Here is a 72,089-nt window from a genome sequence, read left to right on the forward strand (position 1 = left end):
ATGTCGGAAATAAAAAAACATTACATTGCCGGAAGTGATGAATATCATGCCGGAATTGATGAAGACCATGCCGGAAAATGGTGCGGCATACTTGGTAACTGACATTCAATGCCGGAACTGAGTATCAGCATGCTCGATAGAAATCTATCAATGCCGGAACTGAGTATCGGAATGCTCGATAGAAATCTATCAATGCCGGTATAGAAATTTAAACAACATACTATGCCGGCATAGATACCGGCATGCTCGAGAATTAACTTACTACGCCCCTCCAGACCCCCCCGGATGGTGGCAAACATTTATGAAAATTTCCGACAAACACCGGCATGGTTTTTTTCGGTTGAATACAATGCCAACACCGAGCTATTTCAGCTGCAACAATGGTGGATTCAAAGAAAAAAAAAATTAAATTTTCAACCTCTTAGCAGCAATTCTCTCTTCACAATCGTCCTCCACTTTCACCAAAAAAAGTTCCCTCTCAATTTTTTTTCCATCTTTCTACTCTCATCTCATTCACCCAAATACAAATACAAATACACACTAATCATTTAACAAATACTTAAGATTTTTACTAATTATTATTAACCACGAAACCTGATTAGTGAGGGGTAGATTAGGATTTAAAAAAATACTTAGATAAGGGGTGACCCTGATTTGAAATTTGGATCCGGTTTTTGTCTTTTTCCTCTATCCCCAATTAATTTTTTTATCCCCCAATTTTGCGTACAATACGATACTAACACCCCTTATACCCCAATACGACGAAGTCGTTTTTATTTTTTAAAGGTTCAATCAAACTTAAAAAAAGACCATTCTCTACTAGTATTTCCACGAGCCTATGCAGCAGATCTCAGAAAATACATTGCATTTTAGCAAGATAAATAGTGATAACGTCCTCCTAACACACAAAAAAATGATCATGACCCTGAAAAATAAACGAATTGCTAATTCTGATTCCTTACTAGCCATCCCCATAAAATCACCCCCAAAACCTAAAGCATTTTTTTTTGAGTAGAAAGGTTAATATATTGATAAAAGAAAAGGAACAAGCACAACAGTGTGATAGACACATTTTTGTGTTTAATTTGATCTCAATACTATATATTGTTGGCACTCGAGTTTGTACTAATTTTGGTGTTTTATGTGTTTGTAGGCACCTTTGGAAAATAAACATTTTTTGGAAAATTCGGCTCGAAAAGTTGGTAAAAGCCCCGGAGGACACGTGTTATTCGGACTCTCACCGTTGGATAAGGGGCACATCAATTACTAAGGAGCACCACAGGTCACCCCAAAGGCAGCTGATATTCGCACCCCAGTTCTGGTTAGGGGGAGGACATCTTCTTCCCAAATTCAAAAACCAAAAATTGGCGGGAAAAAATACTATCAACTGGCAGATGTTTTGTTGGAATTTTTGAACGTGTTCTAGGGCGATTCAATGGCTGATTTTTGGTAGGAAGTTGTGATATGTCCTAGAAAACACGTTTTGGGCTTTTGGTTCGATCAAATTTGGCCAGAATTAGCTGGATAATTCACGGAATGCAAAACAGGGAAACACGGGTTGGACACGGGATTGGAGAAGATTTGAGCGTGTTCTGCTCATGCATGAGGGCTCTAGCAACATTGTGGGTCGTGTGTAAACATTTCTAGAGTGACCAGGATGGAAATCTACACGTGAGAAGCTAAATCAGGGAAGAAAATATTCCCAGAATATTTTTTCATCAAACCGAGTTAAGAGAGAATTATCTCGAGTTATAGCTAGACTTCTTGATCCTGTGGAGTATATATAGAGTGCTGGGGACTCATAGAAGAGGTGTCGAGAGTTTGGGGTCGAGAGAAGGTCCAGAGAAGCAGAAATCAAGAGTTGATGAAACTCTGTTTATGTTGCTGCTGCTGATGAAGAACACCAAGAACACGAAGCACAGACACGCAAGGACAGTGGTTTATCAACAGTGTCTAAGTCGCACAGCCGTGGGTCGCATTGCAGTCTAAACATCAGCATCACTTGTGTTTTATCGTTCATTCTGTGACGCTTTTTGTGCGTCGCAGATTACAGTTTTACACCATTTTCTCCTTTTCCCTCCATTGTAAACACCATTTGAGCTATAAAAATATATTTTGACCGTGTTTTTATCATGATGAGCTAAACCCAACACTGGGACGACGGAGGAGGATGAATTTCATACACGGATAAATTTATTTTATTCTTTTTTTATGACTTTTGCATTAATTTAAAATTGAAATATGATTTGAATTAATTGGTTGTTATTTAATTTGATGATGTATGCTTAGCTTAGGTGTTTTGATACATCATGCTTAGGACTTACAATCGATGTTTTGAGAATCTATCTTGGCAAAATCAGAGTCCATGTTAATTTTATTGAGTTTTAAATTGTCAAAGAATATATGAATGAACCTCGTGTAGTGAATTCGGCCAAATCCTTAGTCCCAGTACCTCTCGCACATTGTTAATATTTTTGTATATATATTTTTATTAAATCTAAAAATTCCATTTCCTTCACAAGTCTGAAACGAATCCTATTTACTACAACCCCATCAAAAACTTTAATCACAGTGCAAACAAGAGCTCAGGCTACAGCCAAACTCAGATCAAAATAGAAGACCACCCTAGCATCAAGCTAAGCCAAATAAACAAAATCAATTGGCTACCTATGTCCTATGCCTAGATTGTCATTGCCCAGATCATTCTTCAAACCTAGTTTTTCCAGCTCCCTTTCCAATTTAGTCTTTTGGTATTTATCATTTATCTCGCTGAAAATGCTCATCTTTTCTTCTTTTGAGCACCCACTGTCGGCTCCTATCATAACTGAAAAATTAAACAAATTTTCCACATGTTGAGTGCCAGTCCTTGGTATCCTGTTTGGGACAACATCCAGATTTGGTCTTCACTAATTCCATATCATCACTTGAACTTGAAGGATCCATATCTTCATTAATATTCCCAAAATCTAAAGCATGAACCAACACTTACTGGTCTTCTTGTGATAAGATATATACAGTCTAGAGACGTTTAACATCTCAGCCTGGAAGACAGCATATTAGACTCTGATCACCTTCATACAGCTGCGAATATAGTAAAAAAAATAAAATTGTGTATATAGAAACTTGAGACATGAATATTAACTGAAATTTATCATTTGTTTTTAGGAAAAATTGGAAAAATGCCTCAATATGAGATGCAATGTTGGAAATCTGCCCCAACGTTAAAAATAGTTGGAAAAATGCCCCATTTCGTTAACTTTGACATCCAACCCAGTTAAGTCACATGCGTAAAGCCACCATCACCACCAGAACTACCATTAACACCGCCGCTTCCACCACCAGAACCTTAAACATGAACCCTAAACCCTCAATCCTGGATTTTGAACCCTTAACCGTGAATTTTGAAGGACGTATTTGTCTTTTTATTCGCGTGTGTGGGCTCACACATGTGACTTAACTGAGTTTTTGACAGAATGGGGCATTTTTCCGAACTTTTAAATGTTGGGGCAGATTTCCAACATTGCACCCAATATTGGGACATTTTCCCAATTTTCCCATATTGGGAATTAAATCAAGTACACGATAATCTGTAAGGACCGATCTCAATTTTCTTCCTCTTGATTTCTGCCTAAATATATACCAGTGTTAAGTGAAACTAAGCTTTCAAAAAACTCAATCTGCTCCAGTACCTTGCATCACACAAGTTTAGTTCTTTAACACTTCCATTTTTTGGGTCATACAATTCTAGATTACCAGCATTCCTGCAAAACAGAATCTCACCTCTCTTCTTGAGAGACCCCATAGGCTTCAAATATTTGCAGTGGTTCATAATTCTCACATCCGATATGACATAACGTTTAGTCCAAGATTCGCGAACTCCATAATCTCGCATCACCCAAACTTCAAAACAAACTTCAACAATATTTTTAACGACTAAACAAAGGCACTGTCGTAAAACTCCCATACTCAAAGACCGTTGTTGCATTTTCTATAATACTTCTTCTGTTTGTGGAACTTCACTGAAGTTCTCATCACTAATATCAAAAGAGATGATTGACAAGAAGTCTTTGTCATGTGTTCTGAAAAACCAGTGTAAAGCTCCATTAACAAGCACCCCAGTACTTATTGTGCTAAAAGAACACGTATAATGCATAGTTTGACAGCTTTTCCATGAATTTGATCTTAATGTATAGATATGGACTAAAGAACTGCTTGTAGGTTCATTAGGATCACTCATGAAAATTATTACCTTGTAATCGTTAGCCTTATGATCATAACCAAAACCACATGCGCATTATAGTGCCTCACACATTTATTTGCTGGGTTAGGTATTTTCTTGTACTCTTTAGTGGATGGATTCAAAAGACAAGAAAATTTCTTCTTATCGACCATTACAAGAACCAACAAAACTAACCAAATTGTCAAAAAAATTGAACGTATCACTTATTTCAACGGTATCATCTTTGAACTCATTCAATAATAATGAATGATAACTTATAGAATACATCAAGTCTTTTTCACGTCCGTGAGTTCTAAACAACGAACTGGTGTTGTTTCTTTGATTGAGGTGTACCTCAACAAACCGAGGATGAGAAACTATTGAAATCCAAGATTTGCATACACACTTACATACGTACGTGGATTTAACTGGTAGCCTTGCGACGATCTCGAGATAGACGTCTTCCGGAAAGATTGACATGGATCCTATAGCTTCTCCTTCTTAGTTACAGAACGAACGCAAAACTTGCTAGGGTATTGATATTTGAGAATTCTTCTCCTCTTTATATTGCACTGTTATAACGAAGTGAAACAACTGTTGTACTTGCACGGGCTAAAAAAAACCCATATATCTAGTTGTATTCGTCTTTATATTTGTATGTCATCATGTGAACAATATAAATAGGTTGTTGAGCCATGAGAATTTGTACACCAAATTGATTATCAATTTAGTCGTTTATTGCTTCCGCCTGTGCTCTCCTCTCTCTTGATCGATCTTACATATGGTATCATAGCAAGGTAAGAGGAAGAGAGAGAAGAGGGAGAAAAGGTCAAAAAAATCTTATGTTCTTCGATGTTAGAGAATTCATGGTTCGTTGTTTATTGTTTTTTTGTTACTGTTAAGCGTGAGGTCGAAAGGAAAAAATTAAAAGCAAAAAAACAAGTTCACCAGGTTAGGGTTAATAGAACATAGCTGCTGGCTCTATGAGGGTATGTTGTGGGTTTAACAAAAGTTATGCAATATGTCTCTGGAAAAAAAGTAATTCAATTTCAGGTCTTAAAACTCGTGGAAGATTGAATTATTGTTGTTGACTTTGAAGATAAGGAAGTTCAAGTCGTGAAGAAGTTGGATCTAAAATTGAAGAGACGATGACTGTGAAGGTCGAAAAAATCAAGTCCAGCCATTTAATAAATGAAACTGTCGGGTAAGAAAGATCAGCTGTTTTATAAAAGAAACTGACGGGTGAGAAAGTTCAGTCGTTCTATAAAACAAACCACTGGGTAACTTATTATTGAAGCCGGGAAGCAGGCGAAGAAAGAAGAATCTTGTTGTCGTTTCATATCAAGGTGAAAATCAAGTTTAGGGCACATTATAAATGAACTGAGAAGAACGAGGGAGAAGCTAGCGTAAAAAAAAAGTGTTTGGTAGAAACTATCAAAAAGGTTTTGGCAGCAATGGTGAAGACCATTGATGAAGCTCGAGAACGATGGGCTTGCGATGATTGTAACAAGAACAGTAAAGAGTTGGTTTTGAGTAAACCAGGGAAGATGAACTAGGAGTTTGTGGTATCTTTGAAGTATGTGGTGATGATTATAATGACTGTGAAAGTTAGTACTGCAAAGAACAAGGGTTGTTGTGGCAGAGCATTGAGGTTTCGCAAAAGGAAGAAATGATGCTGAGGAGACGGCGGTGCTGATAGATGGGTTAGGGTATAGAGAATTATCAAGAAGGTATATCTGTCATACACTGTTGGAAAAATCTAGTGTTTGATGGTTGGTTACAGTGGTTTGTTCTAAGGGTTAATACCTATTAAAAGTGGCTATGTTTGCGTGTTTTTGGTAAAGAAGTGTGGTTGTTTCGAAGGGTTAGTTCATGGATTCGAAATAAAAAGAAAGAGATCAAAGTTGCTATTGTAGTTGAGAGAAGGTCTAGTACAGTTTGATGAAGTTGAAAACTAAGTCAAAGACTTAAAATGACAGGAAATGTTGGATGGTGATGTTTCAAAGACTTAGGATGGTGTCACGTTGGAGTTTAAGCTCAAACATGTTGGAAACCGTGAAGTATGGTTGAAGAGTTTGTGAGAGAAACTTAGAGTACCTACAAAGTGTGGCAGACTTTGTATAAAAGTGACGCTTGTGGCAGAAGTGTGGCAAGATTGTGAAACAAATGTGAAAGTTTCGTCTTTAAAAAAAACGTGATTGGAAAAAAAAAAAAAAAAAAAGCAGCAGAAACAACAGTAAGGTTGTGAATAAACAGAACTAAATCAATTACCAAGGGTGATGAGAGAATGAATTTCAATAAGAGGTACGCGAGTGAAGCCTATGAGTTTTGGAAGATACGTTACAAGAATGTGATCGTGAGAATTGAAGCAATTCCAGTGTGGAATTTGAAGAGTAGGTAGATTTATAATGCTCTATATGGAAATCATGCTTGTAAAGCAGGTTACAAGTTGCGAGTGAAGTAATTTGTATGGAAATTCTTCCTGTAAAGTAGGTTATAAATTGCAAGTGAAGTGATTTGTATGGAAATCCTGCGGTAAAGTAGGTTAGAAATTGCGAGTGAAGTAGTTTTTATGGAGATCCTGCGAGTGAAGTAGGTAAATAAGAGATGAGGTTGAGCTACAATGCTCAGTGATGAGTTACAAATTACGAGTGAAGTAAGTTCGTACGGAAAAAAAATTTGGTTTCGTATTTGGTTAGCAAGTTGGAGGAGGACAACAATTGTGTTTATATCTTGTTAAGGATTAGTTAAGAATACCTTGGTTTAAGGGAGAATGTTGGAAGTTAAACCAAGATATTGTGATTTGGTTTTGGATCAACAACTGTAGTTGACGTAGTCAGGGTGGATCAATAAGAACAATTGACACAGAGCTGTCATATTTGGAAAGTTGAGTAAACTTGAGAAACAATATGTTTTTGTTTATATAAGAGATCCATGTTTAGAGTATTATTATGTTTAGAAGTTCTTTGTGTTTCTAGAAGTGTCTTTTATTTAGAATGTGATTTTATTAGGAAAGTGATTTGAGTGATCGCCAAGTTTGTGAAAAATATAAATAGGTTGTTGAGTCATGAGAGTTTGTACACCGAATTGATTATCAATGTAGTCATTTATTCCTTCCGCATGTACTTCCTTTCTTTTTCTCGATCCTACAATGTAAAATTTAGTCTAGATCTGATTGTGGTATGTCAGTGAAATTCTCATCGTCAATATGAAAAGAGATTATTAGCATGGATTGTTGGCCGCGTGCTCCATTGACAAGCGCTCCACTTAGATCTAGGAAAGGAAACTTATAAGGCATGGTTTGACAGTTTTTCCACGCATATGATCTTAATGTATACATCACATATTTGATTCTTGTCAATAACAATGAATTATAACTTACATTTTCGTGTTCTATATGATTAAGGTGTATCTAAACAAAACCGGGATTAAACTAAATGAAACCATGAATTGCAGACAATTACATGTAAGTAATGATTTAACTGGTATAGCCTTGTGAAGATCTCAAGATAGACATCTTCCGGAACACTTGACATTGATGCATCTATTCTTTTACTCTCATTCTTATAGTTTTAAGAAAAACACAAAACTAGGGTAGATTTGGAGGTAAAAGAACTTGCAGATATTAATAAATGATAATAAACGTTTGGATGGGCGTAGAGGTGTAAATAGGGTTGTCCCAGCACCAACACAACCCATCACAACACGCTAAAATTTGAGCACAACCCATCCCAACACGTGACTTAGCCAGCACGGAGCAACACGTTAATTAAATGGGACGTGTTGGGTTTGACTAATTGGCACAGTAGCGCAGCAAAGCATGCGACACGGATTAGCACGCGACACGACACAACACGTTAACTAAGCACGTCATAATAGGTATAAAATGCTACAAAACATGGGATAATACATCACATTTTGTGTATATTTCACAAAAACACCTTTATTCCAGCAAATAATTGACATTTTACTATCGTTATGTTGACTTATTTTCATGATAACACATATCAAACCTAAATATATATTTGGAAAACATTTGTATTGGAAAATATAAAATAAATGTGTCTGACACAGCACAACACGTCACATCACATTTATTTTTCTGGTACAACCCAACACATCACGTCATCTAGCACGGCACAACACGACACGTCATAATCTCCGACACATCACAGCTCCACACATAGCACGTGATTAGGCGCGCCGGAACTAGTCTTTCGGGGTTGGTGGAAGTTTTCACTTGATGAATTCGGTTTCATGACGGATCCGAAGATGCGTCATCTGACAACTCTTTAAATGTTTGTTTGTAACAACTCCTTTAACGTAGTTTGTTTATTCCCGCACTGATCGTGTGAAAAAAAACGTAGCATTGATTCATTCGACATAGTCATAACAAAGGGTGTTTCAAAAATATCCAGTCTAAGCAAAAATAAGGCCCGTGATGTTAGTTTCCATAGTTAAGTTCTTAGAGCATCTCCAAAAGATGGTGAAAGTTTTATTTTCTTTTGACACATAGGATTTTAAATCCTCATTTAGATTAAATCCATCTCCGACAGTAGGTCCTATAAAGTGGGAAGGGTGTCAAAATAAATATGAAGGTTTTAGAGAAAATCTCATTTAGACCTTGGGAATGGCCTCCATGTCATCTTTTTGACTTCTTTTTTAAATAAAATTTTCTAAACCAATACGAAAAAAGAATCACTTTTATCTTTATCCAACAAAACAAATCCTAAAACTAACACCCCACACTACTGGAGATGGTTCATGTGAAAACATTATTCTTTCTGCTACATATATATAACTCCATAAATAAGGATCTAAATAAAAACTCCACGTAGGATTTTTATCATCCACACTACTGGAAGAAGGTCGTTTTAAGATAGTTTGGAAAGTGTTGTACTAACGAGTTATAGGACACTTTCGGAATGCCTCTGAAAGTGCCCTAGATTCAGTGTCTTTCTTTGAAACGACACTTTCAAGTTGACTCAGATTTACGATACTTTCAGGTTATCGCTAGGTACGACAAGTGGATTACGTCGTAGATTTGATTATATTAAAATATATAAAAAAGAAAAAGACGAGTCAGTTCTGGCTGGTGGTTGCAGCAATTCTGACTGGGCTGAAATAATTCTGATTCAAAACTCAAATTACCCTAAATTGGAACTCAAACCACACTGAAATTCTGCTGGAATCAATTTACAATTCCATTCAACCAAACTTTCAAATTCTACACAAAATCAATCTACAAGTTCACATTTGAATTCAGTTTACAAATGCTCAAAAATACCAAAAAAAAAAAAAATCTAGGAAAATACCGAATTCACACCACAAGTTCTAAAAGGATAATGCTCTCATACAATCAGAGCAGAGCAACCTAATAAACACAAAAACCAGCAAAAACCAGCAAAAAGATGAATTGACCGGCCCAATTAAGAACTTGCAAGTACCTGTAGAAAAGAAAAGTTTGAGCATTAGAAGTTTAATTGCAAAGAGGTCATAACTTAGCAATTAACATCAATACGGAAAAACTTAATAAAGCCGAATGTAAAATGGTTAAACAAGGTATATACTTTTTTGAGATTATGTGTCTGCATTCTGGCTGATGAGCAATGTGCATGATTTATTAATCTTTAATGAAACCAGTAGCGGCATATGAGACATGCAAACAATGATCTAGAAACTAGTAATATTAGGTATTATTATTTCCTTGGGCAATGCTGATTAATAACATGTGATTAAGTCCAAGTATAAATAAGGCTCTAGGTAAATATGAAGTGGGTCTTTTAGGCACAGAACTTACTGTTTATCATTGAGCTTTCTCCTACTTCTGTATACTGTTGTCACTTGTCGCTCCACTACGTCCAAGTGTCTTCTCCTACTATGATTTTCCTGCAATAAAAAGTTAGAAACTATCAGGTTTTAGTAAACATTACAAGAGTGTACCAAGACACGGTTTTAAACTCTATTGGTCAAGAACAAGGTATTCACCTCTACCAGTAATTGCTATCGCATGCACAAGCAGTAGCCATGGTACTTGTATAAAGGAAGCAACTTCCAACCATCTGGTACACAGTAACACCAATGCGGCAGCAGCAACCATAAGTAATAATTCACAAGCATCAGATTAAAGGCTATAAAATATTAGGTCCCTGGAATTTTCTACAAGGTAAGCTATTGCACCAAAACACCACGCAGAATGAGCGTGTCCAAAAGTGTCAAGGTAACTTGGATCAGAACACAAAAAAAATTCTTCACACTGTCATCATTGTTGTTACAGGTCTTGGTAGGTTTGGAAGCTCCTTCTACAAAGACACAAACCCAATGACCAGGAATAGCCTTTGCAATATGGAACAAATTACAAACATAGAAGATACAAAATAATGAACATGGAACATCAGTTGGACGGCAGCAAAGTCATCCCATACAAACATAAATCGATAACATAAATTGATAAATGCCATTTTACAAAGAGAGTATAGTTGGTACTTGGAGAAACATGTGTGTGGGAATCCATTCCATTCTTAAAAGGCCTTCCCAGATTTAGCTCGCCGAACTCCAAGAAGTATTCAACTTTATTGAAGGATTCATGGACCTACAAAGAATATACGCACTAATTAACGTTGTGCACCAACTAAACAGAAGCAAACTTATGTAAAGATAAATGGAGAAATACCATTTTACAAAGAGAGTAGAGTACGTTACTTGAAGAAGCATGTGTATTGGCATCAATTCCATCCTTAGGAGGCTTTCCTGGCTTACGTTTCACCAACCTCCATATAGTATCCAATTTTAGTGGAGTGCTTAATGTGCCTAATATTGGTATCAAGTAAAAACTGAATTACTATCCGGCCAAGAGCAAATTTTGCAAGGTTCACTTGTTAGCTCAATTTACAGAATGTAAATGTAAATTAAGGCGCAAATTTGTTTCTTATAGAGTCTTAGTTAATAGTTTCAAGTAAACTTCGAATGAGGTATGCATATCAGAGCCTCTTAAAAGTTTCAATTAAGATTCAGGGAGTTGGAAATTGCATTCGTTTTTTCTTATACCATGGCATGTACAAACAAATCCACTTTAACAAAAATAAAGCAAAACAAGTGATTTACCCTGAGGAGTCCGAGTTACAGACACTTCCTTGGATCTTCCTCATTTCCGCTTGGTTGACTCACAACAGTTGTTTTCACAAGCCACACATCTCTTTGTTGTAGATAATCACGAGAACCACAATCAAGCATTACAAAAAATAAATAAATCTTACAATGGAGAGATTAGTAGAGTAAGTTACCAAACACATTTCTTCTTGGTGTTCTATCCATATCCATTTATCACAAACCCTAACTTAGACATTATCACTCCAAAAGATCAAGTTTGCAAAATCCAAATCTCGTCTTCTCAAATTCGTGTCCCCTACAAAGTCCCAGAAAAAAAAAATCAGTTATAAATTAAACCCATAAAAGACTAAACTAACATAAAAAAATCAGTTAAAAAGACTATCTCGAAAACCCCTTGAGCAAAATCCCAAAACTTTGTTCTAACTGCCTAAATTTAGTAAATGCCAGAGACCCAAATTTAGTAAATGAAACACTACGTCATATAGTGTAGCATAAGAAAAAGATTTAAGTGATCAACAGACCTCTACAACTAGACCAGGACAAATATGAATTTGAATAATGAGAAACTCATCCTCTACAATACCATGCCAATGACCAGGACAGTACATAAATCCTACCAAACAATCTGCTAAAACCAGTTTTGTAACAGTTCGCAAGAAAGCAATCATGGAGAAACTCTACATGTAAAGCTGTGAAGTGTTCAGCAGATGGCAGGAGCTTCCGAACCACTATTCCCAAGGGAGTTACCCCCATTATCGGCACCAAGAACTACATCTGTGAAAATGTTGCAAATGTATGTATCTGCAAGTAAAACGAACACGATATTCATATCATTCTAACTTGTAACATCATAAACAAACACAATATTAATATCATTCTAACTATAATTTCTACATACAATAAATTATGCATTTACAACCTTCATAAGCTGCAGCATACTCTAAAATTGTGTCCCAACCAAACCCTTGCGAGGAGTAATATCTTGAGCTTCTGCACCTAAAAAGTTCAGGGAAACAAAAACTCCATATATATTACAGTTTTCACTTAAGCCTTACATCAAACACTTGATAAGCTGAAATAATAGCATTCTCAACTCACAATCCCATACAAAGACAGAGAGATATATACCAAACCATCGTTCTTGTAGTACTTGTTTTATCCTTTACCAGGGTCGGCCTTGAGGTTAATGATGATCAAAGCAAATCCCTAAAGTGTTGCGGTTGCCCATACAACTTTCTTTCTGATCATTTGACTAAGCCAACGTGCATTGACTGAAGATCCAAGACATGGAAAAACGGTGTTTTTTAGTAACTTTTTTCCCTTTCCTTTTTTTTTTCTTTAAAAGGAAAAAGTAAGAAAACTTGGCCCGTTGCCTACTTATAACGCCCAAAATCTATACACGCAAGATTTTTTTGGTTAGCACGGCGAACGGCTGTCACTGATGGCTTTCTTTTCCTTACTAGTTTAAGACTAGAAAGAAACAAAAACCAAACACTAGAAAAGGAAATGTGTCTTTGTTTAGGTTAATTATAAATTTCTTTTATCTTTGCTGCCCTTAATGAAGTTTAATATTACTAAAAAAAAAACCTAACAAACTAAATAAAGTAAGTGAGTTCGACTTTTGTGTTCCAAAGCTAATCCAACCTTTAATACGAAACAAACTAAAAATAAAATTTTGATGCCCCCAAAATTTTGAACTTTGGGCACTTCGTGTCAGGGCGGCCCTTTCTTTTGCAAGGCATAATCCAAAACGAAAATGATAAATCGATTATTAGTTGTGCTTAAATTATCATTAAGAATATTTTTGTTACAAGAATGTGGGTTGGACAATCCAACAACCTATACGGAGTTCAAGTGGAATGTTAATTCTGGATAAAGACCTGGTAGACGTGAGTGACTCACTTGTTGCCGAGTATACTCTCTCTCTACTTTGTACTAAAAAACAAGATAATTTTCAGTGGGTACTTACAAGTGTTTATGGGCCAAACAACTCAGTTGATAGGAATGAGTTTTGGATTGAGCTTAAAACGGTTTGCAGATAGTGGTCTAACCTTCCATGGTGTATTGGTGGTGATTTTAATACAATTAATAAGTGTTCTGAAAAGAAGAATTGCAAGAAAATCACAAGAAGTATGAAGAAGTTTTATAAGTTCATAGTTGAACATGATCTTATTGCTCTCAAATGAGTAAGATATAAACCATTTATGTGCAGACTGGATAAATTTTTCATTTTCCCATCTTTTGAACAACACTACCCTTTTGTTACCTAATTATACAAAGCTAGACCTACCTCAGACCATATCCCACTCGCTTTAGATATCTGATACCCCTTTTGGGGACCTACTCTTTTTAGGTTTGGAATCATGTGGTTCATGGAGAATGAATTCTTACAATTACTAGAAGATTGTGGCTTTCCTTTTTTTTCTGCAGGTAGTCCTAGCACTGTGCTCTGGTTGAAGTTACAAGCACTAACACTAAAAATCTAGAACAAAGAGGTGTTTGGCCATACTGACTCAAAACTGAAGAATATTCTCTCTGAAATTCAAATTCTTGATGGACTGGCTGAAGATAATATCCTAACTGAAGAAGAGAGGAAATTGCATCTTCAACACAAAGTAGATTTTGAAAGGATTTCTAAAATTGAAGAGACTGCTTCGAAAATTAATTCAAATACGAAGTGGTTGCAGGAAGGTGACATAAACACTTCTTTCTTCATCAGTAATGCTACTGCTAGACGTAGATACAATAAAATTAATCAACTTTACATCGGAGATGATTTGATTTCTGGCAGAACCAGGTTGCAAGAACACATTGTAGTCTATTACAAAACTCCGTTTGCTGAGGAAGAGGTCATTCATCCATATTTAGAGGGGATTGACTTTGAGTCCATTTCTTCTACAGAAACCAATAACCTAGATGCTGATTTTACTGAGGATGAGGTTTTGTATGGTATTAGGGAATGGCAAAGCTCTAGGTCCAGATGGTTCCCTATTCTTTTCTTTCAGAAGTGTTGGCACTTCATCAAGGATGATATTATGGGTACGGTGAATAAATTCTGCACTACATGTAATATTAACTCTAAATAAAATTTTATTTTCATTACTCTTGTGCCAAAAAAGGATCAAACTGAGGCTATCAAGGATTGTAGACCTATTTGTCTCCTTACTAATGTTTATAAGATTATTGCCAAAGTTTTAGCTTTTAGGCTAAAGTTTGTTATGGGTAAGTTGATTTCACCGGGGCAATGTGCTTATATTGGAGGTAGACAAATCATTAATGGTACTCTTATTGCCAATGAATTGGTAGATTCAAGACTTAGATATTGTACAAATACAAATGAGTTCGTAAACTAAAGAACTGTGTCCATAAATGTCAAATATGATACTTATTACCTTATAATCGTTAGACTTTTGATCATAACAAAAACCACATATAAATTCAACGTGGCTCGTGTAATTATATGTTAAGTTTAGTATTTTCTTGCACTCTTCTGTAGTTGGATTCCAAAGACAAACGAAATTCTCAAAGTTGTTCCGAAGACAAACGAAATTCAGAGTGTCTCAAGCGGGAAAAAAGACTAAACAAATAGGACCAACAACTAGTAACTGTAAGATTTCTGTTGTTGATGTTACATTACTCTGCTCATCATAGTACTGATGCAAAGAAGGTTAAAAAAGGTTGAATAGAAATTTGTTGATACAAGAATGTTAACTGAAATTTTAGTGTAGGAGCCTAGGAGGATTTCTTGACAATTCCCTTACATGCATGCTTAGGAAAGTACATTCGAAAAGAAAGTATAAAACATTTCGAAAGTACAAAAAGTTATCTTATTATGGAAGGATGGACTATGTTTCATTCTCGATTAAGATAGGGCTGCACTAGGGATCTTCCTTGAGCCCTTATATTTTCGATTTAGTGCTCGACCAAGTTACGTGAGATATTCAAGGTGAGATCCCCTGGTGCATGCTCTTTGCAGATGATGTGGCACTTATCGGGAACTCAAAAGCAGAGGTGGAGGAAAAATTGGAATTGTGGCACCAGACTCTAGAATCGAAGGGTTTCAATGTTAGCAGGACAAAGACCGAATATCTAAAGTGCGATCTCAGCAGCTCTGGGAGAGTTGAAGGGGATATTCTGCTAGAGGGGCAACTTGTTCCAAGGAAAGAGTCGTTTCGCTATCTGGGATCGATACTCCAAAGTGATGGGGGCATCAAGGAGGACGTTCACCATCGAACGCAATCGGGCTGGGGGAAATGGCGTATGGCTTCTAGCGTCCTGTGTGATCGTAAAGTGTCGCTAAAGCTTAAAGGTAAGTTCTACAAGTCCGCGACCAGGCCTGTCATGCTCTACGGTGCGGAATGTGGGGCGGTAAACAGTAGAAACACATTGAGACTGCATAGCACCAAGATGCGGATCCTGAGATGGGCTTGTTGACACACGAGATATGACCGTATCAGAAATGATTACATCCCCAAGAAACTTATGATAGCGCCAATCGAGCAAATGCTAGCACACCGACTGCGCTGGTTTGGGCATCTCCAACGAAGACCTCCTGATTCCCCAGTTATGGTAGGCCACATCAGGCGTGCCGAAGGAAGGATGCAACGCCAAGGCCGACCGAAGCTTGCTTGGGATGAGTGTGTGAAGAATGACCTGAGAAACCGAAACCTATCACCAGAGCAGGCGCTGGATAGACAGACTTGGAAGGCGGCAATACGCGTGGAAGAGGTGGGATTCATTGTGCACTTAATATTCTCCTTCAGGCCTACATATCTACCGGAATTAAGTGAAACTAAGCTCTCAAAATAATTCACTGCATTATGGTGGAGGTTAACCGAACGCATACTTAGTTCTCTAGCACTTGCATGTTTTGGGTTATATATTACTAGTTTATCGGTTGTAAACAGTATTAAAAACTCACCGTTCTTGAAGGAACACATAAGCCTTGAGCACTGCCAAATTTTCTTATCCGTCGTGATGTAAACTTTAGTCCAAGATTCTTGAACTCCGTATTCCTGCATCACCCAAACTTCAAACCGGACCGTGTAATCAACACCGATTGCAAGACATCCTTCCAAAACTCCCATTCTGATCTGGCGACGCTCTTTCTCAAGCAGTTCTTTTGGAGTTTTGGTAGTTGTAAATCTTCGAATTTTTCGTCGCTGATATCTAACGAGAATATTTTTTCTGCTGTTTCGTTAAACCAATGTGAAGCTCCATTAACGAACACCCATTTATAAATCCTACTAGGAAGCCCATCAAGAAGCATTTGACTACTTTTCCATTTATTTGTTCCTAAAGTATACACGTCGATCGAAAATCTGCCTTTTGTTTGTAATTCTACCACATTTATTATCTTGTAATCATCTTTCTTGCAATCATAACCAAACGCGCACACACCTTGTTCGAACACCATGAAATTACGTAGTCGAGATTTGGGTATTTTTTTGTACTCTTTTGTTGCAGGGTTCCATAGACAAAAACATTTTCTGGTACGAGTCCAAAAGCAAATCAAACCATTACAAGAGCCCACAAAATCGATATCAAAATATGAAAGAGGGCCATAAGTTTTGAACGGGTGTTCTATCTCAACAACAACTTCATCTAATTTACTTACCAAATCACAAATAATGGAGCTGCATACCCAAGTTTCCGTCCAACTGACATGTTTTTTAAACATAAGATTGGGATTGTTCTTATGTGCAGTAAGAAGGTGCAATTTAACAAAATTAGGATTAGAAATCAATTCAAACCAAGTCTTGCAGACACACTTACATGTAAGTAATGATTTCACTGCCAGCCTTAAGAAAATGTCGACGTAGATATCTTCAGGAACCCTTGACATCATGATAGGTGGAATATTAATTGGTTCTGTAGACAATATCTATAGAAACTCAATGTTCGCTGCATGCATACACTGGACTGGGAAGCCCTAATTAAAGAACCCTTGAGTCGGCTTTTGTCGCTCTTAGTTTGAGTTTCTCTGTTGTAGATGTTGGCATTGCCTTCCCCGTTGGACTCGCTTAGGCGCTCCTCTCCTTTTTCTGTTTTTCTGTTCTTTTTATCATCAATATATTCTCAACCTTTTTAAGTCAAAAAAAAAAAAGAAATCTTAAAATAGTGCATAGAGAATTCTAGTTCTAGCAAACTACTGATAAGTAAGCAATCCTAATCCTCCCAAAAGATTCTATATCTTATTTGGTCTTCTCGGACGTGTACAGCAGGACAGGCCGAGCTCCATGATTTCGTCAGGCAAGGCAGGTCGGCCTGGTCATTGGACTGGCCTACATAAGCACCGGAGTGGGATTTAATGATATTCTTGAACGAATGAAGTTGATTACCAAACAAAAGGGTTCCTGAACCAGATGATTCTCCACAAAAGCTAAATGATATTCTTTCGAACTACATGGCAGGTATGTCTCAATACAGGACGGTTGGATATCCTTTCTTCCAAATTCTTGAAAATAATGTTGGAATTGACTGTAATTACAATTTTCATAACCAAACATTATGATCCCTACAAAGGTTATTATTTTGTGGTGGTAATGTTTATTATTTTGTGCTAGTAATTTTGGTATGAATTTAATTATTGATGTTGTTCTCTTCTTTTTTACACTTAAAAGTAGAGTTAAATGTAGGAGTCTGCTGTTGAACTGAAGACCGGAATGAAGATCAACAAAACATTATGATCCCAGTTAATTATTATTTTGTAGACTGTAACATAATAACATCAATAGCAAGGACATGATATTATTGAATTTAAGTGAAACCAAGATCTCGAGATAATTCACTGCATGCCCAAAGTCAGACCTTGAAATATAAAGATTGTAGGAGTTAAATATCGCGCATATTAATAATCACGCGAAATGAAGAATACAACATACGCGATGAATATCTCACACATTAAATTGAGACGTCACATCAGATGATGTCAGCAAAGTCACGGGTAAGGTGTGAGGAGTTATGCGAAGATGTAAGATATGCGAAGATGAGCGACTGTATATGAACGAATATGTCGCACAAAGATCCCGAAAATAAAAGAATTCTTAGCTGTCATCCACTATGTAAACCCCTATATAAAGGAGAGAGTAGTTGTCTTGTAGAGGGTTGGAAGATAAGTCTTGTAAGAGAGATTGTAAGAGAGAGAAAGTGAGTTTAGTCTACAAAAGTGTTATTGTAAGTTTCCATCAACCTTGTAAATAATCTGAATATATTCAATCAATGAGATAATTTTGCATAATGATTACATAGAGAAACAATTAGGTAAATTGGAGTGTAGTTGTAAGATTTCTTACAACTACATTTTTGGCGCTAGAAAACAGCTCTGGATGATAAATCCTGATACCATATCATAAATCGAAAAAGAAAATAGTGAGATCAAAACATTTAGCAAATGGTAAGAATTGAATCTATTGTGGAACAAGGAATGGCGACTAGAAGGAGTAACAGACTCACTGAACGAAGAAGACTTACAAACCTTGAGCAAGAAGAAGAAGAAAGAATGGATGAAAATCAAAGAGAAGAAAATCCAATTCGATTTCAGCTAGGACAAGAACAAAATATCGATTATGATAGAGTAAATGTCCACACTGCGATGACAAATTCTAAAGAAGAAGAACAGAGAAATGGGAACGCACAACCAATTACAGCAAGCGAAGGAAATATGACGATTACAGAGCTTAGGAAAAAAATAATAATCGAAAGAAAGAGGGAAGAAGAGAAACGTGGGAACTTGATCCGACAAATTTAAGATTTACGAGAAGAGAATCTTAGATTGCATGAACAACGGTCAAGAAGCGTTACACGCTCAAGATCAAGATCCAGTAGGAATTCTTCCAGACAGAGCCAATCAAATCGAATAAACGATAGGAGAGAGCAACATATGGAGGTCATTGAAGAAAATTCACAAGAAGATGAAAATTTGGAAGATCACAAGGAAAGAAGACGTATAATTGAGTTAGCAACTAATCGTTATGAGCATCCACGCGAACTGATTCGTAGAGAAAATACAAATCCTGAAAGAGAAGAAGAATGTCCAAGGCCGGCATAAATGATATTACATGGTAGGGAGACGCCCAGAGAAGAATATGAGCGTGAACGAGAAGCTGCGCGTGCAAGAGATAGACATCGAAGAAGGGAAGAGTTAGAAGAAAGAGAATTACACAGAGAATTGCGTCACATTGATAGTAAAAGGAGGGGTCGCGAACATCATTGTATAGAAGATACGAATCAAGGTCGAGTGACACCACAAGAAAGAGAAATATCAAGACATCGATATGATCCAACAGGAAATGAAGAAAGACACGACATAATACAAATTGAAGCAAATGCTGAAAGGCGTAGGCGAAGAAGAGAGGAAGATGAAAAATAGGAGATACAAGAGGCAATAAACCAAAATAATCATGAGAACAGATTGAGACAAGCAAGACTAAAAAGACCTATGCAAGAAGATTTGGATCAATCGTTCAGCAACGAAATACTCAGGGAGATGGCAGAATTAAGAGAAATGATGACTGTAAAAAGAAATGATGGGAGAAGACAACTAGAAGAAGAAGTGGAGGAAGCAGGAAAGACTCCATTCACAAAAGAAATTCAAAGAGCACCGATACCATCTAAGTGCAGTTTGCCTGCATTCACAAGCATATTTGACGGAAGTACATGCGCGATCCAACACGTGAAGGCTTACTCTAGATGTTTATTGCAGTGGGAAAATTATGATGCAGTAATGTGCAAGTATTTTGCTGCAAGCTTAGCAGGTGAAGCTCTGAAGTGGTTTGAAGGATTACCTGTAGAGTCCATTGGTTCGCTCCATCATTTACAAAACATCTTTTTGGGGCAGTACATAAGTAACAATCTATCAAGACCAGCGATTGAAACTGCATTTGGATTTCGTAGAAGAACGAATGAAAGCTTACGTCATCTAACGACTCGCTGGAGAACAATGTGTAGTGAAATGGGAAGGAGGGTGGACGAGAGACATCTTATTCTGGCATTCATAAATGCTCTTTTCGCGACAAACCTATTGTACACCCAAATTTTTAGAGTAAAAGATACAATTACAATGTCAGAATTACGCGAATTTCAAGAAGAATATATTTCCCTCGAAGAAAAGAAGAGAGATATGGAATCTTACCCAGTCGCAGTAACATATTCGAAAGGTGGAAATACAAGTCTACTTCCGAGACTCACGAATGCTATTGCGAGTACATCGCAGAGAAATCGAGGAAGGAGTAACGCAGAGATGGAACAAAAATTAGTAGCTATGAGAAGTGCAGATCAAGCAGAGTACAGAGATAAACAACTTCAAAAATATGGAAATAATGATACAGCTCATCCAGGTAACTCTACAAGACAGCAAACAAATTATAACAAGAAAGCTGGAAGAATAGTGTGGAAACAAGTAAATCTGCCAAAACTAAACACTACAGTAGATAAAGTATGGGAAGTTTCTCTCCTAATGGATGATATTCCAGAACCACATAACGCAGGAGAAGAGCCACCACTAGGGAGGAGGGGTAAAGAGTATTGTGTCTATCACAGATTCCATGGTCATACAACTAGCAGTTGCATAAATGTGAGGAAGATTATATTGCGGATGATCGAGCAGGGGAAATTAGACAACTTTCTAGTAAATCAAACAGGAAATTTTCCACCACCACCGTCTCAAGGAAATAAATACGGAAAATAAATGGATAGGAACACATTTGTTATTGAGGTGGGAGCGAAAGCAAAGAATCTATTCTGTAACTGGATCTTACATTCATTCAAAACCATAGAAGATTTTCATGATAATATCTTAAGTCGGGTATATGTAAGAGATGATGAAGGAAGGGAATTTTCAACCTGGAAAAAGTATCATCCTTGAAGGACTAGCAAAAGCAGAAGATTTCATTCAGCGCAGACGAAGTCCCAGAAGGCAAAGCTTCGCATGAGTTCCCGTTAGTGGTAAGATTGGGAATCAATCCGAAACCATTAGAAAAAAATGAAGAAGAAGAAGAGAAAAATACTTGGGCAATAAATAGAATTCTTATAGATACTGGAAGTTCAGTCGATATTTTATGTTATAACACATACAAAACAATGGGTGGTAGAGACGATGAACTGATCCCCTCAACATACAAGATATATGGTTTTAATGGCTCTGCGAACAAACCAAAAGGGGAAGTAACTATGAGGACTCTTCTGCAAAGCTTACCGACAGATATCACATTCTGTGTAGTTGATGTCGAGTCACCATACAATGCTTTAACCGGAAGACCTTGGCTGCATAGCATACTAGCTGTCGCATCAACTTTTCATCAGTGTATAAAGTTTCCTTTACCGAAAGGTGTTGGAATTATAAGAGGGGACACAGTTGAAAGTAAAAGTTGTCAAGAAATTGATATTGATAGATGCGAAACAAGGGAGTCTAAGCGAAGAAATTGGCAAAAGAATGCAACAGATAGTAAAAGAGCAGAGAGATTAATGGTCGATATTTGAGGAAGTAAAATTAAAACGAGTAACGGAAGGAAGGAAAACAACACTTGATGAAAAAGTTTATGGTGGAAGGAAATTGGAAGAAATCAATAAAAGGAGTAGTAAAAATGGATAATAAAAGATGCAGATGAATAGCAACATATGCAACAAAATGAGTGGAAACAAAACATCATAAAGTGGAACGCGAAAGGATGTTCCCACAATGCCAGTTGAATGATTGTAAACATGGCGACATATTTGTATGGTATGTCGCACACATGCGAATTTCGGAAGAGTCAGAAATAAGGAAGATAAATGCATATAACGAATGTGTATGATTTTCTTTGAATCAGATGATTTGATAACAAAATTTATGTACTACAGTTGATTGAAATGAAAAACTTTAAATTCAGATGGTAAAACCATAATAAGAAAATACAAAGAGAAATATTTATAATAAGACCTTTATAAAAGGCTACAAAAAATGATATTTATTATCAGATTGGCTAGGAATCCAAATATGGCGTGCACCCTAGTTCGCTCATATGCAAGAGGCAAAATAGTAAGACCTAACGCACGTCATAATTGGAAAGACCTAGAAGGCATGAATCAAGGGAAGGCTACACCGACCCCGGAACTTGAGTTGTGGAAATTTGGGGTGAGAATTAAACGATAATGCCCATCTGGGAGAGATACCTTAAATTTTCAGTCTAAGATACTAATCTTAGATTGAGAGCCTAAGGTGAGAAAGGCTCTCCTAAGGAATGCAGAAACTTGATCAGGGCGCCGAGGTACACGGTTGAGTCAAGAGTGCCCGGGACATCTGGAGCGTACCTTGCCACTCTTGAAAAGTCCTGATTATGATGCACTCGGTCCGAAGATAACCCACTTAGGGGCGATCTTGCTGCCATAAACCCTATAGGTAGTGTATGCGAGATCCCGAAATCAGCTGGTTGTTGAAAATCCGGATGGGAATATCCATAATATTAACCAAATAGAGGTAAGATTCCTTGAAGGGGCACCAGAGGGGAAGATAAGGAAGGCACCCTCCATTAGGGAGCTGAATTGTGTCAAAAGACATAAATATCGCAAGGCTTTTACCCATGGGAGTAATAATACTTGAGATATTTATGCGAATTAACCTGAAGAGGAAATAATACAAAGAGAAAATGGTAAGATGAGATCAATGGGTCAATACACTATGGTGTCATGACTGCCTGCGATTTCATCGCACATAAAAGAGGCAGCATAAGACCTTTACATAGGAAGGCACAAATAAGACCTCATGAATAATATAAAGTTAATTCTCAAATTTTCCGATATGCTCGCACCAATAGAATCTCTGAATAAAGGATAAAAATTATCTTAGCATAACCAAAGATATGACAAATAACAAGAGGCAAGAATGGGGATGCGAAAGAAGTGTTATTTTCCACATTTTGATAATATTACTTGTATACGAGGAAGACACAAATATGAAGCGAAGAAAAGAAGAATCATATTAAAAGATGAAAGCCGAGTTTACAAGAATCTACAAGTATATTATAACAAGAAGAAGCAAATAATTTTAATATTTCTCATTTCGCTCAGACTCAGAATCGCTGACTTCTTCTTCTGAATCATCCTCTTCATCATTAACTTGGATATCATGGATGGGAACATTTTCAGGGATAACTGGGAATCGGTACTTTGACAAAGGAATATCAAGGACATCTGTACCCATGTCAATGGTCATACTGCCAAGATCACCATACTCCTCTAGTTGATCAAACGTACCCGGTAGTTCTTCGTCGATCATCATGCCAATATAACCCATTTCTAATATAAACTTTCTGAATAAAATGCACCACTTACTTGCTCACAGGAAAATAGCTTAAGAGAGAAAGAAATACCAGCGTATTATCCAACAAATACACTTGAATTGTGTACCAAACACAGCTCTGATACCCGAACTGTCACACCTCCAAATGGCCCAGACAAATTTACGCAAAAGTATAACCCGACAGCATAGTGTCTCAGTGAACACTACTTCACCCACCTGCACTTCATCCTTATAAGTTTTCTCGTATGCAAACAACCAACTTTTCAGTTTACCAGCTGAAGTCTTTAACCTTCTTTCTCTTCACTTAAACTTCACAAATGCACCCCATAATGCATTCAATTCATGCCATACTTTACTAACAGAAATCATCCAACCAAGAACACTTAGAACATGACACAATCATCTCATTTTATTGCATCAAAGGGAAGAAATACAAAACTTGCCCACTTAGGGTCTTACAAAGACTTGTTCACCTTCAACCAAGCCTTAGCTTTATTAAAACTCTCCTATTTTGAGTCTCACACTCTCCTATGTAAGCCTGCCGAATTTTGCATGCCTTAGGACTATTTATACGTCATCTTAACTTTCCAAAATCGTGCACAACCGTTGCACATGCAAGGGACAGCCATATGTCCCATGGAGCAGTTGCATAACCGTCTATAAAGTGCCACCTTGGCCAGTTCTTCTTCAAACTCGTGCCAATCATCCAACACATGTTACAAAGTAGTTAGCAACCATCTCCCATGATTATAAATTACTTTTATTACCGTACTTCTTTGTCTCGCGTATTTGGCATGCTTGTGAAGCTCATAACAAACTCCTAACCGTCACTTGAGTTGTAATGCACAACAGTTGCACTTTTACTTAAATTAGCCTTGATCCAATGCTCAGCCACCTTGGCCTTGCCAACTTCTTGCTCTAAGCTAATGCACGGACTGTCCTTGTGCTTAAATCATAAAGGCTAATTCCTTAAACTCATTTTATTTACTCTTGGTATCATATGCTTCACTTTTCCAACTTGCATGACAATAGTAATGCCACTCTTGCATTACCAATTTTTTTTCACTGTTCAAGCTCTGGCCCTGCCTTGAGATAATGTATAGACTAATTCTTAGGCTATTCTTCCTGCTTGCATCATCCTTGAGTTTGGGCCAACTCAATTCCATGGACATGCCATAATGCTAACATCATATGTTGCATGTTGCATCTTGCCACTTTGTCTTTGTCTTGACTTTCTCTCAATGAAGGTTCATTGTGTCGGCCAACCAGCTTCCTTACTTAGACAAATTTATTTATAATGTAGCGCCACTCTTACGCTTAATTGGGGTTATGCCATTCTTTACACTTGACAGTCTATGCAGTATCGTGTAATCATTGTCGGTTATTGACTTGGCCTGCAACTCTGTAACGCACAATCATTGCGCGCCATTTGCATACCTATCATAGAATGATACGACCACTGTTACTTTCTCAACCATCTTATTCACAGAGAAATAGTATTTTTAGGATTATATGCTCACTTGGAGGGAAAATAATTGATTTAATCATTGACAGTGGCAGCATGGAGAACTGCATTGCAGCTGATGTAATTAAGAATTTGGGTTTACCGGTAACACCACATCCTAATCCTTATTCTGTTGGATTGGTTAGTAGCTCTTCATCTCAAGACATAACACATCAATGTCTTGTTAAATTTTCATTTATTGGATATGAGGATAAAGTTTTATACGATGTACGATATGAGGATAAAGTTTTATACGATGTACCTGCAGCTTATTTACTTCTTGGAAGACCATGGCAGTGTGATTTAAGTGTTGTACATAATTGTTTTGAGAACACATATATCTTTTACAAAGATGGAAAGAAGAATATATTTTGTCCTTCTAAATCTACAGTAGTTTACAAAGAGCACAATGATGAAAAAACTAGTGCATTCGTAGATTCCATTGTCAATGCTTTACATTCAAATACACTCAATGCTCATGATATTTTCAGACCGAAAGTCAAAATTCCTAAGCAGGTACACTTCGATTTAAAGCTTTATTCATTCATTACCTCCTTTAAGAGATCTTCAGCATCAAATTGATCTAATTCCTGGGTGTTCTTTACATAATATGGTCACTATCATTTGAGTCATACTGAGCATGAAATTCATCAAGAACAAGTTAATGAATTGTTACAAAAAGGACTCATCATGCTAAGTAAGAGTCCTTATTCAAGTCCATCCTTTTTGGTAAGCAAGAAGGATGGTTGTTGGAGAATGTGTATTTTACTATTCCATACAGATTTCCTATTCAAAGACTTGATGACATGATTGATATGTTGGTTGGTGCTAAAATATTCACTAAACTAAATCTCAGAAGTGGTTATCATCAAATACGTATCCGTTTAAGAGATGAATGGAAAACATCTTTTAAAGGAAAACATGTTGGAAATTCAAGGACAATAGGAACAACGGAGAAGATACAAGAATGTTAGCCGAAGTTTTCCATATAGGAGGAAGTCTTGACAATGTACATCCTGTTACATGCATGCAAAGGACAACATGTTCAAAATTCAAGTACAAAATATTTTTTCGGAAACAAGAATCTGAAGGCCGGAATGTTATCAGCCTAGCAGGACCTCAATTGGGAAGACAGCTAAACAAATAACACATAAAGTGTAAAATCTCTATTGTTGATAAAACCGTACTCTACCCACCTTTCTAGTTTCTACTGATGCACATATAAGGTTAAAAAGATTGAATAGAAGCTTTAAGATAAATGAATTTAACTGAAAACTTCATAAAGGAGATTTCCTAACAATGTTCACCCTGTTACATGCATGCTAAGGACAAACCTATTGGAAATTCAAGTACAAAATATTTTAAAAGGATTAATTTTAAACTTAATCTTCTTCTTCTTCTGCCCTACATAACTGTCAGAGTTGAGTGACACTAAACTTTCAAAATAATTCAATGCATTCTTGTAGAAGGCTATGTCAAGCATACTTTGTTCTCTGGTACTTGCATGTTTTGTGTCATACACTATTAATTTATAGGCTGCCAACAGTACTAGAACCTCACCGTTCCTGAAAGAACACACAAGTCTTGTATACGGGACGTCACTTTGAATTCTATTATCGGCGATTTTGTAACTTTTAGTCCAGGATTCTCGAATTCCATACTCTTGCATCACCCAGACTTCGAATTGGACCTGGAAATTAACTACTAAAGCAAGGCATCTTTCCAATACTCCGATGGTGATGGAGCGATGCTTTTTCTCTAATAGCTCTTCTGGTTTTTCCAATTCTTCGAATTTCTCATCGCTGATCTCTAACGAGATTATTTTATCATGTGTCTGATTCAGCCAGTGGAAATTTCCATCAACAAGCACCCCAATAAAAAGCCTACTAGGAAACCCGTCAAGCACCCTTCGACTAATTTTCCATGAATTCGTTCCTAAATTATAGACGCCAACTAAAGAACTGTCATTAGTTCCATTAAATTTTACGACATATATTATCTTGTAATCATCATTCTTGCAATCATAACCAAACGCACAGACGCCTTGATTGTAGTCCTTCATATAACCTTTTAGCTGTAATTTGGGTATTTTTTTGTACTCTTTAGTGGCTGGGTTCCATAGACAATAACGTCTTCTTGTATGACACCAAAAGCAAACCAGACCATTACAAGACCCCACCCATTGAAAATCAAGGTATGAAAACCGACCCGAAGTTTTTAATGGGTATTCTATATCGACAGCAACATCGTCTAATTTACCCAAAATAATGGAGGTGCATACATACATGGCCATTCTCGGTTCATACGTTTTTAACATAAGATTCGGGTTGTTCTCATGTGTAGTAAGATAAAGATGCAATTTAACAAAACTAGGATTAGAAATCAATTCAAACCAAGTCTTGCAGACGCACTTACATGTAAGTAATGATTTCACTGGTAGCCTTAAGAAAATATCGAGGCAGACATCTTCAGGAATTCTTGACATGGTGATAGGTGGATCCTAAAATTAAAACAAAAAAAAAGAAAAAATCTTATGTTTAAAATAAATATAAGACCTCGATTATAACTCTAAGCATTCAAACACTGACACGGAGACCCCATCTTAACAAACTATCCCACTATAAGCAATTCTAAAACATCCAACGTAGGGAATCCTAGTTCTAGCAAAATACAGATAAGTGAGCAATCCTAACAAAAGAATGATTTTACATTCTTGGTACTGTCTACACATGGAAACATTTGAAACCATGCCAAAGAAAACTATCTTCAACCGATAGAGTGAACGATAAGAATACTTTTCCTTCTTCTTAATTCCCATTCACATAAGTACCAGAGTTCAGTGAAACTAAACTTTCAAAATAATTCACATCGTTTGAGGTCCTCCCCTTGTACTGTATACTTCTCTAACACTTCCAATTTTGGGGTCATATAAAAATATACTGAAATCATTCGAAAATAAAATCTCATCATTCTTGAAACACCACATATAGGTCAGAAAAAAGCGATACGTGACTTTTCCATGGGAATAGTTATAACGTTTAGTCCAAGATTCCGGAACACCATATTCTTGCATAACCCAAACTTAAAAGCCAAAACTAGTGATAGCAAGTACACAAAGACAACCTTCCAACATGCCCAACACTCCAACCGCCCCTAAGTTAGTCACTGAAATTTCTTTTGGAAGTTGCAGTTCTTTGAATTTCACATTGTTGATATCCAAAGAGATTAGTACTCTGGAACCGGAATATTGCTATTCCATGAATTTGATCTTAACGTATAAATATCCACTAACCAGTTACTTTCCTTAGGATCGTTTACCACATGTATTATCACTACAACAAACAGATGCATTTGTGACATTCTATTTGCAATATTACAAAAAGCGTCAGAAAAAATATTTATTTACGACATATTGTGCGCCGCAAATGTATTGTGTCAGTTAAGCCCCAAAACAGTAGGACCATATGAATTTTTGACACCTATGTTGGCTTGGTAAATAAAATATAAATTAAATAAGTTTTTTAAAATAAATAATTGATTTTCTTAAATGTGTAAAAAAGATTTCTCAAAAAATATTAAGTTTAAATTATTTTCAGATTATGATAAATATTACACGTTAACTTTCTTTCCATACAAATCTCGATTTTGATTGGTCAATAGATTTCCTTCCAAAATAAAAAGGATTTTTGGTCAAAAATTAGTGGCCACGTGCAAATCAAAAAGTTACCAAACAACCATGTCAATAGATAACCACCCAACTGGGTCAATAGATAACGACTCACTTTCGTTTCATGTAGAGTAACCTAAAATATTAATTATCTATCTCCATCATCTCTTTTCTATTCTTCTAAACATGCGGCAGCCACCACCATCAAATCTTCTTCTAGTATACAGATTCACATAAGCAGAGTAAATTCCTTTCCGCTTTTCTATTTACTTTTTTGTTTGATTTTATATATATTATGCGGCGATATCATCAGTGCGACAGGAAAAAATTTCCATGAACAAAACTATATATCTAACAAGGTAAGTGACTATCTAATCGCACAAACTTTAAATTTTTGATGATGTTTTTTTTTTTCTTTTTCTTTTTCTTTTAGACATATCTCTGTTGCAGCGTTGCTTGAGATTATTTAGATTTTGAGATTTTTTTTCTTTTTTTTTTTGTTGGTGTAATCAAGAAAGAAAGATAAGAATACTCTCACGACTAAGAAATTGAATACATGACCGACTTTCAAATTGGTATTCATTTTCTGTTACTTTAGATCTATCAAAATAATTTTTGATTTATATACATGGCCATTTGTATTTTTATTTTACCAGGTTAACAAGATAATTATTCCTTCAAGAGATGAAAGAATATCTCCGAGTCTAATTGCAAGATCCAAAGTCATCTTCAACTCCATGAACAGATTCCAGATCGAGATCAACTTGGAAATAAAATTTGATTGTACTTTGAGAGAAATCGGTTTAGATCGAAAACGTAAAAAATTTAGTTAAGAACATGGATGTGTAGAAGGTTGTTTTCATTTAGCTGTTTTTTTTTTTTTTTGATCGAAGGCCATTGTAATTTTTGTTTAATAAAATGCGTACGGTTATTTTGCACAGTGTCTGGTCATTATTCTCCAAATTTATTTATTTTTGACGCTAAATTATCGTAAATAATAATGGCATTTCCAAAAATGCAATCTATATATATATATATAAAGAAAAACGTCGTATATGATTTTTGTTAATAATTTATAAAATAAAAATATATAATATAATAATAAAATAGAAAATAGCTTACGTGGCACATAAATTATTTGTGATGAACAACAAATGTAATTGTGATATAAAATTATGCTACAAAAGCTCCTCAGTATAAGTGACGCTTTTAGCGTCGCTCAGAATATTTGGAACACCTCTTTTTGTAAGGCATTGACCGACAGATAAAAAACGTCACTAAAATATATTTGTGACACAAAACCATGTTTTGTTGTAGTGATCTTGTAATCATCGGTCTTGCAATCATAACCAAAAACACAAAATTTTATATAGTATTTATTTGGTGATTCAGGTAGTTTCTTGTACTCTTTGGTGGCTAGGTTCCAAAGAGAAAATATTCCACCACCGACAATGTAAACCACACCATTACAAGAACCAAACAACATAGTAACATAGTTTGAAGTCTTGAATGGGTAATCTATTATATCAATAAACGCATCATTATCAACTTTATATTCTGCTGATGCTAATGAACTGTAACTTACGGAGTTAACAAACCAATCGTTCGTATCACCTTTTGTCGTGTCATTTACAAAGATGAGTTTGGAGTCCTTCTTTTGGATAGTAATGTGAAATTTAACAAAATAAGGATCAGAAATAATCGAAAACCAAGCCTTACAAACACACTTACATACAGGTAATGATTTCACCGGTAACCTTGAAAGGATTTCAAGATATACATCCTCTGGAACACTTGACATTGTTCTTGTCTAGGGTTTTCTCTGTTTTGAGTTTATTGAGATAATGCCACAAGCATGAATAACATAGGGTTTTACTTGGATAGTACTCCGAGGATCGAAGTACACGGGCCTGGTTGAGATGCCTGGGAAGGCCGGGCGGTTAAAGGAGAAATCAGAGAAAGTGATGGGACACCAACACCAATGTATGTACACATTTCATCGTCCACCACGTGTACAGGAAGAGACACGTGGAAAGCATGCAAAGCGAGACATCAAAACATGATAACAAGCAGTCATAACCTAGGGGATCATCTCATCTGAAAATGTCACCGGTCATCAGATCTGACGGTCAAGGACTGAGGAGCACCGAGGTATGATGGCAAAAAGGAGCACCAGATAATACCCCTCTGGTTTTAGTACATCCTATCCCGAGGAAGATCCAAGATCAACGGATGAGAGAGATTTTGACTGACACGGATGTGACCAGACTAAGAGACACTTGTCTGACACGAGCGGACGTCCAACTTCCCGCATTAAATACCAAGAGATATACACGCGTCAATCAGATCGTGGAACAAGCGAGGATAGCTCTTCGTATTCAATCTTAGACCGCATGATAGAGAGAAGACCTCTGCGTGATGGACACAAAGCACAAGAAGATAAGGTTGCAACGGCTTCTCAGAAGTAGGACCCACGTTTCAACCCTATAAATACCCCTCTCCACTAAGAGAAAATGGGTCGACCAATCCACAATCCTTAGAGGAGAACATAAGAGAGAGAAATAGGAAGAGTAAGTAAATCCCTGCTTCCGCAGAATAATGTATATTCAAAAGTCATTCGACTATCTTTGTAAACATTTAATACATAGTGAAACACCAACCCCCGTGGATGTAGGCCTTAATGCCGAACCACGTAAATCTCCATCTTATTTATATTTCAGCACTTTTATATTCATCGTATATCCCTTATGATTCGTATTTATGTTCGTGTTTGTATTCTTACTCCTTATATGATCAATTCCTGGTATTACTCGACTAGGCAGTGATGAGCCCGAAAGCTTTGAGTCGATGAATCGATAGTATCATCCATTCTATGTACGTGTCATTTAATTCAAGAGTTTTTTGTATGTGCGAACATTGTTTGTGAACACGTGGATTCCCTCGTGATTTATGTGTTCACAATCTGGCGCTAGAAACAGGGACTTTGTCCCGGTAAAAGATTTATCTTATCCTGTGATTTCACCTTAAACGCGCACTATGGCTTTGCTTTATTATTTTTAGCAGCACTTATCTATTTTTATTGGCCAATTAATACTAAGGTTTCAGCGTGCTTTCAAAACCTTTTTTATTCTGAATTTACTATCTTTATTTTCAAGGACACCATTTCAAAACAGACAAATCCACGGCTATCTATCACAGATATGCACATTCGGTGTATTTTAAACTGGTTAAAAGACTTAATAATCAGCTTCACGGGTATTCACTATGGATCTGCATTTTCAATAGATTTCCTATTTTTATCTTCACTACGGATATAGATCCATGATCGTTTATTAAAGGATCTGTACTTCGAAAACAAGACCGTTGAATTTTTTATTTTTTTTCTTTTATTAAGGCCCTCGGGAAACTCTCTTCTTTCTTAAGGTAAACATTTTTTATTCCATACATTTTACGAACACGAATAACACTAACCTGATCCACGCGGATATCTATGGTTCTCTTTGTTTGAAATTCCCCCATGCATAAGGACCCAAGATGGAAAAGACACAAGAGGCAGGAAAAACCAAAGCCTCATCAAAGGAAAAACCGAGGACTACCCCGGTCATGACCCTAAGTAAGAAGAAAGGAGAAAAATCTAAGACAACTAATCAGAGGAAGAATACTGCGGAAATCACCTCACCTATGAACACTAACTCCAATGCAGCCGCGGCTCTCAAAGCAGCAGCAGCAAAGAGCAGTGCGGCTGCAGCGCCCTCAAGGCTGCAGAAGCTAACAAAACTTTGGATACGAACCAAGTCCATCAACAAAGAGAAGGGGTGGAAGAATCTATGACACATCAGCCCGAACACCCGCAAGCCTTCGGAATGCCGTCAACGAACGGTCAGAATCAAACTATACCAGCGGTTCTAACACCGCGAGTGGATACTCAACCGACGGGACCAAACTTGGAGATACCAACAATCGAAGTTGATCCTCTAACACCCTTAATAAATACATTAGATGAAGGGGGCACCATGGCCGTAGGGGTACAAGCAGGAACTCCCAATCAGGGGTCTAACCAGTCTCGTCGACTGATGGCTGAGCTCGAAGAATTTAAGAAGAGCCAGCAGGTCTACGCAGATGCCGTAGCTCTGCTGGCCAGAGAAAATCAAGACTTAAAAGACCGGATCGCCCAAAGCACGAAGACCAGCCAACAACTTGATGAAGCAAATTCTAAGGCACCAGAACCTAATCGAGACCGAAGAATAATCCTAACAAACGCCGCTAGGGGAAGCAGTGCATCTGATCCGGATTATGCCGCCGAAGACTCAGATTATTACGACAGTGAGGATCGAAGAAGAAAACGCGCAACTGAGTATGGGAACGTGGGACATCACCGCGAAATGGAAGAGATGCGTGATGAGATGATGGCTGAGATCAGGAAGCTAAAAACCAGACAAGGCGGAGGAAGGTTAGAAGAGGTGATGAGAGAGGCTAACTCCACTCCCCTAACTCATCGCCTGGCGAACACCCCCATTCCGCTGAAGTGCCCTGTCCTAACTTTCGAATGCTATGACGGGTTTAGTGATCCCTCGGCACATATCCGGTATTATAACCATATCTTAGCCCGATGGACTCAAACGACGCTGTCCTCTGTAGGTATTTCCCATCAAGTATAAAGGGGTCGGCTTTGTCTTAGCCCGAAGATCAGGTTTATACGAAGCTCAATGCTAGCTACGCTCGGATCTTGCGAGAGATCAAGGTACGGGAAAATTTGGAGCGGTCGTGGTCTAAGGGAAAACATCCCCCAAGGACCGAGAAGTCAAAAGATTACTGCGAGTATCATTGCTTCAATGGTCACCAGACCGAGAAATGCAAAAACCTCAAAATAATCCAAAAATTGATTGATGCTGGCGAACTCAAGCAATACATACAAAAACAAGTCACCGAGGATAGATCCAAAACGAAGCAAGCAAGTCCAACTACCAAAGAGAAACCGCACAATCAACACCATTTCATGTTTCGAAGCCGTAGGACCCTCACTTACAGCGCAGGTAGGAAAGAGGCTAAGAAAGCAATTCTAAGATTACTGCGAGTTATATAAGATTGATGGCGTAGAGGTGGACGAGCAAGAAGAGTGGATGGACGCACCTATCATCTTCGATACTGAATATATAGAAGAAGATATTGAAGAACATAACGATCCCTTGGTCCTCACACTACCGGTGGCCGGATGTAACCTCAAAAAGATCCTCATCGACGGGGAATCTCAATTAACGTTCTATTCTACGACACCTTCAAACGGATGAAGCTCAATGATGAGCAACTGATGTCCTCTTATTACATCATCTAGGGGTTCAACGGAGCACCCACAAAGCCATTGGGAGACATCGTGTTACAGGTGGATGCCGGTCCCATGAAGGTAGAAACATGGTTCAGCGTGGTAGACGCCCCATCCCCCTATAACGCCATTATTGGCCAAAAATGGGTACACAAACTCAAGGGAGTGGCAGCAACTTACTACCAATATCTCAGGTTCCCTACACCCGAGGGATTAATGGAAATCAAGGGAGATCGAGTCTCTGTAAAGGAGTGCCAGGCCACTCAGGATCGTATTAACAACGAACACTAAGAGCAGCGAAAAACCCGAAGGGACAAAAACAAAGAAGCTGCGAAAGAAAAGGCCATAGACCTGTTCCTCAAGGAAACCGCTGGGAAGAGCTTGAAAAATAATGATAATGTTCTTAGCATAGAGGCAAGTACTTCAGCAGCCAGCGAAGAACAAGAACATACCAAATAGCAATTAAAGAATGTCCATGTCCTTGGGGACCCAAAGCCGATGTTCACACCAGTGGATCCCGTAAAAGAAATCAACATAGGAACGGAAGAAAATCTGAAGATGATCAAAATAGGGACCATAACGGACGAATAAAGAGAAGCTTCCTTAACCAAACTACTTAAGGAATACGCGGATGTATTCGCCTGGAAGTTAGGAGACATGCCGGGGACTGATCCAAAAATAATCCAACACGAGCTACGCATCAAACCAGACACGCCACCTTTCAGGCAGAAAATAAGAAAAGTTGCACCGGAGTATCATATGGCAGTAGAGAAAGAGCTCCGAAAATTTTTAGAAGCAGGCTTCATCAAGGAAGTCAAGTACCCAACATGGATCTCGAACATGGTCATCGTTCCCAAAAAAAACGTAGGGGTTAGAATATGCATCGACTTTACTAACCTCAACAAGGCATGTCCAAAAGACAACTATCCACTACCGAGCATAGATCAAATGGTTGAAGCAGTGGAAGGGTACGAAGATCTATCATTCATGGACGGATATTCTGGTTACAACCAAGTAGCCCTGGCAGAAGAAGATCAATAACACACAACATTTTACACCCTGCACGGCCTTTATTGCTACACTAGAATACCCTTCGGACTTCGAAACGCAGGGGAAACTTACCAAAGAATGTCGATGTTATCTTCAAGCCATGGATTGGTAGTACCCTGGAAGTCTACGTTGACGACATGCTCGTCAAAAGTAGGCTTCGCAAAGATCACCACCAAGTTCTGAGAGATATTTTTGAAGCAATGAGAAAACATCACATGAAAGTAAATCCAGAAAAGTGCACCTTCGGTGTCACCTCAGGGAAATTTCTCGGATACCTGGTAACAAAAAGGGGCATTGAGGTAGACCCCGCAAAGATTCAGGCCATAGTGGAAATGCCATCTCCGAAGAATTTGAAAGAAGTGCAAAAGCTCAATGGATCCTTAGCAGCCTTGGGCAGATTTATTGCCCGATCCTCGGACAAATGCAAACATTTTTTCAATATTCTCAAAAAAGGGAGTAAGTTTGAATGGACCACAGAGTGCGAAGAAGCCATCCAAAAAATCAAGGAATACCTGGCTTCAATTCTGATCCAACAAAAACCTGATCCCGATGAGGTTTTGGCGCTGTACATAGCAGCGACAGAAGATGCAGTTAGCGCAGTGCTTGTCAAAACCAATACGAAGATAGAACAACCTATCTATTATGTCAGCAAGACCCTCAATTCTGCGGAAAGAAATTACACGAAGATCGAACAACTCATCTTGGCATTAGTATGGGCTACTCAAAAGCTGAGAACCTATTTCCTAACTCATTTCATCTGCATCCCATGCAAATCACCATTGGAAGAAGTCCTCAAAAGCGAGGGGAAAGTAGGAAGAATAGCCAAGTGGAACACCCACCTAGACCAATTCAACATCATCCATGAAATTCAACACTCCCAAAAATCCCAAGTATTGGCGGATTTCTTAGAAGACTTCCCCCTGGACAACAATGAAGAGATTAGGGGCGTACCTGAAGCTAACGAGAAAAATAAGGACCCGGTTGATGTACTCGAACCCGCGAGACAAAGACGATGGGAAGTCTTCGTCGATGGTTCCAAAAATAAGGAAACTGCGGGAATAGGCATTGTCATCACCACCCCAACCGGATAAAGGATCGTACATTCACTCAGATTAGAATTCAAAGAGCATACTAACAACATCATCGAATACATGCCCTCCGCTGGATAATAGAGATGGGGGTAACTGATGTAAGACTGACAAGTGACTCGCAGCTTGTCATACGATAAATAGGATTCGAATAGAATGTATACGACGATACCCTCTCAACTTACATGGCCTTGGTCCAAACATTGGCATCGAAAATACCGAACATCAAGTTCAGGCACTTATGAAGGAGAGATATCAGGCACGTGGATGCCCTAGCATATATATCATCCATACTGAAGGACAAGAATATCGAAGCTATCAAAATAACAAGGGTATACGTGCCTTCAATTGCATCACAATTTTCCTTTGCTACCAATCAAGATACAATAGAATAAAATATCGAAGATCAGGTGGGAGAAGACATCCATAACGATTTCGACGAAGTAGAACTCCTTTCGAGAGCAAATCAAGACGAAGATTTCAGCAACGAAGATGATTGGAGAATGGTGATTCATGCGTTTCTCAAGGATGAAACCTTACCCGTGGATCATAAACAAGCCAGGAAAATACTCTCCAAAGTAGAAAGATATGATCTTTGGGATGCGGTCCTGTACAAGAAATCTTTCCTCGGACCGTTACTACGTTGTTTATCCAGGAAAGAGGGGCATCGAATTCTGAACGACATTCATTACGGTGACGCAGGGAATCATAGAGGCATGAGATCACTAGCTGACAAAGTAAAAATTCAAGGATATTACTGGCCCACAATGATACAAGATGCCGCAAGAATGTCCCGACGATGTGAAGAATGTCGCGTTTCGCCAAAAAGATACACGCTCCAGCAACAAAGCTGAATTCTGTGGATAGCCCATGGCCATTCGCAAAATGGGGCATAGACATCGTTGGGCCTTTCATTGAAGCGTCAGGGAAAAGACGATTCTTGATAGTAGCCACGGACTACTTCAGTAAATGGGTGGAAGCTAAAGCCTTATCCAGGATCAGAGATGTGGATGTGTTTACTTTCATATTCCAAAACATCATTTGCAGGTTCGGCATACCAGCAGAAATCATGTCCGATAATGGTAAGCAATTACAAGGGAAAAATATAGACATGCTCTTCGACACTTTCAAAATATGGAAGAACAAATCCACGCCCATATACCCTCAGAGCAACGGACAAGCGGAAGCTACTAATAAGACCCTCGCCCTTATCCTCAAAAAGAAATTAGACGAACATAAGGGGCGGTGGTGTGAGCAGCTACACAATGTATTATGGGCGTATAGGACAACACGAAGACCTGCCACCGGGGAATCATCATTTCTCCTCACTTATGGAGCTGAAGCAGTCATCCCAACGGATATCCTCATGCCAACCACAAAGACCGAAGCATGGGAGAAAAATCTCACAACAGACATGATGTTAGAGAGACTGGACGACCTGGAAGAAAGGAGGGAAGCAGCATTGCAAAAGATGGAAAATTATCAAAGAAGATTAGCGAGAGAATACAACAAAAAGGTTAAGCTTCGAAATTTTGTATAAGGGCAGTATGTGCTAAGAACAATCCCGCAGTATCAACGAGAGAAAAAATGGGGCAAGTTAGCACCTATATGGGGAGGACCTTTTGTAATACATGACATTGCGGGAAACGGTTCCTACTATCTTCGCAATCTTAAAGGCGAGGTCCTCCGACACCCTTGGAATGCTAAATGGCTCAAGCCATACTACGCATAGGAGCAGCGCAGCTTTGCATCTGCGTGGAGAATACCAGAAGAAGAAGGCAGCGTAGCCGCTCTACATGTTTCTATCTCTGGACGAGTAGTAGCATGCCTCAATATATCAATCAAACAAACTTTTTGCAAAATATTCTAGCAAACGAAATGGTCAAAAGGCCCGCTGGGTGAACGCATATACATTACATAATAAATTATCAATATTGGGGAAAGTAGTTAATCTACAATCTCTCAGGGCTTCCCTATCAGTGTCTATGAGTATAAGACCATGGGGAAGGCACCCAGCAGAAAGAGATTACCAACCAATTTTAAGGCAGCGGGTCGACGGAATGGGTGCATGTAAATATTTCAAATAAGCATCCATATCCTAGAACGCTGCCTCGGCCCCCACCGTTTGGGAATCCTCTGGCCCAGGATTCGCCAGCGGGGTGACAGGTCTCAACACTCGAACATTTTTATAAAGCAAGTTATTTAAAAATAAATTGATAACGCAGGTATGCCAAAAGGATGATCCATTCCATAAAAAGTTGATTACAAGTTCACAAAATAAGATAGAGTAAGAAACACATCAAAAAATGATCCGAAACTGTATAATCAACGAGGATCAACTTTCTATGACTAATAAGAAAAATCTACTTGGATGAGACAGCTCCATCGGCAGGGTTGTCTTTGCGAGATGAAGGTACGCTACCACCTGAAGAAGGCCAAGAAGAACCAGGCAAGGGCGCGGGTGGGAGACGACGCGGATAATTCTTGACAAGACCGTGTTCGGCTTTAAGATCAAGTTCAATATTGTCTGGGACTTTGTTGGTCTCCTCATCTAACTGACATCGAGCTTTATATGTGATAGCAGCGGTCCGCTAGTGGGCAACAATGAAGATAGGCGTTCCGTCTCTTTGGAGGCAATCTTTGCTGCTTCTCCACGAGACGCGGCCAACCCTTTAAAATAGTTGGTTTGTCCCTCCTGCTGCACTAAGGCGGATTGAGCTTTTTCAAGCTCGTCATTTGATGCGTGAAACTGTCCCTCGAGCGCTGAAAACAAGAAATACCAAGGGGTTAAAACAAAGAAATAACAGAATCACACTCGATAAAACGAGGTTATACCTTCGACATTAGCCGAAGCCTCTTCATACTCATTAACAACTGCGTCCCGTACCTCATCAAGAAATTCATACTCGTCGGATAATTTCTTATAATCCATTTGAAGGTTTGTAAGAGCAAATTGACTCGCATCTAAATCTACCTGCTTCATTGAATCCAAGTGACGAAGATGGTTGACTTCATTATTCATCTCCCCCATCCTTTTATGGAGTCGATACTCCACTTGGCGGGAAACATCCGCTCGGGATGCTGCTAGGGATTTACTAAGAACGCCAACCTCAACCCTAGCATTATCTCTTTCTTCGGTAAGATGTGGCATACTGTCCCTAACCCCGGGGCCTAAGAAGGAACGAGCCTGTCGTAACTCTCTTCCAAAAGGCGCACTCTAGCCTCTAAGTCCGAAGCATGTCCTCGAGCTTCCCGCAGGTTATCACGCGTCCATAACAGTGTACCATTGAACAGACGACGACCACAGTTGTACTTATTTTGCATATCAACCATTTGTGTTCGCTTTTCGCGCCACTCAGCTGCTAAGGAGTTGTGCTCATCAGCACGAGCGTTCTACTTTTCGGCTTCGCTTTTCATCTTCTCCACCAACTCTACAATACGGGATTTCTGTTGTTCCCTTTCTTTTCGAAGCCATATCAGTTCGGGGACTCCATCCACTGAAGATAGGGTGGGGAGACTCAGACAGAAGACCAAAGTACAAGTAGGGAATCACGAGGAGTGAAAGATTGGTAAAATACGAACCTGTGAGGGACGAGACATTTCTGCGAGTCTGCTCCAATTCGTTGCGTACTGCAGCAAGCTCTAAACGAAGACTCTCCTCAGCGTTACCCAACTGTTCTTTTTCCTTAAGGAGGCTCCTCAGTCCATTTATCTCCACCTCAGACGCAGATAGTTCCTCTTCCCTGTGACGAAGCTTAGCTTCTAGTTTCAAAGATTTTTCCTTGAAAATTTGATAAAGAACATGGTTACAGTATTCACTCCTCATTATCTCCACCTCAGCCGCAGATAGTTCCTCTTCCCTGTGACGAAGCTTAGCTTCTAGTTTCAAAGATTTTGCCTTGAAAACATGATAAAGAACATGGTTACAGTATTACCTCCAACATCCGATGCTGGGGAAAACCATACTGGTACCCATCAGCGATAGCCATCATCTCGGCGATAGAATAGGTAGGATCTACCACGAGATTAATTTCCGAGGCCCTCAAGTTTCTATCCCACACTTCCGCAACCCAGTCTTCGGGAGACAACTGCATCATCCAACGAGTATAAGCGTCAGAACTCTTTTCACCAGCAACCACTGGGGCAGGGTTGGGAACAAACATCAAATTTTTCTCCTTAAGCCAGGATAAAACAACATCTTCACCCTCAAGCATCCAAGATTGAAAAAACTCCTCTGGGGAAGACTGAGCGGGAACTTCTCCCATGGACGCGTACTTCTCCTTCGTCGCTGATTCCTCGTTGATACGAGTTCCAACACCACAATCGTCAGCACGAACACCCTCATCCACGATCTGCTTGCCAGGGACACCCTCTTTAACAGAATTCCCTAGCACATCCCAATCGTCATTAGGGGAAAGAAACGAGAAATCCCCAGCAAATTCCATGGCGGTCACATCGAAGGATTCTCCCGCGGAATAGATTTTGCCAAAATAAAATTCTTTAGAGACCGGAGGAATAGTATCTTCGGCATTAACTCCAACAGGGGCACATTGTTCATCGTCAGCACCCCCGTGGTAATGTTCCCCTCAACTCCATCAACACCAGTAGTACCAATATGTCCCTCATCGGCGCCATCGCCACCTGCGGCAATTTCTTCCTCCCCTTCACCATTACCACCCTCGCCATCAGGGGGCGAAGTATCAGTGCGCTCTTCTCCATCGGACAGTTCGTCCTCCTTAGAAAAGCCGTCATTCAAAGGACTAGTAACCTCCTCATGAACCTCGGCGTCGCCATTTAAAACACTCGAAGACTGCTTGGGTCCAATTTTTTTCTTCTTTGTCACCTACAAGTTTCCTAAAAAGCTCATTCTTCCCTTCACTTGAAAATCTTTCAACCAAGGAAACAAGGGGAAAATACAATATAAGGGGAAACCATACCTTAGCAGTGGCAACACTCTTCAGAGGAAGGGTATCACTAGAACTCTCCTCCTCATCTCCATCAACGACATCAAGAGCATAAGGAAAATTCATGCCCGCAAAGTTCAGACGCCAAGGACAGTAATCTTCATAACGAGCAGGAGGAGTTTCATGAGGCTCACTGTTTTCAGAAGGACGCCAACCGCGCGGACCATGAATCCAACCGTAAGCTCAAGGACGAGCGGGAAAAATCATGCCACTCATAGTCATGATCACGTTTAATCCTTTCACGAGCGGGAAAAATCTTCCGTTTAGCAGAACCCTCGGTACCAGGAACATACTTCATCTTGGCATCACTTACCTCACTTAAAAGACAAATTTCACCCCGAGGAGCAGCAATATTACGAAGGCTAACACTCCACGGTTTACGGTTCCTACTGTTGACATAATCCCCAAAAGAGATATTAAAATTGTGAGGGGTGTACCACTCCCTCTCAGCAGGATTTGGAACGTAGCAAGTCATCATTGTCTCCCCCTTGCTCCGCAGATAACATTCCTTCAGTGCACGGAGATAGTTCCCAGACAATTGCGACACAGAGCGGTTATGAGTATTCGTGGAACAACCTTCACGGCTAGCCAACGCGTCATAATAAAAGGAGTCACCCGACTTATACAAAGGCAACATGAGACCCGCCTCGAAAGCTCCAACCGTAGTCAACAGATGAAATTCATCAAACTGATACTTTGAGATAAGTTCGTAAGTAATATCATCATCAGGGGCATAGAAGCGAACCTGAAAGGCTTGAAGCTCATCTTTCTCCTTGAACATATCAAGGTCGATATGCTTGAATATGACATTCTTCTTACCAACAGAAACGCTGCGTATCACCGAGGAAGTCTCTTCCTTGTCCGCGGGATCTGACATGAAATCTATAGGGGAACTCAATTCTGAAGCCTTCCTTTTAGAGGGAAGACTTTTAGGCGGATCAGCTTTCAACATGGTACCCTTGGAGTACTTCCCTTTGAAAGAAACCGTTGGAGGAGGAGGCAAAGGATTCTTTAAAGGCATTGAAGGTGGATCCATTGAACAAAGAGGCGGAACATCCAATGCTTCATTACGAAGAGGAGAATCCCGCACATTCTTAGGATCATCGCGAGGAGGAGTCTGCGCATTCTTCGGATCCACGTGAGGACGAGATGGAGCGTTGTTAACTGCGTATCTAGAACCAGGAGGACCCTTAGGAGGATCACCTTTCGGAGTAGACGAAGCCTTGGAACCAGAAGACGATGAAATCCTGTGACCACGAGGATCCATCTGCAAGGACCTAGAGGAACCTCCCCCTGGTGGAGATATGTCAGGATCTCTACGCGGAGGCGGACTAGGTGGCGGATTTTGATAAGGGGTCCGCAGATGATCATACATATCTGCTAAAGAAAGCGGAAACAAGTTAGCAGCGGTTACGAAGGGATCACTAAAGATCAAAAAACCCAGAAACTGATGGTTCATCCGTATTAACGTCAAAAACCCTAAAATTTGAAAATAATCAGAAATACGCCATCAGACTCCAGAGATGACACTTAGATACAGACTTATAGACTTTGTAACGAAGAACAAGGGAAAACATATATGCTTCGACATATGTGTTCTTCGTTACAAAGCAAAAAGTACATCAACGGAAGACAAACGGGTAGATACAACAACAGAAGATAGATAAATCAATGATAGAAATAATGAAAAACCCCATACATGTGTAAAAGAAGACGACAAGCACCAACCACAGGCGAAGATAGAAAAATCATAGAAATCAAAAGCAAGTTATCTTTAATACAGGTGCAGCAGCAGTCGAAAGCGATAGAGTCAGAAAATTGAAATAGGTTATCTTCCTCACAAGGACGACGATAATAAATTACTAAAGAACAAGAATAGAAAACAAAAACCAAATGAAGAGGATGACCACTGACAAGAAGAGGATGAAAGTTATTTTCACATTCTCTTTCCTATTTATAAAGATAGAGAAGACAATAAATATCCCTCGTACCAAGGAGCAGTTAATAAAAAAGTGGGAAACGTGCCCGTATTTATAGGGGAAGTTATTTCAGGAGAGATGAAACATGTGCGACGATCTTTCTTCTTCTAAACTGCAAAATACGCCCAAGTTAGAAGAAGAGGGGCAAATTGTATGTACAAATTTCATCGTCCACCACGTGTACAGGAAGAGACACGTGGAAAGCATGCAAAGCGAGACATCAAAACATGATAACAAGCAGTCATAACCTAGGGGATCATCTCATCAGAAAATGTCACCGGTCAGCAGATCTGACGGTCAAGGACTGAGGAGCACCGAGGTATGATGGCAAAAAGGAGCACCAGATAATACCCCTCGGGTTTTAGAATATCCTATTCCGAGGAAGATCCAAGATCAACGACTGAGAGAGAGTTTGACTGACACGGATGTAACCAGACTAAGAGACACTTGTCTGACACGAGCGGACGTCCAACTGCCCACATTAAAACCAAGAGATATACACGCGTCAATCATCTCGTGGAACAAGGAGGATATCTCTTCGTATTCAAGCTTAGACCGCAGGATAGAGCGAAGAGCTCTGCGTGATGGACACAAAGCACAAGAAGATAAGGTTGCAACGGCTTCTCAGAAGTAGGACCCACGTTTCAACCCTATAAATACCCCTCTCCACTAAGAGAAAAGGGTCGACCAATCCACAATCCTTAGAGGAGAACATAAGAGAGAGAAATAGGAAGAGTGAGTAAATCCCCTGCTTCCGCAGACTAATGTATATTCAAAAGTCATTCAACTATCTTTGTAAACATTAATACATAGTGAAACACCAACCCCCGTGGATGTAGGCCTTAGTGCCGAACCACGTAAATCTCCATCTTATTTATATTTCAACACTTTTATATTCATCGTATATCCCTTATGATTCGTATTTATGTTCGTGTTTTTATTCTTACTCCTTATACGATCAACTCCTGATATTACTCGACTAGGCAGTGATGAGCCCGAAGGCTTTGAGTCGATGAATCGATAGTATCATCCATTCTATGCACGTGTCATTTAATTCAAGAGTTTTTTGTATGTGCGAACATTGTTTGTGAACACGTGGATTCCCTCGTGATTTATGTGTTCACAACCAATTAGGAGAGTCTAGTTATTTTATGAATCAGCATATGTTTCCTTATTTAGTATATTTGTTTAGTGTCAAGTTACGTTCACTATATATTCATAATTTGTTCTATAGGGTTTTTGATCATTCAATCAATACAAACTCAATTCTATCTAGTTTTGTGTTCTTTTATAGTTGTTTTGGTTTAGAACCCAAACAGAAAGCCTCTCTTAGTGTTATTAGAGTTTGCAAGTACTAGTACTGTGGAGAAGAACGGGTTGTAATGGATTCTCTTGATTGGAGTAAGCTTCATAACAGTTGACAAGTGTAGATGTTGTCAAGTTCATAACAGTTGCTAAAGAAGAATCTTATAAACACGAAACAGAAGAAGATGCCGTCTCTGTCAGTACTATAGAATATCCTTACTTAGAAGAAGGAGATACAAGCACGGATGCTGATTCAGATGATGAGGACAACGAAGATGAAGCCGATGAAGATGATGAACAAGAAGATGAAGTAGGTATAACCAATTCAACAGCAATAAAAGATAACAAGGATGAATGCGTGGCTTCATGGAAAGAGTTAGATCAGAGACAAGGTTGGACTTGGATTTATGTGTATGCATATTTTAATAAGGATAAAGGCTACGGAGGATATGGAGTTATTATACGCAATGCAGTCGCAAAGCCAATCATTGCTTCGTCCAAGTTCTCAGAAGATGGAAAATCTTTTTTTTATCAAGTATTGCTGGGAATAAATGCTGGTGTTGCACTTTCTGAGAAACACAAACTTTCTGATCTTCGTGTCCGGTGTAATTCGATTAAAGTTCCATATCTCCGTAGTCATCTACGTTTCTGTGTATGCAAAAACACGCATGATCCCAACAATATTTGGAAGGGGTGCAAGAATTATTTGCTGAGTCAGAAGGTTGCGATACGAGATTGTAGATGATGGATGCGCTATCCGATGTTGGCAAAATCCAACTTCGAGTCGTTTAGAGGTTATAACTTCTACATATGTTTTTTTATCTGAACCACGAAAAACTACCCATAACCCATCCGTGTTCAGACTCGTTTTAAAGCGGGGGACTGACCATGGGCCAGATAAGCTAGTTAGGGTTTTACAAACATATTATATATACTTGAAAAAATCTATTATCTATTTCCTCCTCTCAAGCGGCACGAAGATGAAGAAAGACGCAGTTGCAACAACGTCATACTTTCCGGAAGAGATCCTCCAAGAAATCTTCTTAAGGCTACCAAGGAAGTCTCTTTCGCGATGCAGGTGCCTAAACAAGTCTTATTGTGCATTATTTGATAGCAGTAGTTTCAAAAAATCGTCTTTATTGCCGTTGTCAACATCATCATCAGTTTCATCTTTATTTCAATCGTCAACATCAATGTGTGATTCTCATGAAATTGTTAACCGGATGGAGTACCCTTCCATATTTAAAGATTTTGATAAAGTTGAGTATTTGAATTCTGTATATGGTTTCCGTTGGCTGCGTACTACTGCAAATAGTTGTGAAGATTATTATATTTGGGATTCCACAAACAATGAGTACAAGAAAATGCCCATAGCAAGAAAAGTAAAAATTGCTAACATACGTGGATATGGATCTGGTTACGACTACAAGAATGACGATTATAAAATGGTCAGGGTTGTTGTCAATTGGGCATCAAAGTGTTCAGATGTTGATGTATACATTGGGATTAAATTCATGGAAAATAATTCGGAAAATACCTTTCTATCTTTACTACAACGGAAGTCACGGAGTGCTCTATAATGATGGTCTTCATTGGCTCGCCCGTACCTTTGGACAAGACACCACTATACTGGTCTGTTTTGATATTGTGAATGAGAGATTTGATGAGATAGCAATGCTGCAAGCACCTATGCCATATCCAGAAGAACCTTTAAAACATGACATGTTCTCTTTAAAAGTGGAAATATTGGGAGGGTGCCTATGCTTAGTTTTTCATGTTTTTAATGTCCGCATTGATGTATGGATGATGCAAGAATACGGGGTGAGAGGGGTGAGAGAATCTTGGACTAAAATATTCTCTGTTGCCCAGGAGGGTATAACTAGCAGTAAGTATGCAGAGTTTATATGTATATTCAAGAAGAATGAAAGCCTATGGGAGGTCGACGGGGATTTAGTTTTGCATGATCCAAACAACAAAATAGTTAGAAAACTGGTGTTGGATTCTGATGTCCGTTGCTGATGAAAGACTTATATATCGTAGAACAGAATTATTACGTGAAGATTTGTGTGAAGATTGAGAGTTAGTTTATGTTTATGTTTTTGAGTTTTTCCATACTGAAGTGAACTAGTCCATGGATTTATCTCTTTTAACATAAGATCATTATTAAAGATTAAGAACCCCATTAAAGAATACGTGCACCAACAAAGGGCCCTGAGCTTTTTGCAAAGGTCGCTATAAACATTTTTACGTCAATGCACATTATACCGTAATTATCCAGTTTCATTTAGGTGGCTGATATATTTAGTCCTGCTTGCTATGACTGTTCTTTTTTCTTTTTAATCTAATAGATTTATCCATTAACAAAAGTTTAAGAGTATCTCCAAAGATGCCCGGTGAGTATATTTGTACATCTTGCAGTGTTCGATATTATTGGTACTCTAGATATATATACCACCAATGTATGTTGTATTAGGCGCGCCTTAGGCGCCCTAGGCGACCACTGTTACTATTTGTGCTGTTTTTCCATTATGTTCACTACTTCAGTAATTAACCAAGAACTTCCTGCTGATCAAGATCAGTACGTCAGTGATTATATTAACCAAGAACTTCTTGCTGATCAAGATCGGCACTTAAGAGATTGCCATCGGGATGTTTCTGCCGTACAACTTTAGGAACTTTCGAATGGAAAATGGAGGAAGCGATGATGAAAACTATATGATCTCTCTCTATATATAGTTACATTTTACATTAAGATATATCAATTTTGCTTTCCACATTTTCGTCATTAATGCCCTTGATTGATCCTTCTACAGTCAAAGTACCAAAATTCAGTCAGGACAATCACGCCACCATTCATTATATTTCTTACCATCTCTTGAGCGGTGATTGATAGTATAATAAAGGAAACAGAGTAATGTTTTTGAACGTTTATAAATTGAGTTTCCATATGCATTGATAGTGTATATAGTTTCCATACTTTGATCATGCATTGTCCATGCATGATGCAATGGGTTGACATTGCCGTGATTATGAGGTTTCCTTATTTTAACCGCTGATTGAGGGTAAAGGTTGCATGTAACAATTTTATTATCTCACCGTTAATGAAGTTTCCACATTTCAATTACTAATTGAGGATGAAATCGATATGTATAGCAATATTATTATCTCGCAGTTCATGATGTTTCCATATTTCTATCCTTGATTGTTGCTGTGTTTCCAAATTTTTATCATTGATTGTTGCTGAAATTGATACTACACTAAATACTTATGGAGAATATTATTCATCAATGAGAATAAATCATGCTTCTCGACAATCAACCATCAAATACGGAAAGAAAAGTTTAACGAAAAGTAATTTAGGATAATCAGGGGAGAAAATCAAACAGAGGTATTTATAGTCGAGTTTTTGGTCGCCTAAACATACCAAGAGGCGCCTTTGGCGCTTAGGCTAGCGCCTAACACTTCCTCCAGGCGCCAAAAGCGCCAAACTCCCTCGCCTAAAGCGCTGGCATTGAATGTTGTGTAAAATAGGATTCCTCGGGCGCTGGTGCTGCGCTAAGCGCCAAAGGCGCTCGCCTTTTACAACATAGCCACCAATTACCAAAGGGGACGGAGTATCCGAAAATCAATGCTTGTCTGAATCTATAAGACCCTTCATAGTTCGCATAAATGTTTAGGAACGCTTACATGAAATGTTTAGGGGTACATTGGTCCAAGTGTGGATATCGATCTTATGCCTTTCTATAACATTTGTTAAAATTGTTATTGGTTACTTACTGTCAAGTCCTCACTGAGGCATCTGTGTAGCTCTGAACTATGGGTTTCTATTTGTATCGGTTAGCATCGGTTTGATGCTATAGATTTTTCGCATCTTCAATCACGCATGTTGAGTATATAAACTTATACACCTTGCAGCGCTAGTTAGATATTACTTGTACTCTGAACACCACCAATCCTCATGTAGTAAATCCTTCTTATTACTCTATTTATTTGGTTTCCTTATTTATCATACTCTTAATCGAGCAGTTCTTGTATGTTACAAGACTTAGCTTTCCAAGTTTAGGTAGATTTCCTATTTCTTGACTTGGTCTGTGCCTAGTTTAGGTAGGGATGATGAGTTAGATGCAAACGTGGATGACATCTAATGTTGGGTGCACTGGGTGCACGAAATGTGGGTGCCATATATCACCTTTGTAAGTCTTATTGTTTAGAAAATAAATCTTTTAATTATCAATTACAATTTACCATCTTGGTTGTTTTCAATTACATAAGTTTCCGGCGAAGTTTAAACTCTCTTCGCATCTACAATAATTATTTTTGCTTTCAAACCTATCTTGCTACATTAGTTGGTACCACAGCCAATGTTTTTAGATTCTTATCTAAAAACCGATCCTTAAATTGCATCCGCAACTCTAACCCTATAAATCTTTTCTTATGTCTATAAAAATAGTATATACAAAACTTAAAACTAACCTATTTATAAAACATGAAACTAGTTTAACAAAATCCCTTAGCGATTCCCTTACCGAAGCTTTCTCAAAGAAGCTTAAAACACATGAAGAACACATGGTCATGATAGCCAAACATGTAGGAATGGAAGATAAAGACATGCTAGGATTGTTTGACGATATAGAAGAAAAGAAGGAAGATGAAAGAAAAAACGTTAAGAAACATTTTTTTTTTCACAATATTGATATTCCTGAAGAGGTTCTACATGAGCTAAAACAAAATAAATAGTTATATTTCTAGATAATCCAAGGAAGAAGATTACAATTCTCAATATCGACAGTGATGAAGATGATGAGTTGGAAGAACAACATGAGAAAAGATGGAACACTACCTGAATACAAGTTGAAAGCTGACATACCTAATTTCCATGGAGGTTTACAGATTTAGGAATTGATGGATTGATTTTATGAAGTAGAAATTTTTTTCGGATTCATAGAGGTACCTGACCATTCCATGGTGAAACTTGTTGCATATAAACTCAAAGGAGGGGAAGCATCTTGGTAGGAGAAACTGTGTTAAGATCGAATAAAATATGATAAGCCTCTTATACGTACTTGGGAAAAAATGAGAAATTTAATTAGGGATAAGTTTTTACCAAGAGATTTTAGACAGCAATTGTTTATAAAACTTCAGAATTGTCGACAAGGAGGAAGATTGGTTGAAGAATGTTGTTTGTAACCAAAATTACTTTTAGGCACTAAACACCATTGTTTGTTGATGATAATGTGAAATTAGAGCTAAAAAACGATAACTAAAGGAGACATAGAATTTAACGTGTTTCGGCAAGTGATGCCTACATCCAAGGAGGAATCCTATAGGGAGAAGTTTTATTGATATGACGATTACAATAATTCTTGAATGGGTTAGCTAACCTAGGATTCCATCTCCTCTTAGGGTTTAGGATACATGTATTTATATTGTTTATGTAACCGTAATTATGATAAAAACTTGATATGCAAGCAACGTGGAAAACAAGACTTCTAGAATCTTCTTTCACAGACTAACGGGCTTGATTAGCGGAAACAAAAAATCATGTGTTCAATAAACTTTTATATGCACTTGGGGCAGCAACATTATCGAGTTCGAGGTTCGTGGATATCGTTAGGGTTGATGAAAGCGTTACGAGGTTGAAGGAACCGTTGCGAGGTTAAAGAAACCGTGGTGAGGTTGAAGAAACTAGTTGAAATAGTGAAGAAACTATTAAAAATTGTTGAAGAAAGCGTTATGACAGATGAAGGAACTGTTGCGAAGCAGTAGCAGAATGTGTTGCGATTGCAGTAGCCACTACACCATTTCTAGGATTTTGTCACAGGATATAACTGTTACTTATTAAGTTTGTAACGGTTATAACTGTAGTAAATAGGACGTTATTAATAACTGTGATGGTGTTTTGTGGCGGTTTTATCTGTGACAATAAACAGATAAGTCAAATACAAAAACGTTACAATAATTAATAGCCACAATTGACCTAATTTTATGATTGTGACACGTGTCTGTATTGTCACATTTATCTTAACAGTTTTATCTGTTACTCTATATTTACCACGATTGAGCGCCCGACACGTGTCACTTTTTCCACGATTACAGTAACACTTTTAAGTGTTGCCTACTATTTTGCAACAATTTTTTTCAGAACACCTGTCATCCTTTTAAGCGCTTACTCTTGAACGATGACGCGTGGTTTTTTAATTACACTTGTTGTCACAGTTAAACCTGTGACAATTTTTTAAATTACAATTAAAGAAAATGGATAGCCCAAACTATTTTCATGGACCTGGGCATCCAGTTTGTTTACAGGCCTGCAATCACGAACCTGCACTTTCAGTTTACAGGTCTGAAGCACAATAAACATGCAACTATCCATATTTTATCATCCATACATCCTTTACAGAAACACACATATAAAGGAATACTTTTATTCATTATGAAATCTACCCAAGAACAAGTACTCTCGGATAAAAAAGATCCTCTCCAGCTACTTTGCTGGTACAAGAATGAAGGTTGCAGGTACGGCAAATGTAAGCAGCTGGATGCTCAACTCCAAAGCTCAAACACCTGAGATCTAACAAGAAATTTAAGGAAGTCAAATTAAGGAGGGGGAAGGTCGGTCACTAGAAACTGAGGGGGAAGGTCGGTCACTAGAAACTGAAGGGGGAAGGTTGGTCACTAGATATACCTGAAGAGCACAACCAAGATCAAGAACAGAAGCACCTAGTTTTTTCTTTAGCTGCACCAGTTTCATCATTGGCATCTAATACGCCTGACCTGTCCAACAATAAAAATTGAGCATAAATATTAGTGAATGACACAAAAAACAGACAGAAGGGCATCTTAGATGCTACTTCACTACTACTTGATGTTAAGCTCATATAAACCACTTATAATATGCCATAGCACCACCTACATTATGAGCTCAGTGGTCATGAGAGCAGGTGAGGAGTTGAAAGGAATGATTGGATTAAGAAAGATGGAGAACATTACAAAAAATTAAAGTGATAGGGTCAGTAGACATACCTAAATAGGACAACCAGGATCAAGAACAGAGGCACCTAGTTTTTTCTTTGGCTTCACCAGAAGAGAGCAAGGGAGGAGTTGAAATTTTGGGGTTTGTGTAATGGCATCACAAACCTAGTTAGTACAGCAAATAAGTTGGATAGTTTTTCGGCTTTTACGTAATTTTCAAAAAGTTAAAAAGTTATCTATCTACCTAGTACAAATTTCTAGAGTTCACATTGACACAAAATTGGAATTGAGGAATATAAAAGCTATTACTTCCATGTAATACGCACTAGAGAATGTAAGAAAATCCAGGACATATACAGGGAAGGGCGCTGCCTCACCTTAAATACATCAGCATAAGCAGCCTACACGTTGTACATGCCCTCAAATGGCATCGATTAGTCAATAACTCCCACAGAACAATACCGAAGCTGTAAACATCAACCTATTGTAATGTTTCTTCTACCCCTGCCGCAATGTGACAGTGTTGTACAACTGCAAGCACATGCTAACTGCTGGTAAAACAATCTTATGAAAACAAAAAGGACAAATGAAAATAATCTTTGTGTCCGTAGTTTTGTTTTCTATGCCATTTTTCTTCATGTTTTTTTCTTTTGATGAACTGGAAAGAAAATAGGCTAAAGGGTCAAGAGTGAGAACCTCGGGAGCCATCCACCAATAGGTTCCGGTTTTTGCAGTCATCATGTCAGTCACCGACTCTTCTCTAGCAAGACCAAAATCAGCAAGCTTCACAGACTTCTGATTTGCAGTAAATAAGAGGTTATCTGCATCATGAGCATTTATTCGTTATTCTTTAACACGGAAAGCATGGAAAAATAAAAAGTTGCTCTATATGTTATGATATATACTAATACACATTCCATACCTCAGACTCAATTCGAGAATACCAAACTATGAAATTTAAAGAACAAATTAGTGTACCAAAGCAAAAGAATCAACATCCATATAAGTTCGGGCATAGATATTTGATGTACCTAAAACTTCTACCTCCAAACTCATGGTCATAACACATCACAACAACTGAGCAATAACCCCAATCCACAATGATCTATGAGCAGTGCCTTTAGGTAGGTGGAACCGACATGCCACCAGTCTAAATTTTTAGAATTTCTACGCTACAAAATGCAGTAAAGAAAAAAAAAGAATGATACAAACAAAAAGTAATCAGATAAAACATTCAACAATTATCCATCATGACCTCACTAAGAACCCACCTCCAAGAACATACATCCAAAGTCATACCATTAAGAATAGGGCACACTATTGGCATGACTCATCTTAACACAAAATGAACAAAGTAATTGCTGCATGTGCTGCTATTCTCACCTTTCTGCTCATAGTTAGTGGTACAACTCAGTGGGGTATGGAGATTATTGCACCATATGCAGAAGCAGATCCACCACCTGTCTCGAATTGTGGCTTTGCTGCTGGTGCAATTGATCTTCCATCTCTGCAACAGATAAAGCTTCTCTTTCCTCGATATCCATGCCGCTGTCCTGGTCACTGTTGGCAGGTTCCATATCAGCGACCACCTACACACCAGAATAAGATGCATTTAATTTCATATTGCAGCTTACTAATGAAACTAATGTGTTTCCATAGTGATCAACTGGAATAGATATCAAACGTGTAGACGATTTCTATAATGGAACCACTTTTTCCAAGTCGAAAATGTCAAGTTGACAAAGTAATTCTTCTTAATGCGACGAGCAAAAGACACAAACTGATTCCTATACTTGAAACTAATTATTGCGCAAAAAATTTCTTCCACATCAAAAGGAAAAAATAGCACCATGGCTTCTACATATATCAAAACAACCATACACCATTTTCCCACTACATTTATATTTTATTCCACAGATGTGACTCAAAACCCTCTTTAAAGCACCCCAAGTATACGCATATAACACTGTTTATGGGTGAAAATCGTTTCTGCCGATTTTGGTAATTTCGGTAGGTGACTGAGAAACAAATCTAAACCCTAAACAAATGTATTGCACGGGAGTACTTTAGATTCGAGAGATCAATCTGTACAACTCCGGCCTAAACCAAGAAATGGTCGTTCCGGATTTGCATCAGTCACAAAGAGGAGGAGAAGGGCTAGTTTAGGGAGGGAAGCGAAGAGAGTGTTGAGACCAGAACAGTTCTGGAAGAGTGGTACTTGACTTGTATCAGAAGGTGAAAGCTTTTTGGAAAGCTAGCAAAGTTGCCTTTCTGAGTATTGTATTTCTCCTGACCAAAAAACTTATTGTCTTGGTGGAAATAGGTAAGACCTATTTATAAAAGTCTAAGTGGAACGTACTCTGGCCTCGTAAGAAAAAGAAACGGATGAGTTAAATGGGAAGAGGTGGTAACGCCTGGTATTGATGGAATTTGATGGAACTTATGTTCCATAATGAAAGAGCGTTTCACCATTACTTCCTGCATTTACTAACCGTTTTATTCTTAATACACTGTCTTGAAATAGGCATTTGTGTATGCCGCACGCTGTAAACTGCCAAACCAAAACCCTAAAGAGCATCCCCTAGTTTGTGACATGTATTTATGTCTCGAGTGTTTTCGTGGAAAACGTGTAGCATGTCGCTGGTGTTTGATAAGTTGAGCTTGAGAGATGTGTATGCTCAGTGGCGACCTTCGACGGTCGAGATTTTGCATCTTGAGAGGAATCGTGGCCTTTGATGTAGGCGCGGCGCGGCATGCCAAAGTGCAAGGGTTTCATGGCATGTGCCAATGGATTGTGTGGAATTCCTTGGCTGTAGGTTGTGCATCGGGTGCAGGTGGCAATGCCAAAATGCAAGTGTTGCATGGCATGTCCCAATGGCGCGTGTGGCGGCTTGGCCCAAGGTTTGCACGGCTTGGCATGCTAGGTCGCAAGCGTCTCTTGGCATGTGCCAATGGCGCGTGTGGCATCTTGGCCCTAGGTTTGCACGGCTTGGAATGCTAGGTCGCAAGCGTCGCTTGGCATGTGCCAATGGCGCGTGTGGCGTCTTGGCTCTAGGTTTGCACGGCTTGGCATGCTAGGTCGCAAGCGTCGCTTGGCATGTGCCAATGGCGCGTGTGGCGGTTTGGCCCTAGGTTTGTGTGGCTAGGCATGCTAGGTCGCAAGCGTCGCTTGGCATGTGCCAGTGGCGCGTGTGGAGGCTTGGCCCTAGGTTTGCATGGCTTGGCATGTGCCAATGGCGCGTGTGGCGCAATGATTGTGCAGCTCGAATTTGGCACGGTTGCCGTGAAGCGCAATGATTGTGTGGCTTGGTTTTGGCATGGTTCCCATGATGCGCAGCGATTGTGCGGCTTTGGTTTTGGCATAGTTGCCATGATGCGCAGCGATCGTGCGGCTTGGTTTTGGCATAGTTTCCACGATGCGCAACGATTGTGAGGCTTTGGTTTTGGCATAGTTGTCATGATGCGCAGCGATTGTGCGCCTTTGATTTTGGCATAGTTTCCATGATGCGCAGCGATTTTGTGGCTTTGGTTTTGGCATAGTTGCCATGATACGCAGCGATCGTGCGACTTGGTTTTGGCATGGTTGCCATGATGCGCAGAGATTGTGCGAATTTGGTTTTGGCATAGTTGCCATGATGCGCAGCGATTGTGCGGCTTTGGTTTTGGCACACGTTTTCTTTTCCCTTCTCTTCTTTTTTTTTTCGAAGAAAAATGTCTAACTCAAGATTGCAGGAAGGATCTGAGGAAGGGTCTGATTCTGGAGACGATTCTGAGATAGAGGTTCGTGAAGATTTTCCTCAAGCTGTGACTACTACTGGTGCCTTGGAGATGAAAGTTGATCAAATGAAGAGCATGGACACGACTCGAACAGCGGAGGATGTTCCGATGACCGTTAATGCAAACGTGGAAGAGAACCCTTCGCCATTCGTGGGTCTGGTTGCAGGTGCCCCTTTAGATCCCCCGTACTTGGTTCCTTACCCAGGTCATGTGTTGGTCGGCGGCTTCAGTGTGCTAGCTAAGTACGAGGTATTGTATACCAAGATCTGGGAAAGACATGGACACATTGCCACGCCCTAGAAGATCACCAGTCGATTCTCACTGGTCAAACGTGTGGAAGAAATCATGTCTTCAATCGAGGACATGTGCGAGGTGACTGGCCATACTATTTCTGAGGACGTCATCACCAGTTGGAAGTATCATCATGATATGTGTGTAGAGAACGAGTTCAACGTTCCATGGTTCGTTAAGGGCTTCGCTGAGATCCAGAAATTGAAAACCGTAGTAGTCGAAAGTCTTTCTGCGGATGAAATTACACAGCAGGAGGCAGAAATCAAAGAACTTTCCAAGACGTTGACTTTGAAAAGAGCGGCTCTCGAAGATGCAAGGGTGGCTTTCTCCAAGAAGAGCAGACCCCTGTTGGAAAACTTTCCCTAAATTTTTCTCGGTCCTTTTCAAACTTTTGCTTAGCTTTTTTTTTTGAAAGGCACACAGGGTGTCTGGTTTGAAGTTTGAATGATTTTTGATAGACGGTTGGTATTTTTGACAATACCGGATTAATAGTATTATTCTGATTATGACTTGTGAATAGGATATCGTATCTCTGAAAGTGTGTATCGGTAATTGTCACAAGATAAGCACAGTATGACGGTTTTCATCGAGAATCCTAAAAAAATGAATTGTATATTTCGCCCAATCTAGACTTACTCAGTTTTCTGGGTCTCCTAATGAAAAAGGGATCCTCCGTGTGTAAGATCGAGTTTTGTGGGGAAGCACCACGGAGATTATGGAAAGTCCCTTGTCGTTTTGAGTCACTTGATGACTGGATCGTTTGCTTTCGGTTTCTGTGAAGTCTCAGTCGTCTCTTGCTGTTTGCGACTGGTAACCAGGTTGTCTGGTAGTCGAGTTGTGGATCCCTGAACAGATCGCTTTGTTCGTCTGTCCTGATGCCTGGATCGAAATATGAGATCAAGGATTGAAAACTGACATTGTAACCGAAAGATCAACCCTCCCACTGTGGACGCCAATTGTTTATGGGTGAAAATCGTTTCTGCCGATTTTGGTAATTTTGGTAGGTGAGTGAGAAACAAATCTAAACCCTAAACAAATATACTACACGGGAGTACTTTAGATTCGAGAGATCAATCTGTACAACTCCGGCCGAAATCAAGAAATGGTCGTTCCGGATTTTCTTCGGTCACAAAGAGGAGGAGAAGGGCTGGTTTAGGGAGGGAAGCGAGGAGAGTGTTGAGACCAGAACAGTTCTGGAAGAGTAGTACTTGACTTGTATCATAAGGTGAAAGATTTTGGGAAAGCTAGCAAAGTTTCCTTTCTGGGTATTGTATTTTTCTCCTGACCAAAAAACTTGTTGTCTTGGTGGAAATAGGTAAGACCTATTTATACAAGTCTAAGTGAAACGTACTCTGGCCTCGTAAGAAAAAGAAACGGATGAGTTAAATGGGAAGAGGTGGTAACGCCTGGTATTGATGGAATTTGATGGAATTTATGTTCCATAATGAAAGAGCGTTTCACCATTACTTCCTGCATTTACTAACCGTTTTATTCTTAATACACTGTCTTGAAACGGGCATTTGTGCATGCCGCACTGTGTAAACCGCCAAACCAAAACCCTAAAGAGCATCCCCCAGTTTGTGACATGTATTGATGTCTCGAGTGTTTTCGTGGAAAACGTGTAGCATGTCGCTGGTGTTTGATAAGTTGAGCTTGAGAGATGTGTCGGCTCAGTGGCGACCTTCGACGGTCAAGATTTTGCATCTTGAGAGAAATCGTGGTCTTTGATGTATGCGCGGCATGCCAAAGTGTAAGGGTTGCATGGAATGTGCCAATGGATTGTGTGGAATGCCTTGGTTGTTGGTTGCGCATCGGGTGTAGGTGGCAATGCCAAAATGCAAGTGTTGCATGGCATGTGCCAATGGCGCGTGTGGCGGCTTGGCCCTAGGTTCGCACGGCTTGGCGTGCTAGGTCGCAAGCGTCGCTTGGCATGTGCCAATGGCGCGTGGGGTGGCTTGGCCCTAGGTTTGCACGGCTTGGCATGCTAGGTCTCAAGAGTCGCTTGGCATGTGCCAATGGCGCGTGTGGCGGCTTGGCCCTAGCTTTGCACGGCTTTGCATGGTAGGTCGCAAGCGTCGCTTGGCATGTGCCAATGGCGCGTGTGGCGGATTGGCCCTAGGTTTGCACGGCTTTCCATGCTAGGTCGCAAGCGACGCTTGACATGTGCCAATCGCGCGTGTGGCGTCTTGGCCCTATGTTTGCACGGCTTGGCATGCTAGGTCACAAGCGTCGCTTGGCATGTGCCAATGGCACGTGTGGTGGATTGGCCCTAGGCTTTCATGGCTTGGCATGATAGGTCCCAAGCGTCGCTTGGCATCTGCCAATGGCGCGTGTGGCGTCTTGGCCCTAGGCTTGCACGGCTTGGCATGCTAGGTCGCAAGCGTCGCTTGGCATGTGCCAATGGCGCGTGTGGCAGCTTGGCCTTAGGATTGCACGGCTTGGCATGCTAGGTCGCAAGCGTCGCTTGGCATGATAGGTCGCACGCGTCGCTTGGCATGTGCCAATGGCGCGTGGGGTGGCTTGGCCCTAGGTTTGCACGGCTTAGCATGCTAGGTCGCAAGAGTCGCTTGGCATGTGCCAATGGCGCGTGTGGCGTCTTGGCCCTAGGTTTGCACGGCTTGGCATGGTAGGTCGCAAGCGTCGCTTGGCATGTGCCAATGGCGCGTGTGGCGGCTTGTCCCTAGGTTTGCACGGCTTGCCATGATAGGTCGCAAGCGTCGCTTGGCATGTGTGAATCGTGTCTGTGGCGGCTTGGCCGTAGGTTTGCACGGCTTGGCATGCTAGGTCACAAGCGTCGCTTGGCATGTGACAATGGAACGTGTGGTGGATTGGCCCTAGGATTTCATGGCTTGGCATGCTAGGTCCCAAGCGTCGCTTGGCATCTGCCAATGACGCGTGTGGCGGCTTGGCCCTAGGCTTGCAAGGCTTGGCAGGCTAGGTCGCAAGCGTCGCTTGGCATGTGCCAATGGCGCGTGTGGCGGCTTGGCCATAGGTTTGCACGGCTTGGCATGCTAGGTCGCAAGCGTCGCTTGGCATGTGCCAATGGCGCGTGGGGTGGCTTGGCCCTAGTTTTGCACGGCTTGGCATGCTAGGTCGCAAGAGTCGCTTGGCATGTGCCAATGGCGCGTGTGGCGGCTTGTCCCTAGGTTTGCACGGCTTGGCATGGTAGGTCGCAAGTGTCGCTTGGCATGTGTCAATGGCGCGTGTGGCAGCTTGGCCCTAGGTTTGCACGGCTTGCCATGCTAGGTCGCAAGCGTCGCTTGGCATGTGCCAATCGCTCGTGTGGCGGATTGGCCCTAGGTTTCCACGGCTTGGCATGCTAGGTCGCAAGCGTCGCTTGGCATGTGGCAATGGCGCGTGTGGCGGCTTGGCCCTAGGTTTGCACGGCTTGGCATGCTAGGTCGCAAGCGTCGCTTAGCATGTGCCAATGGCGCGTGTGGCGGATTGTCCCTAGGTTTGCACGACTAGGCATACTAGGTCGCAAGCGTCGCTTGGCATGTACCAATGGCGCGTGTGGAGGCTTGGCCCTAGGTTTGCACGGCTTGGCATGCTAGGTCGCAAGCGTCGCTTGGCATGTGCCAATGGCGCGTGTGGCGGCTTGGCCCTAGGTTTGCACGGCTTGGCATGCTAGGTTTCAAGCTTCGCTTGGCATGTGCCAATGGCACGTGTGGCGCAATGATTGTGCAGCTCGAATTTGGCACGGTTGCCGTGAAGCGCAATGATTGCGCGTCTTGGTTTTGGCATGGTTGTCGTGATGCACAGCGATTGTGCGGCTTTGGTTTTGGCATAGTTGCCATGATGCGCAGCGATCGTGCGGGTTGATTTTGGCATAGTTGCCACGATGCGCAACGATTGTGCGGCTTTGGTTTTGGCATAGTTGCCATGATGCGCAGCGATTGTGCGGCTTTGGTTTTGGCATAGTTTCCATGATGCGCCGCGATCGTGCGGCTTGGTTTTGGCATGGTTGCCATGATGCGCAGCGATTGTGCGGCTTTGGTTTTGGCATAGTTTCCATGATGCGCAGCAATTGTGCGGCTTTGGTTTTGGCATAGTTGCCATGATGCGCGGCGATTGTGCGGCTTAGGGTTTTGTGTGTCGAAACCCTAGTTTAGCATTTGAAAAAAGATACCCTGGTAATTTTTTACATAAGTGCATTAAATTTTCTAATAAATGTGTTTAACATCACCGGTGACGTCATGCTATGCGTAAGGTTTTACGATTTTACCCCTTGTCTAAAAACCACCATCAACAAACACACAACGTAAAAGCGTATTAGGAAGCATGCAAAGAAAGGTTGCAATATTCGATCATGCATTAAGAACAACTGTACAAATGAAACAACAACTTATTCAATCAATTTAACCTCCAAATTGTAGACCCTTCTTCATTCATAATTAACAACTAAGCATAACCCCCACACACCATCGAAGCTCAAACCTCAACTTCAACCCCAAACAGGCTAAAACAGAACAAAACCATGTTTAGATAACACAATAGACAGTTAGCTTCAATTGAAGCTACTGCTGACAATAACAACCTAAGATATACAAAATTAAATTACAGATCTTGCTCCATATGAAAAATCCACCCTAAAAAATTACCTTTTTCTCACTTTAATCTTGAAAATAATTCACATTTTTACAAGATTACACAGTTCAATAGAACAATCCAAGAAGCTAAGTTCATATACCACACATCAAAATCATCAAAACATGCAAAAATCAAAATAATCGCCAAAATAAAAACCTAAAATACACAGATCGAGCCTCAAAACCACATGAAACATCCAGAAAAAACAGTAAAAGTTGGAAATTAGACCTGCTGAAAAATACAATTTATTTGTAAAATCAATCTACTTTTAATTTTCAGTATACCTGAATAAGTAATTGTATTCTCACGTCTTCTATATGTAGCAAGAAATTTTGGTTTGAAGGAATTAAATCTCTCATTTAGTGAGAACTAGGGTTTATCAGCTGATTAGAGGTTAAGGAAAATGAAATTTAAGGTTGATTCAATCCTTTCCATGGCAAGATAGCGTTGGATCTGCGGGTGCATAACGTGGTTTAATAGATCTTAAGAGAGAAGGAAATTAAACCCAACCCATAGGAACATCATATATCTTAAAGTTGTTCTCCTTCTTTAAATCTGCCTTAAAACAAGTAATATAGAAGATATTCAGTGGTATTATTGAAAAAATGAAAGCAGTGATTCAATGATAGCGGCAGTATTTTTTCGACTTAGGATTTTTCTTTTGGAAGGCTAGGGATAAGGATTAGAGAGAAACTGACGATAAGAAGGGAGGATATCGAAATGAAGTGAGAGAAATTCATTTTGATATTTGATATAACGTATCGGACGTTGTTAAGTCTTAGTACTAAAAATTATGGAAATGATCTAGCGGTTAAAATTGGTTTGAGATTGTCATGCGGATCCAGGTAAGTGTGCGACAAGCATGTGGTTCTCTTTTGTGTTAACCTAACTACATTCACATAGTCGTAGTTCATTTTGAATATTTACTTTGCCAGATTATTAGAGTAAAATCTGAGTTTCTCATACGATGAACTGGAGTCGAAATATATTAGATTTGAATATATCCGGGGTTCGAAGATTACAGTAAAGCATCTATAAAATAATAGGCTTTGGATCACCTAAATCCTATTATTTTAAAGAGATATTACTTAATCGATAAAATAATAATTCATTATTTTATATATATAATAATAATAATATACTAATTTAAAAAATAATTCTTAATTTAAAAAAAAATATTTGGAAAAACGAGAATTTCCATTTAGAAAAATCAAAATTAAGTATCGTAGGATAAGTACCGAATTAGATTTTTAAAAATGGAAAATATAAAAGAAAAATAAAAAAACATTAACGGAAATATTTTTAGAACGACATTTATTAGTTTTTAAAGTTTACAAGCTTTTGGATCAGAAATATATCAATTTCGAACATCATAGGTTCAAAGATTGCTAGAGTTAGACACGAGTTTCTCTTTTGGATGAACTGGATCGGAAATAAATCAGTTTTAGAACATCCCAGGTTCAAAGATTACTATAGTTAGACCTGAGTTTCTCATTCAAATGAACTGGATCAGAAATATATCAGTTTCGAACATCGCAGGTTCAAAGATTACTAGAGTTAGACCTGAGTTTCTCATTTGGATGAACTGGAGAAGAAATATATCAGTTTCAAACATCGCAGGTTCAAAGATTACTAGAGTTAGACCTGAGTTTCTCATTTGGATGAACTGGAGAAGAAATATATCAGTTTAGAACATCCTAGGTTCAAAGATTACTAGACTTAGACCCGAGTGTCTCATTTGGAAGGACTGGAGAAGAAATATATCAGTTTAGAACATCGCAGGTTCAAAGATTACTAGAGTTAGACCCGAGTTTCTCATTTGGATAAACTGGAGAAGAAATATATCAGTTTCGAACATCGCAGGTTCAAAGATTACTAGATTTAGACCTGAGTTTCTCATTTGTATGATCTGGAGAAGAAATATACCAGTTTAGAACATCCTAGGTTCAAAATTACTAGACTTAGACTCGAGTTTCTCATTTGGAGAACTGCAGAAGAAATATATCAGTTTCGAACATCGCGGGTTCAAAGATTACTAGAGTTATACCCGAGTTTCTCATTTGGACGAACTGGAGAAGAAATATATCAGTTTAGAACATCCCAGGTTCAAAGATTACTAGAGTTAGACCCAAGTTTCTCGTTCGAATGAACTAAAGACGAAATATATCAGATTACTAGAGTTAGACCTGAGTTTCTCGTTCGGATGAATTGAAAACGAAATCTATCAGATTCGAACATCACAGGTTCAAAGATTACTAGAGTTAGACCTGAGTTTCTTGTTCGGATGAACTGAAGACGAAATAAATCATAACATCATAGGTTCAAAGATTACTAGAGTTAGACCTGAGTTTCCCGTTCGGATAAACTGAAGACGAAATATATCAAATTCAAAAATCACAGGTTTAAAGATTGCTAGAGTTAGACCTGAGTTTCTCGTTCGGATGAACTGAAGACGAAATATTTCAGATTGGAAAATCACAGTTTCAAAGATTGCTAGAGTTAGACCTGAGTTTCTCGTTCGGATGAACTGAAAACGATATATATCAGATTCGAACATCACAGGTTCAAAGATTACTAGAGTTAGACCTGAGTCTCTCGTTCGGATGAACTGAAGACGAAATATATCATATTGGAAAATCATAGGTTCAAAGATTGCTAGAGTTAGACCTGAGTTTCTCATTAGAATGAACTGAAGCCGAAATATATCAGATTCAAACATCACAGGTTTAAAGATTGCTAGAGTTAGACTTGAGTTTCTCGTTCGGATGAACTGAAGACGAAATATATCGGATTACTAGAGTTACACCTGAGTGTCTCGTTCAGATGAACTGAAGACGAAATATATCAGAATCGAACATCACAAGTTCAAAGATTACTAGGGTTAGACTTGAGTTTCCCGTTCGGATGAACTGAAGACGAAATATATCAGATTACTAAAGTTAGACTTGAGTTTCTCGTTCGGAGTTCATCCGAAGACGAAATATATCAGACGAAATGACCATATTGCCCTTATCGGAAATAAGTAAAGTAAATAGTACAAATATTGTAAATGACCATATTACCCTTACTAGAAATTAGTGCAATAAATATCATGGAGATAGTGAAAATGACCATACTACCCTTATCGGAAATAAGTGAAGTAAATATTACAGATTGTGAAAATGACCATATTAACCTTACCAGAAATAAGTCAATTAATATCCCAGAGACATTGGAAATGACCAAACTATCCTTATCCAAAATAAGTATAGTATAACTTCTATAAAATAATAGGCTTGGGATCAAGAAAACTTATTATTTTAAAGAAATATTATATTATCGATAATATAATAAATTATTATTTTATACTTCAATAATTATTTAAAAAAATAATTCCTAGCTTTGAGGTTGAATAATACTTGTAGGTTAAGTAAAATATCGACTAATTTTGTAAAACCATTATATTATTGACTAATTGCAATGCAAATACAGACACTCCAAGTATTAATGACACTTCAAAATTACTTCTTGTTGCAGTATAACAATGTGGCCCCGGGTACGTTGATTGCATTACGAATTATTGGGGATGAACTACAACTTGATTTGAGTTTTAAAGAAAAAAACCAATATTAAATCATATTTTGGGAAAGTTTAATATGTATGAAATAAATTTTTTATCTTTCTAGTAGCATTATTATTTTATATATTATTTGGGACCTAATAATCATTAAGGGGAACTTTTGAAACGTATTATTTTATGATTTTATCGAATTTATTATTTTAGCATTAAGGGCCCGAGTCCGGACCAGAAAATTTTATTATTTAATGAGAATATTATATTATCGAGTATTACTTTAAAGAATTTATACTGCAATAACTTCTTTAAAGTTATTGCAATAAATATGGAGACTATTATAGATTGTGAAAATGACTATTTTACCATTACTAGATGTAAATGCAATAAATAATATGGAGACTATCAAAATGACCAAACTACCCTTATTGGAAATAAGTGCAATAAATATCACACGGACGGTGAAAATGGCTATACTACCCTTAGTGGAAATTAGTGAAAGAAATACTATGGAGACTGTGAAAATGACCAGACTACCCTTATCAAAAATAAGTAAAACAAATATTACAGACTGTGAAAATGACTATTTTACCCTTACTAGAAATAAGTGCAATAAATATTATGGAGACTGTCAAAATGACCAAACTATCCTTATCGGAAATAAGTAAAGTGAATATTACAGACAGTTAAAATGACCATACTACCCTTAATGGAAATAAGTGCAATAAATATTACGGAGACTGTGAAAGTGACCAGACGACCCTTATTGGATATGAGTAAAGTAAATATTACAATCTGCTAAAATGACCATTTTACTCTTAGGAGAAATAAGTGCGATAAATGTTATGGAGACTTTCAAAATGACCAAACTACCCTTACTGGACATAATTTCAATAAACATCACACAGACGGTGAAAATGACCATACTGCCCATATTGGAAATTAGTGAAATAAATATTATGGAGACTGTGAAAATAACCAGACTACCCTTATCAAAAATAAGTAAAGTAAATATTACAGACTGTGAAAATGACTATTTTACCCTTACTGGAAATAAGTATATATTATGGAGACCGTCAAAATGACAGACTATCCTTATCGGAAATAAGTTAAGTGAATATTATAGACAGTGAAAATGACCCTACTACCCTTACTAGAAATAAGTGCAATAAATATTATGGAGACTGTGAAAATGACCAGACCACCCTTTTCGGATATGAGTAAAGTAAATATTACAGTCTTTGAAAATGACCATTTTACCCTTAGGGGAAATAAGTGCAATAAATGTTATGGAGACTGTGAAAATGACCAGGTTACACTTATCGGAAATATGTAAAGTAAATATCACTGACAGTGAAAATGACCAAATTACCCTTAGTAGAAATTAGTGCAATAAATATCATGGTGACAAAGAAAATGACCAGACTACCCTTATCAGAAATAAGTTAAGTAAATATTATAGATTGTGCAAATGACCATTTTACCCTTACTGGAAAATGACCATTGTACCCTTATGACCGTAAGGGTAAAATGGTCATTTCACAGTCTCCATAATATTTACTGCACTTATGTCCAATAAGGTTAATATGGTCATTTTCACAATCTGTAACATTTACTTTACTTATTTACGATAAGGATAATCTAGTCATTTTCACAGTCTCCGTAATATTTATTGCACTAATTTCCATTAAGGGTAATATGGTCATTTTTACAGTTTGTAATATTTACTTTACTTATTTCCGATAAGGGTAGTCTAGTCATTTTCACAGTCTCCATAACATTTATTGCACTTATTTCCACTAAGGTAAAATGGTCATTTTCACATACTATAATATTTACTTTACTTATTTTTGATAAGGGCAGTTCAGTCATTTTTATAGTCTCCATGATATTTGTTGAAATAATTTCTAGTAAGGGTAATATGGTCATTTTCACTGTCTGAAATATTAACTTTACTTATTTTTAATTAGGGTAGTCTGGTCATTTTCACAGTATTGCACTAATTTCCATCAAGGGTAATATGGTCATTTTCACAGTTCATAATATTTACTTTACTTATTTCCGATAAGGATAGTCTGGTTATTTCCCCGTCTCCATAATATTTATTCCACTAATTTCCATTAAGGGTAATATAATCATTTTCATAGTTTGTAATATTTACTTTACTTATTCCGATAAGGGTAGTTTGGTCATTTTCACAGTCTCCATAACATTTGTTGCACTTATTTTCAGTAAGTGTAAAATGGTAATTTTCACAGGCTATAATATTTACTTCACTTATTTTTGATAAGGGAAGTTTGGTCATTTTATAATCTCCATAATGTTTATTGCATTAATTTCTAGTAAGGGTAATATGGTCATTTTCACAGTCTGAAATATTAACTTTATTTATTTTTAATAAGGGTAGTCTGGTCATTTTCACACCCTCAATAATATTTATTGCACTAATTTCCAGTAAGGGTAATATGGTTATTTTCACAGTTTGTAATATTAACTTTACTTATTTCCAATAAGGGTAGTCTGGTCATTTTCACAATCTCCATAATATTTATCGCATATGTTTCCAATAAGCGTAAAGTGGTCATTTTCATAGTCTATAATATTGATTTTACTTATTTTTGATAAGGGTAGTTTGGTAATTTTCATAGTGTCCATGATATTTCCAATAAGGGTAATATGGTCATTTTCAGTCTGTAATATTTACTTTACTTATTTTTGATAAGGATAGTTTGGTCATTTTCATAGTCGCCATGATATTTATTGCATTTCTTTCCAGTAAGGGTAATATGGTCATTTTCACAGTCTGTAATATTTACTTTACTTATTTCTGATAAGGGTAGTCTGGTCATTTTCATAGTCTCCAGAATATTTATTACACTTACTTCCAGTAAGAGTAAAATAGTCAGTTTCATAGTATGTAATATTTACTTTACTTATTTCTGATAAGGGTAGTTTGGTCATCTTCATAGGCTCCACGATATTTAATGCACTTACTTCTAGTAAGGGTAATATAGTCATCTTCATAGTCTCCATGATATTTATTGCACTTATTTCTAGTAAGGGTAATATGGTTATTTTCACAGTAAGGGTAATATGGTCGTTTTCAAAATGTATAATATTTCCTTTACTTATTTCCGATAAGGGTAGTCTGGTCGTTTTCACAGTCTCTATAATATTTATTGCACTTATTTCCAGTAAGGGTAAAATGGTCATTTTCACAGTCTGTAATATTTTTTTTACCTATTACTCATATGTGTTGGATGGTTATTTTCACAGTCTGTAATATTTACTTTACTTATTTCCGATAAGGGTAGTCTGGTCATTTTCCCAGTTTCCATAATATTTATTACGCTAGTTTCCATTAAGGGTAATATGGTCATTTTCACAGTCTGTAATATTTACTTCACTCATGTCTGATAAGGGTAGTCACAGTCTGCATAATATTTTGTTGCACTTTTTTCCATTAAGGGTAATATGGTCATTTTTTTAACAGTTTGTAATATTTACTTTACTTATTTCCGATAAGGGTAGTCTGGTTATTTTCACAACCTACAGAATTTTTATTGCACTTATTCCGATAAAGGTAGTCTGATAATCTTCAGCGTCTTCGGAAGAAGCAGATATGTCAAAGTCAAATTTCTATAAAGTCATGACTTGTTGACTTGGTCTTGATCCTGTTTTCTAATATTAAGAAAATTAAAAAGAAAAAGAAAAATGTATTTTGATTTATAGAAATGAAATATAATTGTTAATTTGTACAAATGTGGGAAAATTACTGACAAGTAAAATTCAAAGTGTTATAATTTTGGGGTTGTTTTAGATGTGGTGAAATATTTGGGTGGAATCATCACTTTGAATTATAATTGTGATTGTCTGTAAAATTGTCAACAAATATTATTGTGACTAATAAAAGAATTTAATATTCCTAATTATTATCACGAATACAAAATTTAATAACAATTATAACTGTTGCAGGGCTTATCATAGGTGTTTCTGTGACTGAAAAATAAACGGTGACAGGTTGTACTGTTACAAAATCCTGGTTTTGGTTTAGTAAGCAACTGAAGGTGTTACAGAAAGCGTGGCAAAAGCATCTCTATTGTACAACCACCTAGGTCCAGCCTCATGTACGGCTCCTTATCCATAAAATTTAGTCCATCAGATTTAGTTGTTCCCAAGCCTAGCCTAGCAGCCGAGCCAAGCCACTCCTTGACGAGCCGAGCTGATCGAGTTGATTTGTCACGAGCCAAACATGTCACATGGGCCAATTGAGAGAATGTTAGAAAACAGTAATGTGGCCCATGCCACATCATAATAATGAACGATTTTGTGTAACCGATGTGTCTCTTCCATTTAGGTTGTTCCCCTTTACCTTAAAAGAAGATTTTTTTGGAATTAGTTCTCAGTTTTGTTGATTCTTCATGGACGAGTTACTTAAGGAGATAAAGAAAGGTCCCTACTCTCACTGAATAACGATCTCTATATTTTGTAACGGTCAAACTGAGAGATATAAGGAACAATAACAAAGCAGTAGATCTTGTAATAATTGTTTCAATACTTCTTTCTGGCATTTGTACATCGCCTGCAAAAGGTTTGGGTTTCTGGTTTTCATTATTGGTTCTTAGTTATTCCGATCAAATCCATAATGATTGGAGTATGTGATCCTATCTTATTTCCACATAAAGTATTTCCAACAGCCGATAGCTCACATTAACTGTTGCATCCATCTGGGTGTCAACTAAGCTGTTATATGGTCGACTGTCGAACAAATTCCTGTTGATGAGAATAAAGGATGGTGCTGAGAAACACGAACTTTCTAATCCTTGTGTTCAGTGTAGTTCGGTTAAAGTTCCACCTCTTTATAATCATGTACGTCTCTGCTATATTGATGAATGCAAACACACGCATGATCCAAAAATTTGTCAGAGGGTTGCGATATGAGTTTGGTGCCTGGAACTTAGAGGCAAAAAACTAGTAGATTCGTCATGGTGAACAAATGCAGCTGCGCAATAATATGGGGAAATAAAAGAGACTTGAAGTTACGTGTTCCAACATAAATGTCATTTATAAACAAAGATAAGCTTTGGTTTTTCTAACATTTTCCAAGCCAACTGTAAAATTTTCATAGGATTCGACACCAACGGCAACCAAGGGACAGATACAAATGAGTTTCACTACATTGGTATGAATTTGATTATAGATTTTTTATATTCTTTTTATACTTAAAACTAGAGTTATATGTAAGAGTACCTGCTATTGAAGTTGAACTAAAGACCACATCAGACCAACAACTAATTAAGTGTAAGATCGATCTCTGCTGTTGATGTTATTATGTTAATTACATGCAGCGCCTGCTCTTGATGCAAAAATAAAATTAAAAAACTTAATGTAGGAGTGAAATATCGCACATTCATTATGTATGCGAAGTAAAGGTCATTTGTCTTAAGCGAGAACTATCGCATATGTTAAAATTATGATGACGTATTTAAGGATGTCAGCATAGTCACGAGTAAAGTGTGATGATCTGTGCGAAGGAGTAAAGTGTGCGAGATTGAGTGTATGTGTATGAGCGATTGTAACGCACATTGATTCCGAAAATAGGGGATCTATTAGCCGCCATCCACTATGTAATACCCTATATAAGGGGAAGGAATCTGTGTATTGAGGGAGAGATCTGAGATGAGTGTTAGACAAGAAATTAAGAGAGAGAAAGTCTATTTGGAGAGCAAGTAAAGTAATTGTATACTCTTGTAACCAATTATAGATCTTAATAAATAATAAAGAATTCCATTATGATTACTTAAAATATTGTCCGAATTCATATGGGATGTGGTTTTAGGATTTCCTGCAACTACATTTTGGCGCTAGAAACAACTCGGAGCGATATATCCTGTTGGTGAATCTATTTTAAAATCAAGTTTCCAAAATTAAAAAACCTAGAACTTTTTTTTCCACATCTGAGATTTTCATCATCACATCTTTTCAATCGTTTTCAAAATAGGTTTTCATCTGATAATACAAGAAAGTGTAAATGGTAAGAATTATATCTACAATTGAGCAAGTGGCAGCAGCCACAAGAAGTAAAAGAATTGCCGAACGAAGAAGAGGTGAAACTCATGAGAAATTAGAGGAAGGAGAAAGAAATGATATTCCGAATGGATTACAGTGTACACAAGAGAAGAATAATGACATTGATTATGATAGAGTGAGTATTCATACTGCACATACGAACTCTCCCGAAGATGAAACACAGAGAACTAAGGATGAAGGGAGGATTGAAGAAAATATGACACTTGAAGAAATTAGACAAAGATTGATTGCAGAGCAACAAATAGAAGATGAAGAGCGTGCTAATTTGATACGACGGAATGAATATTTAAAAGAAAAGAATCTCATATTGCACGAACAAAGATCAAAAAGCACTACACGATCAAGATCAAGAACCAGCAGAAGTTCATCATGACAAAGTCGATCAAATCGAAGAGATGCTAGGCGAGAGCAAACACTAGGTAATATTGATGAGAATTTGCAAGAAGATGATAATCTACAAGATCAACACGATGAGAGACGCACAGTAAATGACCGATACGAGCAACCAAATGAGCATCGTCGCAGACAAGAAGATCAAAGGAACAATAGACTTCAAGATGCAACCGAACGTCATCATACTCGTTACAAATAAGATAATGATGGATAATATGATCCAGAACAAGGAAGAATTCTGTTACATGGTAGACAAATGTTGAGGGATCAATATGCACGCAAACAAGAGGAAGAGAGAAACAATGTTGTTCGCGAACGTGCAAGATTTGAACGAGAAAGACGTAGAAGAAGAAGAGAAGAAACTGACGAAAGAGAGATTGAGGAGGCTATACGTAAGAATAATCATGAGAACAGATTAAGACAAGCCAGATTAAAAATACCTATGCAACAAGATTTAGACCAAACTATGAGCGAAGAAATTCTGAGAGAAATGGCCGAATTGAGAGAAATGATGACTACGCGAAAAAATGGTGGAAGAAGACAGTTAGAGGAAGCTGGAAAAACACCTTTTGTGAGGCAAATTCAAATTGCAATAATAACACCAAAATGTAGTTTACCTGTATTCACTAGTATATTTGATGGTAGTACATGTGCAATACAACATATAAAAGTTTATAGACGATCTTTATTGCAGTGGGAAGAAAATGATGTGGTGTTGTGAAAATATTTTCCTGCGAGCTTGACTGGAGAAGCCTTGCAGTGGTTTGAGGGATTACCAGTAGGAACACTTAGATCATTTCGTCATCTACAAAACGTCTTCTTAGGAAAATCTATCAGTAATAATATGTCAAAACCAGGAATTGAGACGGCCTTTGGACTTCACAGAAGGGTCAATGAAAGTTTGCATCATCAAACAACACGTTGGATAACCATGTTTAGTGAAATGTCAAGACGAGTACATGAACGATTTCTTATACTATCCTTTGTCAATGCTCTTTTTCCTACATATTTATTATATACACCGATTTTTAGAATAAAAGACACCATCACAATGTCGGAGTTGCGTGAATTTCAAGAAGAATATATTGCACTTTAGAAGAAGCAGAGAGACATGGAATCTTATCCAGTTGAAATGCCTAACACGAACACTGGGAATGCAAGTTTACTCCCAAGGAAGACAAATATGGTTGCAAATACATCGTAGGTAAATCAAGGAAAAAAGAATACAGAGATGGAACAAAAACTGGTATCCAAGGGTAGCGCAGACCAGGAGGAGTTTGAAAGAGAATATAGAGAAGCGCAATCCCAAGCTAGAGGAAGAAATAACAATATTCAAAGAATGGATAACCCCATGGAAGGTTATGGAGGTCAACAACCATATAATAATAGAAGACAAGGGAATGGAAAGGTGATCTGGGAACAAATAAGCTTTCCAAAGTTGAATACTACAGTATACAAAGTCTGGGAAGATGTTATACTAATGGAAGAAATTCCTGAACCACACAATGTAGGAGATGAACCAACACCGGGCGGAAGGAGCAAAGAATTCTGTGTACATCATCGTTTTCATGGTCACACAACAAGTAATTGCATAAATTTGAGGAAAATCATACTGAGAATGATTGATCAAGGAAAATTGAACCACTTCTTAGTACAACAGCCGCAGAATCTACCACCATCACCACCACCAGGAGGAAATACATATGGTGAAGAAAAGGGAAAGAATACATTTGTAATTGAAGTAGGTGCGAAGTCAAAAATATATATTGCAATTCGATTATACACTCTTTCAAAAATATAGAGGATTTTCATGACAACATCTTAAGTCGTGTATATGCGAGAGATAATGATGGAAGAGAAATCCTTAATCTTGCGAAGAGAAATCCACCACGACCAGGAGGAAATACATATGGTGAAGAAAAAGGAAAGAATACATTCGT

The 72,089-nt window shown here is 38.5% G+C and overlaps 2 protein-coding genes across 2 annotated transcripts; one reads left to right on the top strand and one right to left on the bottom strand.

Annotated features, from left to right (window-relative positions):
* Positions 1-26,455: 26,455 nt before the first annotated feature.
* On the bottom strand, positions 26,456-40,680 carry LOC113316750 (probable F-box protein At1g14315). Its single transcript, XM_026564897.1, has 5 exons — positions 40,432-40,680; positions 40,171-40,323; positions 39,867-40,016; positions 27,526-27,610; positions 26,456-27,219 (listed from the first exon to the last, which is right to left on the bottom strand). Exons 1-5 carry the CDS (start codon positions 40,678-40,680, stop codon positions 26,456-26,458), a joined length of 1,401 nt encoding a protein of 466 aa, XP_026420682.1.
* Positions 40,681-45,463: 4,783 nt separating this feature from the next.
* LOC113316751 (F-box protein CPR1-like) lies at positions 45,464-46,063 on the top strand. Its single transcript, XM_026564898.1, has one exon. It carries the CDS (start codon positions 45,464-45,466, stop codon positions 46,061-46,063), a length of 600 nt encoding a protein of 199 aa, XP_026420683.1.
* Positions 46,064-72,089: the final 26,026 nt, after the last annotated feature.

Source organism: Papaver somniferum, chromosome 10 (assembly GCF_003573695.1).
Source record: "Papaver somniferum cultivar HN1 chromosome 10, ASM357369v1, whole genome shotgun sequence".
Taxonomy (NCBI): Eukaryota; Viridiplantae; Streptophyta; class Magnoliopsida; order Ranunculales; family Papaveraceae; genus Papaver; species Papaver somniferum.

Bases quoted from the DNA above. Each gene is read 5' to 3' on its own strand.
- LOC113316751 (XM_026564898.1), top strand. From the start codon at position 45,464: ATGAAGAAAGACGCAGTTGCAACAACGTCATACTTTCCGGAAGAGATC.
- LOC113316750 (XM_026564897.1), bottom strand. From the start codon at position 40,680: ATGGAATTTGCTGGGGATTTCTCGTTTCTTTCCCCTAATGACGATTGG. The intron at 27,611-39,866 runs GTACGCAACGAA...TTTTAATTTTAG, and splicing joins TTCGTTTAGAGCTTGCTGCA to GATCCACCTATCACCATGTC. The intron at 27,220-27,525 runs GTAAGTGCGTCT...TATGGAACCCAG, and splicing joins AGTGAAATCATTACTTACAT to CCACTAAAGAGTACAAAAAA.